Source organism: Schistocerca gregaria, unplaced genomic scaffold (genome assembly GCF_023897955.1).
Source record: "Schistocerca gregaria isolate iqSchGreg1 unplaced genomic scaffold, iqSchGreg1.2 ptg000174l, whole genome shotgun sequence".
Classification (NCBI taxonomy): domain Eukaryota; kingdom Metazoa; phylum Arthropoda; class Insecta; order Orthoptera; family Acrididae; genus Schistocerca; species Schistocerca gregaria.
In genome coordinates, this window is record NW_026061726.1 from 5,423,193 (window position 1) to 5,495,281 (window position 72,089).

Sequence of the window (72,089 nt, forward strand, 5' to 3'; positions counted from 1 at the left end):
CTCCACGGGAGTAATGTCTCAAAGAGTTTACGCTTTGATCATTCCTTGGAAGACCAGTAGTTGTTTCCGATGGACATCTGGAGGCATTCTGTAATCTGTGGACTATCAGAGTGTTGAAGAAACACAGAAATTGCATCGGAATTGAATAGAACAGTCACCATGCACACTTACCTCCATGGGAATAATCCCCAAACAGTCTACGCTTTAATCTTTCCCTGAAAGTCCAGTAGCAGTTTCCGATGCACATCTGGATTCCTTCTGTAATCTGTGGACTATCAGAGTGTTGATGAAACACAGAAATTACATCGGGAAAGGAAACAACACTCATCATGCGCACTTTCCTCCACGGGAGTAATGTCTCAAACAGTCTACCTTTTGATCGTTCCCTGGACGACCAGTAGTAGTTTCCGATGCACATCTGGTGGCATTCTGTAATCTGTGGACTATCAGAGTGTTGATGAAACACAGACATTGCATCGGGATTGAATTCAACAGTGACAATGCGCACTTTCCTACATGGGTGTAATGTCCCAAATATTCTAGTCTTTGATCGTTCCCTGGAAGACCAGTAGTAGTTTGCGATGCACATCTGGAGGCTCTCTGTAATCTGTGGACTATCAGAGTGTTGATGAAACACAGAAATTGCATCGGGATTGAATACAACAGTCACCATGCGCACTTTCCTCCATGGGAGTAATGTCCCAAACATTCTAGTCTTTGATCGTTCCCTGGAAGACCAGTAGTAGTTTCCGATTCACATCCGGAGGCACTCTGTAATCTGTGGACTATCAAAATGTTGATGAAACACAGAAATTGCATCGGGATTGAATACAACAGTCAACATGCGCACTTTCCTATATGGGAGTAATGTCTCAAACAGTCTACGCTTTGGTCGTTCCCTGGAAGACCAGTAGTAGTTTCCAATGCACATCTGGTGGCATTCTGTAATCTGTGGACTATCAGAGTGTTAATGAAACACAGACATTGCACCGGGATTGAATATAACAGTGACAATGCACACTTTCCTCCATGGGAGTAATGTCTATAAGAGTCTACGCTTTGATCGTTCCCTGGAAGACCAGTAGTAGTTTCCGATGCACATCTGGTGGCACTCTGTAATCTGTGGACTATCAGAGTGTTGATGAAACACAGAAATTGCATCGGGATTGAATACAACAGTCACCATGCGCACTTTTCTCCATGGGAGTAATGTCTCAAAGAGCCTACGCTTGTATCGTTCCCTGGAAGACCAGTAGAAGTTTCCGAGCTCATCTGGAGGATTTCTGTTACCTTTGGACTATGAGACTGTTGATGAAACAGAGAAATTGCATCGGGATTGAATACAACAGTCACCATGCGCACTTTCCTCCATGGGAGTAATGTCTCAAACAGTCTACGCTCTGATCGTTCCCTGTAATACCAATAGTAGGTTCCGATGCACATCTGGAGGTATTGTGTTACCTGTGGAGTATCAGAGTGTTGATGAAACACAGAAATTGCATCGGGATTGAATACAACAGTCACCATGCGCACTTTCCTACATGGGATTAATGTCTCAAACTGTCTACTCTTTGGTTGTTCCTTGGAAGACCAGTAGTAGTTTCCGATGCATATCTGGTGGCATTCTGTAATCTGTGGACTATCAGAGTGTTGATGAAACACAGACATTGGATCGGGATTGAATACAACAGTGACAATTCACACTATCCTCCATGGGAGTAATGTCTCTAAGAGTCTACGCTTTGATCGTTCCCTGGAAGACCAGTAGTAGTTTCCGATGCACATCTGGAGGCTTTCTGTAATCTGTGGACTATCAGAGTGTTGATGAAACACAGAAATTGCATCGGGATTGAATACAACAGTCACTATGCGCATATTCCTCTATCTGAGTAATTCTCAAACAGTCTACGCTTTGGTCGTTCCCTGGAAGTCCAGTAGTAGTTTCGGATGCACATCTGGTGGCATTCTGTAACCTGTGGACTATCAGAGTATTGATGAAACACAGAAATTGCATCGGGATTGAATACAACAGTCACCATGCGCACTTTCCTCTACTGGAGGTATGTCTCAAACAGTCTACGCTTTGATCGTTCCCTGGAAGACCAGTGGTAGTTTCCGATTCACATCTAGAGGCACTCTGTAATCTGTGGACTATCAGAGTGTTGATGAAACACAGAAATTGCATCGGTATTGAATACAGCAGTCACCATGCGCACTTTCCTCCACGGGAGTAATGTCTCAAAGAGTTTACGCTTTGATCGTTCCTTGGAAGACCAGTAGTTGTTTCCGATGGACATCTGGAGGCATTCTGAAATCTGTGGACTATCAGAGTGTTGAAGAAACACAGAAATTGCATCGGAATTGAATACAACAGTCACCATGCGCACTTTCCGCCTTGGGAGTAATGTCTCAAACAGTCTACGATTTGATCGTTCCCCGGAAGACCAGTAGTAGTTACCGATGCACATCTGGAGGCATTTTGAAATCTGTGGACTATCAGAGTGTTGATGAAACAAAGAAATTGCATCGGGATTGAATACAACAGTCACCATGCGCACTTTCTGCCATGAGAGTAATATCCCTAACAGTCCACACTTTGATCATTCCCTGGAAGACCGTACGCAGTTTCCGATGCACATCAGGAGGCATTCTGTAATCTGTGGAATGTCAGACTGTTAATGAAACATAGAAATTACATCAGGATTTAATACAACAGTCCCCATGCGCACTTTCCTCCATGGGAGTAATGTCTCAAACAGTCTACGCTTTGATCGTTCCCTGGAAGACCAGTACTTGTTTCCGATGCACATCTGGAGGCTTTCTGTAATCTGTGGACTATCAGGGTGTTGATGAAACACAGAAATTGCATCGGGATTGAATACAACAGTCACCATGCGCACATTCCTCCATCTGAGTAATTCTCAAACAGTCTACGCTTTGATCGTTCCCTGGAAGGCCAGTAGTAGTTTCGGATGCACATCTGGTGGCATTCTGTAACCTGTGGACTATCAGAGTGTTCATGAAACACAGAAATTGCATCGGGATTGAATACAACAGTCACCATGCGCACTTTCCTCAATGGGAGTAATGTCTCAAACAGCCTACGATTTGATCGTTCCCTGGAAGACCAGTAGTAGTTTCCGAGCTCATCTGGAGGATTTCTGTTATCTTTGGACTATCAGACTGTTGATGAAACAGAGAAATTGCATCGGGATTGAATACAACAGTCTCAATGCGCACATTCCTCCATGGAGTAATGTCTCAACAGTCTACGCTTTGATCGTTCCCTGGAAGACCAATAGTAGGTTCCGATGCACATCTGGAGGCATTGTGTAACCTGTGGTGTATCAGAGTGTTGATGAAACAGAGAAATTGCTTCGGGATTGAATACAACAGTCACCATGCCCACCTTCCCCCATGGAACTAATGTCTCAAAGGGTTTTCGTTTTGAAGACCAGTAGTAGTTTCCGATGCACATCTTGAGGCATTCTGTAATCTGTGGACTGTCAGATTGTTGATGAAACACAGAAATTGCATCGGGATTGAATACAACAGTCACCATGCGCACTTTCCTCCATGGGAGTAATGTCTCAAACAGTCTACGCTTTCATCGTTCCCTGGAAGACCAGTAGTAGTTTCCGATGCACATCTGGATTCATTCTGTAATCTGTGGACTATCAGAGTGTTGATGAAACACAGAAATTACATCGGGAAAGGAAACAACACTCATCATGCGCACTTTCCTCCACGGGAGTAATGTCTCAAACAGTCTACGCTTTCATCGTTCCCTGGAAGACCAGTAGTAGTTTCCGATGCACATCTGGAGGCACTCTGTAATCTGTGGACTATCAGATTGTTGATGAAGCACAGAAATTGCATCGGGATTGAATACAACAGTCACCATGCGCACTTCCCTCCATGGGAGCAATGTCTCAAACAGTCTACGTTTTGATCGTTCCCTGGAAGACCAGTATCAGTTACCGATGCACATCTGGAGGCATTCTGTAATCTATGGACCTTCAAAGTGTTGATGAAACACAGAAATTGAATCGGGAATAAATACAACAGTCACCATCCGCACTTACCTCCATGTTAGTAATGTCTCAAACAGTCTACCCTTTGATCGTTCCCTGGATGACCAGTGTTAGTTCCCGATGCACATTTTTTAGGCATTCTGTAATCTGTGGACTATCAGAGAGTTGATGAAACACAGAAAATGCATCGGGATTGAATACAACAGTAACCATGCGCACTTTCCTCCATGGGAGTAATGTCTCAAAGAGTTTACGCTTTGATCGTTCCCTGGAAGACCAGTAGTAGTTTCCGATGGACATCTGTAGGCATTCTGTAATCTGTGGACTATCGGAGTGTTGAAGAAACACAGAAATTGCATCGGAATTGAATACAACAGTCACCATGCCCACTTACCTCCATGGGAATAATCCTCAAACAGTCTACGCTTTAATCTTTCCCTGGAAGTCCAGTAGTAGTTTCCGATGCACATCTGGATTCATTCTGTAATCTGTGGACTATCAGAGTGTTGATGAAACACAGAAATTACATCGGGAAAGGAAACAACACTCATCATGCGCACTTTCCTCCACGGGAGTAATGTCTCAAACAGTCTACCCTTTGATCGTTCCCTGGAAGACCAGTACTAGTTTCCGATGCACATCTGGTGGCATTCTGTAATCTGTGGACTATCGGAGTGTTGATGAAACACAGACATTGCGTCGGTATTGAACACAACAGTGACAATGCGCACTTTCCTCCATGGGAGTAATGTCTTTAACAGCCTACGCTTTGATCGTTCCCTGGAAGACCAGTAGTAGTTTGCGACGCACATCTGGAGGCTTTCTGTAATCTGTGGACTATCAGAGTGTTGATGAAACACAGAAGTTGCATCGGGATTAAATACAACAGTCACCATGCGCACTTTCCTCCATGGGAGTAATGTCCCAAACAGTCTAGTCCTTGATCGTTCCCTGGAAGACCAGTAGTAGTTTCCGATTCACATCTGGAGGCACTCTGTAATCTGTGGACTATCAAAATTTTGATGAAACACAGAAATTGCATCGGGATTGAATACAACAGTCATCATGCGCACATTCCTCCATGGGAGTAATGTCTCAAACAGTCTACGCTTTGGTCGTTCCCTGGAAGACCAGTAGTAGTTTTCGATGCACGTCTGGAGGCATTCGGTAATCTGTGGACTATCAGAGTGTTGATGGAACACAGAAAATGCATCGGGATTGAATACAACAGCCACCATATGCACTTTCCTCCATAAAATTAATGTCTCAAACAGTCTACAATTTGATCGTTCCCTAGATGACAAGAGTTAGTTTCCGATGCACATTTGGAGGCAATTGTGTAATCTGTGGACTATCAGAGAGTTGATGAAACACAGAAAATGCATCGGGATTGAATACAACAGTCACCATGCGAAATTTCCTCCATGGGAGAAATGTCTCAAAGAGGTTACGCTTTGATCGTTCCCTGGAAGACCAGTAGTAGTTTCCGATGGACATCTGGAGGCACTCTGTAATCAGTGGACTATCAGATTGTTGATGAAGCACAGAAATTGCATCGGGATTGAATACAACAGTCACCATGCCCACCTTCCTCCATGGGAGTAATGTCTCAAAGGGTTTTTGCTTTGATCGTTCCCTGGAAGACCAGTAGTAGTTTCCGATGCACATCTTGAGGCATTCTGTAATCTGTGGACTATCAGATTGTTGATGAAGCACAGAAATTGCATCGGGATTGAATACAACAGTCACCATGCGCACTTCTCTCCATGGGAGCAATGTCTCAAACAGTCTACGCTTTGATCGTTCCCTGGAAGACCAGTATCAGTTACCGATGCACATCTGGAGGCATTCTGTAATCTATGGACCTTCAAAGTGTTGATGAAACACAGAAATTGAATCGGGAATAAATACAACAGTCACCATCCGCACTTACCTCCATGTTAGTAATGTCTCAAACAGTCTACGCTTTGATCGTTCCCTGGATGACCAGTGTTAGTTCCCGATGCACATTTTTTAGGCATTCTGTAATCTGTGGACTATCGGAGAGTTGATGAAACACAGAAAATGCATCGGGATTGAATACAACAGTAACCATGCGCACTTTCCTCCATGGGAGTAATGTCTCAAAGAGTTTACGCTTTGATCGTTTCCTGGAAGACCAGTAGTAGTTTCCGATGGACATCTGGAGGCATTCTGTAATCTGTGGACTATCGGAGTGTTGAAGAAACACAGAAATTGCATCGGAATTGAATATAACAGTCACCATGCCCACTTACCTCCATGGGAATAATCCTCAAACAGTCTACGCTTTAATCTTTCCCTGGAAGTCCAGTAGTAGTTTCATATGCACATCTGGATTCATTCTGTAATCTGTGGACTATCAGAGTGTTGATGAAACACAGAAATTACATCGGGAAAGGAAACAACACTAATCATGCGCACTTTCCTCCACGGGAGTAATGTCTCAAACAGTCTACCCTTTGATCGTTCCCTGGAAGACCAGTACTAGTTTCCGATGCACATCTGGTGGCATTCTGTAATCTGTGGACTATCGGAGTGATGATGAAACACAGACATTGCATCGGTATTGAATACAACAGTGACAATGCGCACTTTCCTCCATGGGAGTAATGTCTTTAACAGCCTACGCTTTGATCGTTCAATGGAAGACCAGTAGTAGTTTGCGACGCACATCTGGAGGCTTTCTGTAATCTGTGGACTATCAGAGTGTTGATGAAACACAGAAATTGCATCGGGATTAAATACAACAGTCACCGTGCGCACTTTCCTCCATGGGAGTAATGTCCCAAACAGTCTAGTCCTTGATCGTTCCCTGGAAGACCAGTAGTAGTTTCCGATTCACATCTGGAGGCACTCTGTAATTTGTGGACTATAAAAATTTTGATGAAACACAGAAATTGCATCGGGATTGAATACAACAGTCATCATGCGCACATTCCTCCATGGGAGTAATGTCTCAAACAGTCTACGCTTTGGTCGTTCCCTGGAAGACCAATAGTAGTTTCCGATGCACATCTGGTGGCATTCTGTAATCTGTGGACTATCAGAGTGTTGATGAAACACAGACATTGCATCGGGATTGAATATAACAGTGACAATGCACACTTTCCTCCATGGGATTAATGTCTATAAGAGTCTACGCTTTGATCGTTCCCTAGAAGACCAGTAGTAGTTTCCGAGCTCATCTGGAGGATTTCTGTTATATTTGGACTATCAGACTGTTGATGAAAAACAGAAATTGCATCGTGATTGAATACAACAGTCACCATGCGCACTTTCCTCCATGGAAGTAATGTCTCAAACAGTCTACGCTTTGATCGTTCCTTGGAAGACCAGTAGTAGTTTCCGATGCACATCAGGAGGCATTGTGTAATCTGTGGAGTATCAGAGTGTTGATGAAACACAGAAATTGCATCGGGATTGAATACAACAGTCACCATGCGCACTTTCCGCCTTGGGAGTAATGTCTCAAACAGTCTACGATTTGATCGTTCCCCGGAAGACCAGTAGTAGTTACCGATGCACATCTGGAGGCATTTTGAAATCTGTGGACTATCAGAGTGTTGATGAAACAAAGAAATTGCATCGGGATTGAATACAACAGTCACCATGCGCACTTTCTGCCATGAGAGTAATATCCCTAACAGTCCACACTTTGATCATTCCCTGGAAGACCGTACGCAGTTTCCGATGCACATCAGGAGGCATTCTGTAATCTGTGGAATGTCAGACTGTTAATGAAACATAGAAATTACATCAGGATTTAATACAACAGTCCCCATGCGCACTTTCCTCCATGGGAGTAATGTCTCAAACAGTCTACGCTTTGATCGTTCCCTGGAAGACCAGTACTTGTTTCCGATGCACATCTGGAGGCTTTCTGTAATCTGTGGACTATCAGGGTGTTGATGAAACACAGAAATTGCATCGGGATTGAATACAACAGTCACCATGCGCACATTCCTCCATCTGAGTAATTCTCAAACAGTCTACGCTTTGATCGTTCCCTGGAAGGCCAGTAGTAGTTTCGGATGCACATCTGGTGGCATTCTGTAACCTGTGGACTATCAGAGTGTTCATGAAACACAGAAATTGCATCGGGATTGAATACAACAGTCACCATGCGCACTTTCCTCAATGGGAGTAATGTCTCAAACAGCCTACGATTTGATCGTTCCCTGGAAGACCAGTAGTAGTTTCCGAGCTCATCTGGAGGATTTCTGTTATCTTTGGACTATCAGACTGTTGATGAAACAGAGAAATTGCATCGGGATTGAATACAACAGTCTCAATGCGCACATTCCTCCATGGAGTAATGTCTCAACAGTCTACGCTTTGATCGTTCCCTGGAAGACCAATAGTAGGTTCCGATGCACATCTGGAGGCATTGTGTAACCTGTGGTGTATCAGAGTGTTGATGAAACAGAGAAATTGCTTCGGGATTGAATACAACAGTCACCATGCCCACCTTCCCCCATGGAACTAATGTCTCAAAGGGTTTTCGTTTTGAAGACCAGTAGTAGTTTCCGATGCACATCTTGAGGCATTCTGTAATCTGTGGACTGTCAGATTGTTGATGAAACACAGAAATTGCATCGGGATTGAATACAACAGTCACCATGCGCACTTTCCTCCATGGGAGTAATGTCTCAAACAGTCTACGCTTTCATCGTTCCCTGGAAGACCAGTAGTAGTTTCCGATGCACATCTGGATTCATTCTGTAATCTGTGGACTATCAGAGTGTTGATGAAACACAGAAATTACATCGGGAAAGGAAACAACACTCATCATGCGCACTTTCCTCCACGGGAGTAATGTCTCAAACAGTCTACGCTTTCATCGTTCCCTGGAAGACCAGTAGTAGTTTCCGATGCACATCTGGAGGCACTCTGTAATCTGTGGACTATCAGATTGTTGATGAAGCACAGAAATTGCATCGGGATTGAATACAACAGTCACCATGCGCACTTCCCTCCATGGGAGCAATGTCTCAAACAGTCTACGTTTTGATCGTTCCCTGGAAGACCAGTATCAGTTACCGATGCACATCTGGAGGCATTCTGTAATCTATGGACCTTCAAAGTGTTGATGAAACACAGAAATTGAATCGGGAATAAATACAACAGTCACCATCCGCACTTACCTCCATGTTAGTAATGTCTCAAACAGTCTACCCTTTGATCGTTCCCTGGATGACCAGTGTTAGTTCCCGATGCACATTTTTTAGGCATTCTGTAATCTGTGGACTATCAGAGAGTTGATGAAACACAGAAAATGCATCGGGATTGAATACAACAGTAACCATGCGCACTTTCCTCCATGGGAGTAATGTCTCAAAGAGTTTACGCTTTGATCGTTCCCTGGAAGACCAGTAGTAGTTTCCGATGGACATCTGTAGGCATTCTGTAATCTGTGGACTATCGGAGTGTTGAAGAAACACAGAAATTGCATCGGAATTGAATACAACAGTCACCATGCCCACTTACCTCCATGGGAATAATCCTCAAACAGTCTACGCTTTAATCTTTCCCTGGAAGTCCAGTAGTAGTTTCCGATGCACATCTGGATTCATTCTGTAATCTGTGGACTATCAGAGTGTTGATGAAACACAGAAATTACATCGGGAAAGGAAACAACACTCATCATGCGCACTTTCCTCCACGGGAGTAATGTCTCAAACAGTCTACCCTTTGATCGTTCCCTGGAAGACCAGTACTAGTTTCCGATGCACATCTGGTGGCATTCTGTAATCTGTGGACTATCGGAGTGTTGATGAAACACAGACATTGCGTCGGTATTGAACACAACAGTGACAATGCGCACTTTCCTCCATGGGAGTAATGTCTTTAACAGCCTACGCTTTGATCGTTCCCTGGAAGACCAGTAGTAGTTTGCGACGCACATCTGGAGGCTTTCTGTAATCTGTGGACTATCAGAGTGTTGATGAAACACAGAAGTTGCATCGGGATTAAATACAACAGTCACCATGCGCACTTTCCTCCATGGGAGTAATGTCCCAAACAGTCTAGTCCTTGATCGTTCCCTGGAAGACCAGTAGTAGTTTCCGATTCACATCTGGAGGCACTCTGTAATCTGTGGACTATCAAAATTTTGATGAAACACAGAAATTGCATCGGGATTGAATACAACAGTCATCATGCGCACATTCCTCCATGGGAGTAATGTCTCAAACAGTCTACGCTTTGGTCGTTCCCTGGAAGACCAGTAGTAGTTTCCGATGCACATCTGGTGGCATTCTGTAATCTGTGGACTATCAGAGTGTTGATGAAACACAGACATTGCATCGGGATTGAATACAACAGTGACAATGCACACTTTCCTCCATGAGATTAATGTCTATAAGAATCTACGCTTTGATCGTTCCCTAGAAGACCAGTAGTAGTTTCCGAGCTCATCTGGAGGCATTGTGTAATCTGTGGAGTATCAGAGTGTTGATGAAACACAGAAATTGCATCGGGATTGAATACAACAGTCTCCATGCGCACTTTCTGCCATGAGAGTAATATCCCTAACAGTCCACGCTTTGATCATTCCCTGGAAGACCGTACGCAGTTTCCGATGCACATCAGGAGGCATTCTGTAATCTGTGGACTGTCAGACTGTTGATGAAACATAGAAATTACATCAGGATTTAATACAACAGTCCCCATGCGCACTTTCCTCCATGGGAGTAATGTCTCAAACAGTCTACGCTTTGATCGTTCCTTGGAAGACCAGTAGTAGTTTCCGATGCACATCTGGAGGCATTGTGTAATCTGTGGAGTATCAGAGTGTTGATGAAACACAGAAATTGCATCGGGATTGAATACAACAGTCACCATGCGCATTTTCCTCCATGGGAGTAATGTCTCAAACAGCCTACGATTTGATCGTTCCCTGGAAGACCAGTAGTAGTTTCCGAGCTCATCTGGAGGATTTCTGTTATCTTTGGACTATCAAACTGTTGATGAAACAGAGAAATTGCATCGGGATTGAATACAACAGTCTCCATGCGCACTTTCCTCCATGGAGTAATGTCTCAACAGTCTACGCTTTGATCGTTCCCTGGAAGACCAACAGTAGGTTCCGATGCACATCTGGAGGCATTGTGTAACCTGTGGAGTATCAGAGTGTTGATGAAACACAGAAATTGCTTCGGGATTGAATACAACAGTCACCATGCCCACCTTCCTCCATGGGACTAATGTCTCAAAGGGTTTTCGTTTTGAAGACCAGTAGTAGTTTCCGATGCACATCTTGAGGCATTCTGTAATCTGTGGACTGTCAGATTGTTGATGAAACACAGAAATTGCATCGGGATTGAATACAACAGTCACCATGCGCACTTTCCTCCATGGGAGTAATGTCTCAAACAGTCTACGCTTTCATCGTTCCCTGGAAGACCAGTAGTAGTTTCCGATGCACATCTGGATTCATTCTGTAATCTGTGGACTATCAGAGTGTTGATGAAACACAGAAATTACATCGGGAAAGGAAACAACACTCATCATGCGCACTTTCCTCCACGGGAGTAATGTCTCAAACAGTCTACGCTTTCATCGTTCCCTGGAAGACCAGTAGTAGTTTCCGATGCACATTTGGAGGCACTCTGTAATAAGTGGACTATCAGAGTGTTGATGAAACACAGAAATTGCATCGGGGTTGAATACAACAGTCACCATGCGCACTTTCCTCCATGGGAGTAATGTCTCAAACAGTCTACGCTTTGGTCGTTCCCTGGAAGACCAGTAGTAGTTTCCGATGCACATCTGGAAGCATTCTGTAATCCTTGGTCCTTCAAAGTATTGATGAAACACAGAAATTGATTCGGGATTGAATACAACAGTAACCATGCGCACTTTCCTCCATGGGAGTAATGTCTCAAAGAGTTTACGCTTTGATCGTTCCCTGGAAGACCAGTAGTAGTTTCCGATGCACATCTGGTGGCATTCTGTAATCTGTGGACTATCAGAGTGTTGATGAAACACAGACATTGCATCGGGATTGAATACAACAGTGACAATGCACACTATCCTCCATGGGAGTAATGTCTCTAAGAGTCTACGCTTTGAACTTTCCCTGGAAGACCAGTAGTAGTTTCCGATGCACATCTGGAGGCTTTGTGTAATCTGTGGACTATCAGAGTGTTGATGAAACACAGAAATTGCATCGGGATTGAATACAACAGTCACCATGCGCACATTCCTCCATCTGAGTAATTCTCAAACAGTCTAAGAGTCTACGCTTTGATCGTTTCCTGTTGATTAATCACAGAAATTGCATCGGGATTGAATACAACAGTCACCACCCGCTCTTTCCTCCATGGGAGTAATGTCTGAAACAGGCTACGCATTGATCGTTCCCTGGAAGACCAGTAGTAGTTTTCGATGCACGTCTGGAGGCATTCTGTAATCTGTGGACTATCAGAGTGTTGATGGAACACAGAAAATGCATCGGGATTGAATACAACAGCCACCATATGCACTTTCCTCCATAAAATTAATGTCTCAAACAGTCTACAATTTGATCGTTCCCTAGATGACAAGAGTTAGTTTCCGATGCACATTTGGAGGCAATTGTGTAATCTGTGGACTATCAGAGAGTTGATGAAACACAGAAAATGCATCGGGATTGAATACAACAGTCACCATGCGAAATTTCCTCCATGGGAGAAATGTCTCAAAGAGGTTACGCTTTGATCGTTCCCTGGAAGACCAGTAGTAGTTTCCGATGGACATCTGGAGGCACTCTGTAATCAGTGGACTATCAGAGTGTTGAAGAAACACAGAAATTGCATCGGGATTGAATACAACAGTCACCATGCGCACTTACCTCCATGGGAATAATCCTCAAACAGTCTACGCTTTAATCTTTCCCTGGAAGTCCAGTAGTGGATTCCGATGCATATCTGGATTCATTCTGTAATCTGTGGACTATCAGAGTGTTGAAGAAACACAGAAATTACATCGGGAAAGGAAACAACACTCATCATGCGCACTTTCCTCCACGCGAGTAATGTCTCAAACAGGATACCCTTTGATCGTTCCCTGGAAGACCAGTAGTAGTTTCCGATGCACATCTGGTGGCATTCTGTAATCTGTGGACTATCAGAGTGTTGATGAAACACAGACATTGCATCGGGATTGAATACAACAGTGACAATGCGAACTTTCCTACATGGGAGTAATGTCTCTAACAGCCTACGCTTTGTTCGTTCCCTGGAAGACCTGTAGTAGTTTGCGATGCACATCTTGAGGCTTTCTGTAATCTGTGGACTATCAGAGTGTTGATGAAACACAGAAATTGCATCGGAATTGAATACAACAGTCACCATGCGCACTTTCCTCCATGGGAGTAATGTCTCAAACAGTCTACTCTTTGATCGTTCCCTGGAAGACCAGTAGTAGTTTCCGATTCACATCTGGGAGCACTCTGTAATCTGTGGACTATCAAAATGTTGATGAAACACAGAAATTGCATCGGGATTGAATACAACAGTCACCATGCGCACTTTCCTCCATGGGAGTAATGTCTCAAACAGTCTACGCTTTGGTCGTTCCCTGGATGACCAGTAGTAGTTTCCGATGCACATCTGGTGGCATTCTGTAATCTGTGGACTATCAGAGTGTTGATGAAACACAGACATTGCATCGGGATTGAATACAACAGTGACAATGCACACTTTCCTCCATGGGATTAATGTCTATAAGAGTCTACGCTTTGATCGTTCCCTAGAAGACCAGTAGTAGTTTCCGAGCTCATCTGGAGGATTTCTGTTATCTTTGGACTATCAGACTGTTGATGAAAAACAGAAATTGCATCGTGATTGAATACAACAGTCACCATGCGCACTTTCCTCCATGGAAGTAATGTCTCAAACAGTCTACGCTTTGATCGTTCCTTGGAAGACCAGTAGTAGTTTCCGATGCACATCTGGAGGCATTGTGTAATCTGTGGAGTATCAGAGTGTTGATGAAACACAGAAATTGCATCGGGATTGAATACAACAGTCACCATGCGCAATTTCCTCCTTGGGAGTAATGTCTCAAACAGTCTACGATTTGATCGTTCCCCGGAAGACCATTAGTAGTTACCGATGCACATCTGGAGGCATTTTGAAATCTGTGGACTATCAGAGTGTTGATGACACACAGAAATTGCATCGGGATTGAATACAACAGTCACCAAGCGCACTTTCTGCCATGAGAGTAATATCCCTAACAGTCCACGCTTTGATCATTCCCTGGAAGACCGTACGCAGTTTCCGATGCACATCAGGAGGCATTCTGTAATCTGTGGACTGTCAGACTGTTTATGAATCATAGAAATTACATCAGGATGTAATACAACAGTCCCCATACGCCCTTTCCTCCATGGGAGTAATGTCTCAAACAGTCTACGCTTTGATCGTTCCCTGGAAGACCAGTACTTGTTTCCGATGCACATCTGGAGGCATTCTGTAATCTGTGGACTATCAGGGTGTTGATGAAACACAGAAATTGCATCGGGATTGAATACAACAGTCACCATGCGCACATTCCTCCATTTGAGTAATTCTCAAACAGTCTACGCTTTGATCGTTCCCTGGAAGGCCAGTAGTAGTTTCGGATGCACATCTGGTGGCATTCTGTAACCTGTGGACTATGAGAGTGTTAATGAAACACAGAAATTGCGCGGGATTGAATGCAACAGTCACCATGCGCACTTTCCTCCATGGGAGTAATGTCTCAAACAGCCTACGATTTGATCGTTCCCTGGAAGACCAGTAGTAGTTTCCGAGCTCATCTGGAGGATTTCTGTTATCTTTGGACTATCAGACTGTTGATGAAACAGAGAAATTGCATCGGGATTGAATACAACAGTCTCCATGCGCACTTTCCTCCATGGAGTAATGTCTCAACAGTCTACGCTTTGATCGTTCCCTGGAAGACCAACAGTAGGTTCCGATGCACATCTGGAGGCATTGTGTAACCTGTGGAGTATCAGAGTGTTGATGAAACACAGAAATTGCTTCGGGATTGAATACAACAGTCACCATGCCCACCTTCCTCCATGGGACTAATGTCTCAAAGGGTTTTCGTTTTGAAGACCAGTAGTAGTTTCCGATGCACATCTTGAGGCATTCTGTAATCTGTGGACTGTCAGATTGTTGATGAAACACAGAAATTGCATCGGGATTGAATACAACAGTCACCATGCGCACTTTCCTCCATGGGAGTAATGTCTCAAACAGTCTACGCTTTCATCGTTCCCTGGAAGACCAGTAGTAGTTTCCGATGCACATCTGGATTCATTCTGTAATCTGTGGACTATCAGAGTGTTGATGAAACACAGAAATTACATCGGGAAAGGAAACAACACTCATCGTGCGCACTTTCCTCCACGGGAGTAATGTCTCAAACAGTCTACGCTTTCATCGTTCCCTGGAAGACCAGTAGTAGTTTCCGATGCACATCTGGAGGCACTCTGTAATCTGTGGACTATCAGAGTGTTGATGAAACACAGAAATTGCATCGGGATTGAATACAACAGTCACCATGCGCACTTTCCTCCATGGGAGTAATGTCTCAAACAGTCTACGTTTTGGTCGTTCCCTGGAAGACCAGTAGTAGTTTCCGATGCACATCTGGTGGCATTCTGTAATCTGTGGACTATCAGAGTGTTGATGAAACACATACATTGCATCGGGATTGAATACAACAGTGACAATGCACACTATCCTCCATGGGAGTAATGTCTCTAAGAGTCTACGCTTTGATCTTTCCCTGGAAGACCAGTAGTAGTTTCCGATGCACATCTGGAGGCTTTCTGTAATCTGTGGACTATCAGAGTGTTGATGAAACACAGAAATTGCATCGGGATTGAATACAACAGTCACCATGCGCACATTCCTCCATCTGAGTAATTCTCAAACAGTCTAAGAGTCTAAGAGTCTACGCTTTGATCGTTTCCTGGAAGACCAGTAGTAGTTTCCGATCCATATCTGGAGGCATTCTGTAAACTGTGGACTATCAGAGAGTTGATTAATCACAGAAATTGCATCGGGATTGAATACAACAGTCACCACCCGCTCTTTCCTCCATGGGAGTAATGTCTCAAAGAGGTTACGCTTTGATCGTTCCCTGGAAGACCAGTAGTAGTTTCCGATGGACATCTGGAGGCACTCTGTAATCAGTGGACTATCAGAGTGTTGAAGAAACACAGAAATTGCATCTGGATTGAATACAACAGTCACCATGCGCACTTACCTCCATGGGAATAATCCTCAAACAGTCTACGCTTTAATCTTTCCCTGGAAGTCCAGTAGTAGTTTCCGATGCACATCTGGATTCATTCTGTAATCTGTGGACTATCAGAGTGTTGATGAAACACAGAAATTACATCGGGAAAGGAAACAACACTCATCATGCGCACTTTCCTCCACGCGAGTAATGTCTCAAACAGTATACCCTTTGATCGTTCCCTGGAAGACCAGTAGTAGTTTCCGATGCACATCTGGTGGCATTCTGTAATCTGTGGACTATCAGAGTGTTGATGAAACACAGACATTGCATCGGGATTGAATACAACAGCGACAATGCGCACTTCCCTACATGGGAGAAATGTCTCTAACAGCCTACGCTTTGTTCGTTCAATGGAAGACCTGTAGTAGTTTGCGATGCACATCTGGAGGCTTTCTGTAATCTGTGGACTATCAGAGTGTTGATGAAACACATAAATTGCATCGGGATTGAATACAACAGTCACTATGCGCACTTTCCTCCATGGGAGTAATGTCTAAACAGTCTACTCTTTGATCGTTCCCTGTAAGACCAGTAGTAGTTTAAGATTCACATCTGGAGGCACTCTGTAATCTGTAGACTATCAAAATGTTGATGAAACACAGAAATTGCATCGGGATTGAATACAACAGTCACCATGCGCACTTTCCTCCATGGGAGTAATGTCTCAAACAGTCTACGGTTTGGTCGTTCCCTGGATGACCAGTAGTAGTCTCCGATGCACATCTGGTGGCATTCTGTAATCTGTGGACTATCAGAGTGTTGATGAAACACAGACATTGCATCGGGATTGAATACAACAGTGACAATGCACACTTTCCTCCATGGGAGTAATTTCTATAAGAGTCTACGCTTTGATCGTTCCCTGGAAGACCAGTAGTAGTTTCCGATGCACATCTGGAGGCACTCTGTAATCTGTGGACTATCAGAGTGTTGATGAAACACAGAAAATGCATCGGGATTGAATACAAGAGTCACCATGCGCACTTTCCTCGTTGGGAGTTATGTCTCAAACAGTCTACGATTTGATCGTTCCCCGGAAGACCAGTAGTAGTTACCGATGCACATCTGGAGGCATTTTGAAATCTGTGGGCTCTCAGAGTGTTGATGAAACACAGAAATTGCTTCGGGATTGAATACAACAGTCACCATGCCCACCTTCCTCCATGGGACTAATGTCTCAAAGGGTTTTCGTTTTGAAGACCAGTAGTAGTTTCCGATGCACATCTTGAGGCATTCTGTAATCTGTGGACTGTCAGATTGTTGATGAAACACAGAAATTACATCGGGAAAGGAAACAACACTCATCATGCGCACTTTCCTCCACGGGAGTAATGTCTCAAACAGTCTACGCTTTCATCGTTCCCTGGAAGACCAGTAGTAGTTTCCGATGCACATCTGGAGGCACTCTGTAATCTGTGGACTATCAGAGTGTTGATGAAACACAGAAATTGTATCGGGATTGAATACAACAGTCACCATGCGCACTTTCCTCCATGGGAGTAATGTCTCAAACAGTCTACGGTTTGGTCGTTCCCTGGATGACCAGTAGTAGTTTCCGATGCACATCTGGTGGCATTCTGTAATCTGTGGACTATCAGAGTGTTGATGAAACACAGACATTGCATCGGGATTGAATACAAAAGTGACAATGCACACTTTCCTCCATGGGAGTAATGTCTATAAGAGTCTACGCTTTGATCGTTCCCTGGAAGACCTGTAGTAGTTTCCGACGCACATCTGGAGGCTTTCTGTAATCTGTGGACTATCAGAGTGTTGATGAAACACAGAAATTGCATCGGGATTGAATACAACACTCAACATGCGCACTTTCCTCCATGGGAGTAGTGTCTCAAACAGTCTACGCTTTGATCGTTCCCTGGATAACCAGTAGTAGTTTCCGAGGCACATCTGGTGGCAATCTGTAATCTTTGGACTATCAGAGTGTTGATGAAACACAGACATTGCATCGGGATTGAATACAACAGTGACAATGCACACTTTCCTCCATGGGAGTAATTTCTATAAGAGTCTACGCTTTGATCGTTCCCTGGAAGACCAGTAGTAGTTTCCGATGCACATCTGGAGGCATTCTGTAAACTGTGGACTATCAGAGTGTTGATTAATCACAGAAATTGCATCGGGATTGAATACAACAGTCACCACACGCTCTTTCCTCCATGGGAGTAATGTCTCAAACAGGCTACGCATTGATCGTTCCCTGGAAGACCAGTAGTAGTTTTCGATGCACGTCTGGAGGCATTCTGTAATCTGTGGACTATCAGAGTGTTGATGGAACACAGAAAATGCATCGCGATTGAATACAACAGTCACCATGTGCACTTTCCTCCATAAAAGTAATGTCTCAAACAGTCTACGATTTGATCGTTCCCTAGATGACCAGTGTTAGTTTCCGATTCACATTTGGAGGCAATTCTGTAATCTGTGGACTATCAGAGAGTTGATGAAACACAGAAAATGCATCGGGATTGAATACAACAGTCACCATGCGAAATTTCCTCCATGGGAGTAATGTCTCAAAGAGGTTACGCTTTGATCGTTCCCTGGAAGACCAGTAGTAGTTTCCGATGGACATCTGGAGGCACTCTGTAAGCAGTGGACTATCAGAGTGTTGAAGAAACACAGAAATTGCATCGGGATTGAATACAACAGTCACCATGCGCACTTACCTCCATGGGAATAATCCTCAAACAGTCTACGCTTTAATCTTTCCCTGGAAGTCCAGTAGTAGTTTCCGATGCACATCTGGATTCATTCTGTAATCTGTGGACTATCAGAGTGTTGATGAAACACAGAAATTACATCGGGAAAGGAAACAACACTCATCATGCGCACTTTCCTCCACGCGAGTAATGTCTCAAACAGTATACCCTTTGATTGTTCCCTGGAAGACCAGTAGTAGTTTCCGATGCACATCTGGTGGCATTCTGTAATCTGTGGACTATCAGAGTGTTGATGAAACACAGACATTGCATCGGGATTGAATACAACAGCGACAATGCGCACTTCCCTACATGGGAGTAATGTCTCTAACAGCCTACGCTTTGTTCGTTCCCTGGAAGACCTGTAGTAGTTTGCGATGCACATCTGGAGGCTTTCTGTAATCTGTGGACTATCAGAGTGTTGATGAAACACAGAAATTGCATCGGGATTGAATACAACAGTCACTATGCGCACTTTCCTCCATGGGAGTAATGTCTAAACAGTCTACTCTTTGATCGTTCCCTGTAAGACCAGTAGTAGTTTCCGATTCACATCTGGAGGCACTGTGTAATTTGTAGACTATCAAAATGTTGATGAAACACAGAAATTGCATCGGGATTGAATACAACAGTCACCATGCGCACTTTCCTCCATGGGATTAATGTCTCAAACAGTCTACGGTTTGGTCGTTCCCTGGATGACCAGTAGTAGTTTCCGATGCACATCTGGTGGCATTCTGTAATCTGTGGACTATCAGAGTGTTGATGAAACACAGACATTGCATCGGGATTGAATACAACAGTGACAATGCACACTTTCCTCCATGGGAGTAATGTCTATAAGAGTCTACGCTTTGATCGTTCCCTGGAAGACCAGTAGTAGTTTCCGACGCACATCTGGAGGCTTTCTGTAATCTGTGGACTATCAGAGTGTTGATGAAACACAGAAATTGCATCGGGATTGAATACAACACTCAACATGCGCACTTTCCTCCATGGGAGTAATGTCTCAAACAGTCTACGCTTTGATCGTTCCCTGGATAACCAGTAGTAGTTTCCGAGGCACATCTGGTGGCAATCTGTAATCTTTGGACTATCAGAGTGTTGATGAAACACAGACATTGCATCGGGATTGAATACAACAGTGACAATGCACACTTTCCTCCATGGGAGTAATTTCTATAAGAGTCTACGCTTTGATCGTTCCCTGGAAGACCAGTAGTAGTTTCCGATGCACATCTGGAGGCACTCTGTAATCTGTGGACTATCAGAGTGTTGATGAAACACAGAAAATGCGTCGGGATTGAATACAAGAGTCACCATGCGCACTTTCCTCGTTGGGAGTTATGTCTCAAACAGTCTACGATTTGATCGTTCCCCGGAAGACCAGTAGTAGTTACCGATGCACATCTGGAGGCATTTTGAAATCTGTGGACTCTCAGAGTGTTGATAAAACACAGAAACTGCTTCGGGATTGAATACAACAGTCACCATGCCCACCTTCCTCCATGGGACTAATGTCTCAAAGGGTTTTCGTTTTGAAGACCAGTAGTAGTTTCCGATGCACATCTTGAGGCATTCTGTAATCTGTGGACTGTCAGATTGTTGATGAAACACAGAAATTACATCGGGAAAGGAAACAAAACTCATCATGCGCACTTTCCTCCACGGGAGTAATGTCTCAAACAGTCTACGCTTTCATCGTTCCCTGGAAGACCAGTAGTAGTTTCCGATGCACATCTGGAGGCACTCTGTAATCTGTGGACTATCAGAGTGTTGATGAAACACAGAAATTGCATCGGGATTGAATACAACAGTCACCATGCGCACTTTCCTCCATGGGAGTAATGTCTCAAATAGTCTACGTTTTGGTCGTTCCCTGGAAGACCAGTAGTAGTTTCCGATGCACATCTGGTGGCATTCTGTAATCTGTGGACTATCAGAGTGTTGATGAAACACAGACATAGCATCGGGATTGAATACAACAGTGACAATGCACACTATCCTCCATGGGAGTAATGTCTCTAAGAGTCTACGCTTTGATCTTTCCCTGGAAGACCAGTAGTAGTTTCCGATGCACATCTGGAGGCTTTCTGTAATCTGTGGACTATCAGAGTGTTGATGAAACACAGAAATTGCATCGGGATTGAATACAACAGTCACCATGCGCACATTCCTCCATCTGAGTAATTCTCAAACAGTCTAAGAGTCTACGCTTTGATCGTTTCCTGGAGGACCAGTAGTAGTTTGCGATCCACATCTGGAGGCATTCTGTAAAATGTGGACTATCAGAGTGTTGATTAATCACAGAAATTGCATCGGGATTGAATACAACAGTCACCACCCGCTCTTTCCTCCATGGCAGTAATGTCTCAAACAGGCTACGCATTGATCGTTCCCTGGAAGACCAGTAGTAGTTTTCGATGCACGTCTGGAGGCATTCTGTAATCTGTGGACTATCAGAGTGTTGATGGAACACAGAAAATGCATCGGGATTGAATACAACAGTCACCATGTGCACTTTCCTCCATAAAAGTAATGTCTCAAACAGTCTACGATTTGATCGTTCCCTAGATGACCAGTGTTAGTTTCCGATTCACATTTGGAGGCAATTGTGTAATCTGTGGACTATCAGAGAGTTGATGAATCACAGAAAATGCATCGGGATTGAATACAACAGTCACCATGCGAAATTTCCTCCATGGGAGTAATGTCTCAAACAGTCTACGCTTTAATCTTTCCCTGGAAGTCCAGTAGTAGTTTCCGATGCACATCTGGATTCATTCTGTAATCTGTGGACTATCAGAGTGTTGATGAAACACAGAAATTACATCGGGAAAGGAAACAACACTCATCATGCGCACTTTCCTCCACGCGAGTAATGTCTCAAACAGTATACCCTTTGATCGTTCCCTGGAAGACCAGTAGTAGTTTGCGTTGCACATCTGGTGGCATTCTGTAATCTGTGGACTATCAGAGTGTTGATGAAACACAGACATTGCATCGGGATTGAATACAACAGTGACAATGCGCACTTTCCTACATAGGAGTAATGTCTAAACAGTCTACTCTTTGATCGTTCCCTGGAAGACCAGTAGTAGTTTCCGATTCACATCTGGAGGCACTCTGTAATCTGTGGACTATCAAAATGTTGATGAAACACAGAAATTGCATCGGGATTGAATACAACAGTCACCATGCGCACTTTCCTCCATGGGAGTAATGTCTCAAACAGTCTACGCTTTGGTCGTTCCCTGGATGACCAGTAGTAGTTTCCGATGCACATCTGGTGGCATTCTGTAAGCTGTGGACTATCAGAGTGTTGATGAAACACAGACATTGCATCGGGATTGAATACAACAGTGACAATGGACACTTTCCTCCATGGGAGTAATGTCTATAAGAGTCTACGCTTTGATCGTTCCCTGGAAGACCAGTAGTAGTTTCCGACGCACATCTGGAGGCTTTCTGTAATCTGTGGACTATCAGAGTGTTGATGAAACACAGACATTGCATCGGGATTGAATACAACAGTGACAATGCACACTTTCCTCCATGGGAGTAATTTCTATAAGAGTCTACGCTTTGATCGTTCCCTGGAAGACCAGTAGTAGTTTCCGATGCACATCTGGAGGCACTCTGTAATCTGTGGACTATCAGAGTGTTGATGAAACACAGAAAATGCGTCGGGATTGAATACAAGAGTCACCATGCGCACTTTCCTCGTTGGGAGTTATGTCTCAAACAGTCTACGATTTGATCGTTCCCCGGAAGACCAGTAGTAGTTACCGATGCACATCTGGTGGCATTTTGAAATCTGTGGACTATCAGAGTGTTGATGAAACACAGAAATTGCATCGGGATTGAATACAACAGTCACCTTCCCACATGGGAGTAATGTGTCAAAGGGTTTTCGCTTTGATCGTGCCCTTGAAGACCAGTAGTAGTTTCCGATGCACATCTTGAGGCATTCTGTAATCTGTGGACTATCAGATTGTTGATGAAACACAGAAATTGCATCGGGATTGAATACAACAGTCACCATGCGCACTTTCCTCCATGGGAGCAATGTCTCAAACAGACTACGCTTTGATCGTTCCCTGGAAGACCAGTATTAGTTACCGATGCACATCTGGAATCATTCTGTAATCTATGGACCTTCAAAGTGTTGATGAAACACAGAAATTGAATCGGGATTAAATACAACAGTCACCATCCCCACTTACCTCCATTTTAGTAATGTCTCAAACAGTCTACGCTTTGATCGTTCCCTGGACGACCAGTGTTAGTTTCCGATGCACATTTGGAGGCATTTTGTAATCTGTGGACTATCAGACTGTTGATGACACACAGAAATTGCATCGGGATTGAATACAACAGTCACCATGCGCCCTTTCCTCCATGGGAGGAAAGTCTCAAACAGTTTACGCTTTGATCGTTCCCTGGAAGACCAGTAGTATTTTCCGATGGACATCTGGAGGCATTCTGTAATCTGTGGGCTATCAGAGTGTTGATGAAACACAGAAATTGCATCGGGATTAAATACAACAGTCACCATGCGCACTTACCTCCAGGGGAATAATCGACAAACAGTCTACGTTTTATTCTTTCCCTGGAAGTCCAGTAGTAGTTTCCGATGCACATCTGGATTCATTCTGTAATCTGTGGACTATCAGAGTGTTGATGAAACACAGACATTGCATCGGGATTGAATACAACAGTGACAATGCGCACTTTCCTCCATGGGAGTAATGTCTCTAACAGTCTACGCTTTGATCCTTCCCTGGAAGACCAGTTGTAGTTTCCGATTCACATCTGGAGGCACTCTGTAATCTGTGGACTATCAAAATGTTGATGAAACACAGAAATTGCATCGGGATTGAATACAACAGTCACCATGCGCACTTTCTTCCATGGGAGTAATGTCTCAAGCAGTCTACGCTTTGGTCGTTCCCTGGATGACCAGTAGTAGTTTCCGATGCACATCTGGTGGCATTCTGTAATCTGTGGACTATCAGAGTGTTGATGAAACACAGACATTGCATAGGGATTGAATACAACAGTGACAATGCACACTTTCCTCCATGGGAGTAATGTCTGTAAGAGTCTACGCTTTGATCGTTCCCTGGAAGACCAGTAGTAGTTACCGATGCACATCTGGAGGCTTTCTGTAATCTGTGGACTATCAGAGTGTTGATGAAACACAGAAATTGCATCGGGATTGAATACAACAGTCACCATGCGCACTTTCCTCCATGGGAGTAATGTCTCAAACAGTCTACGCTTTGATCGTTCCCTGGAAGACCAGTAGTAGTTTCCGATTCACATCTGGAGGCACTCTGTAATGTGTGGACTATCAGAGTGTTGATGAAACACAGAAAATGCATCGGGATTGAATACAACAGTCACCATGCGCACTTTCCTCGTTGGTAGTTATGTCTCAAACAGTTTACGATTTGATCGTTCCCCGGAAGACCAGTAGTAGTTACCGATGCACATCTGGAGGCATTTTGAAATCTGTGGACTATCAGAGTGTTGATGAAACACAGAAATTGCATCGGGATTGAGTACAACAGTCACCATGCGCACTTTCTTCCATGACAGTAATATCCCTAACAGTCCACACTTTGATCTTTCCCTGGAAGACCGTAAGTAGTTTCCGATGCACATCTGGGGCATTCTGTAATCAGTGGACTATCAGAGTGTTAATGAAACACAGAAATTGCATCGGGATTGAATACAACAGTCACCATGCGCACATTCCTCCATCTGAGTAATTCTCAATCAGTATACGCTTTGATCGTTCCCTGGAAGACCAGTAGTAGTTTCGGATACACATCTGGTGGCATTCTGTAACCTGTGGACTATCAGAGTGTTGATGAAACACAGAAATTGCATCGGGATTGAATACAACAGTCACCTTCCTACATTGGAGTAATGTGTCAAAGGGTTTTCGCTTTGATCGTTCCCTTGAAGACCAGTAGTAGTTTCCGATGTACATCTTGAGGCATTCTGTAATCTGTGGACTATCAGATTGTTGATGAAACACAGAAATTGCATCGTGATTGAATGCAACAGTCAACATGCGCTTTTTCCTCCATGGAAGTAATGTCTCAAACAGTCTACGCTTTGATCGTTCCTTGGAAGACCAGTAGTAGTTTCCGATGCACATCTGGAGGCATTGTGTAATCTGTGGAGTATCAGAGTGTTGATGAAACAGAGAAATTGCATCGTGATTGAATACAACAGTCACCATGCTCACTTTCCTCCATGGAAGTAATGTCTCAAACAGTCTACGCTTTGATCGTTCCTTGGAAGACCAGTAGTAGTTTCCGATGCACATCTGGAGGCATTCTGTAATATGTGGACTATCTGAGTGTTGATGAAATATAGAAATTCCATCGGTATTTAATACAACAGTCACCATGCGCACTTTCCTCCATGGGAGTAATGTCTCTAACAGTCTACGCTTTGATCGTTCCCTGGAAGACCAGTAGTAGTTTCCGATTCACATCTGGAGGCTTTCTGTAATCTGTGGACTATCAGAGTGTTGATGAAACACAGAAATTGAATCGGGATTGAATACAACAGTCACCATGCGCACTTTCCGCCATGGGAGTAATGTCTCAAACAGTCTACGCTTTGATCGTTATCTGGAAGACGAGTAGTAGGTTCCGATTCACATCTGGAGGCATTCTGAAATCTGTGGACTATCTGAGTGTTGATGAAACACAGAAATTGCATCGGGATTGAATACAACAGTCACCAGGCGCTATTTCCTCCATGGGAGTAATGTCTCAAACAGTCTACGCTTTGATCGTTCCCTGGAAGACCAGTAAAGGTTTACGATGCACAACTGGTGGCATTCTGTAATCTGTGGACAATCAGAGTGTTGATGAAACACAGAAAATGCATCGTCATTGAATACAACAATCACCATGCGCACTTTCCTCCACGGGAGTGATATCTCAAACAGTCTAGCCTTTGATCATTCCCTGGAATACCAGTAGTAGTTTCAGATGCACATCTGGTGGCATTCTGTAATCTGTGGACTATCAGTTTGTTGATGAAACACAGAAATTGCATCGGGATTGAGTACAACAGTCACCATGCGCACTTTCCTCCATGGGATAAATTCTCAAACATTGTACGCTTTGATCGTTCATTGGAAGACCAGTAGTAGTTTCCGATGCACATCTGGTGGCATTCTGTAATCTTTGGACTATCAGAGTGTTGATGAAACACAGAAATTGCATCGGGAGTGAATACAACAGTCACAATCCGCTCTTTCCTCCATGGGGTAATGTCTGATACAGTCTACGCTTTGATCGTTCCCAGGAAGACCTGTAGTAGTTTCCGATGCACATCTGGAGACAATCTGTAATCTGTGGACTATCAGAGTATTGATGAAACACAGAAATTGCATCGGGATTGAATACAACAGTCACTATCCGCACTTTCCTCCATGGGAGTAACGTCTGAAACAGTCTACGCTTTGATCGTTCCATGGTAGACCAGTGATGGTTTCCGATGCACATCTGGTGGCATTCAGTAATCTGTGGACTGTCAGAGTGTTGATAAACACAGAAATGGCATCGGGATTAGATACAACAGTCACCATGCGGACTTTCCGCCATTTGAGTAATGTCTCAAACAGTCTACGCTTTGATCGTTCCCTGCAAGACCAGTAGTAGTTTCCGATGCACATCTGGTGTCATTCTGTAATCTGTCTACAATCAGAGTGTTGATGAAACACAGAAATTGCATCGGGATTGAATACAACAGTCAACATGCGCACTTTCCTCCAAGGGAGTAACGTCTCAAACAGTCTACGATTTGATCGTTCCCTGGAATACCAGTAGTAGTTTCCGATGCACATCTGGTGGCATTCTATAATCTGTTGACTATCAGAGTGTTGATGAAACACCGAAATAGCATCGGGATTGAATACAACAGTCACCATGCGCACTTTCCTCCATGGGAGTAACGTCTCAAACAGTCTACGGTTTGATCGTTCCCTGGAAGACCAGTAGTAGTTTACGTTGCACATCTGGAGGCATTCTGTAATCTGTGGACTATCAGAGTGTAGATGAAACACAGAAATTCCATCGGGATTGAATACAACAGTCACCTTGCGCACTTTCCTCCATGGGTGTAATTCTCAAACAGTCTACGCTTTGATCGTTCCCTGGAAGACCAGTAGTAGTTTCCGATGCACATCTGGTGGCATTCTGTAATCGGTGGACTATCAGAGTGTTGATGAAAAACAGAAATAGCATCGGATTGAATACAACAGTCACCATGCGCACTTCCCCCATGGGAGTGATGTCTCAGACAGTCTACGCTTTGATCGTTCTCTGGAAGACCAGCAGTAGTCTCCGATGCACATCTGGTGGCATTCTGTAATCTGTGGACTAACAGAGTGTTGATGAAACACAGAAATTGCATCAGGATTGAATACAACAGTCAATATTGGCACTTTCCTCAATGGGAGTTATGTCTCAAACAGTCTACGATTTGATCGTTCCCTAGAAGACCAGTAGTAGTTTCCGATGCACATCTTGTGGCATTCTGTAATCTGTGGACAATCCGAGTGTTGATGAAACACAGAAATTGCATCGGGATTGAATACAACAGTCACCATGCGCACTTTCCTCCATGAGAGTAATGTGTGAAACAGTCTACGTTTTGATCGTTCCCTGGAAGACCAGTAGTAGTTTCCGATGCACATCTGGAGGCATTCTCTAATCTGTGGACTATCAGAGTGTTGATGAAACACAGAAATTGCATCGGGATTGAATACAACAGACACCATGCGCACTTTCCTCCATGGGAGTAATGTCTCAAACAGTCTACGCTTTGATCGTTCCCTGGAAGACCAGTAGTAGTTTCCGATGCACATCTGGAGGCATTCTCTAATCTGTGGACTATCAGAGTGTTGATGAAACACAGAAATTGCATCGGGATTGAATACAACAGACACCATGCGCACTTTCCTCCATGGGAGTAATGTCTCAAACAGTCTACGCTTTGATCGTTCCCTGGAAGACCAGTAGTAGTTTCCGATGCACATTTGGTGGCATTCTGTAATCTGTGGACTATCAGATTGTTGATAAAACACAAAAATTGCATCGGGATTGAATACAACAGTCACTATGCGCACTTTCCTCCATGGGACTAATTCTCAAACATTCTACGCTTTGATCGTTCCCTGGAAGACCAGTAGTAGTTTCCGATGCACATCTCGTGGCATTCTGTACTCTGTGGACTATCAGAGTGTTGATGAGACACAGAAATTGCATCGGGATTGAATACAACAGTCGCCATACGCACTTTCCTCCTTGGGAGTAATGTCTCAAACAGTCTACTCTTTGATCGTTCCCTCTAATACCAGTAGTAGTTTCCGATGCACATCTGGAGGCATTCTGTAATCTGTGGACCTTCAAAGTGTTGAGGAAACTCAGAATTTGCTTCGGGAGTGAATACAACAGTCACAATCCGCTCTTTCCTCCATGGGGTAATGTCTGATACAGTCTACGATTTGATCGTTCCCAGGAAGACCTGTAGTAGATTCCGATGCACATCTGGAGACAATCTGTAAACTGTGGACTATCAGAGTGTTGATGAAACACATCAATTGCATCGGGATTGAATACAACAGTCACCATCCGCACTTTCCTCCATGGGAGTAACGTCCGAAACAGTCTACGCTTTGATCGTTCCCTGGTAGACCAGTGGTAGTTTCCGATGCAGATCTGGTGGCTTCTGTAATCTGTGGACTGTCAGAGTGTTGATGAAGCACAGAAATGGCATCGGGATTAGATACAACAGTCACCATGCGCACTTTCGTCCATGGGAGTAATGTCTCAAACAGTCTACGCTTTGATCGTTCCCTGCAAGACCTGTAGTAGTTTCCGATGCACATCTGGTGTCATTCTGTAATCTGTCTACAATCAGAGTGTTGATCAAACACAGAAATTGCATCGGGAATGAATACAACAGTCACCATGCGCACTTTCCTCCATGGGACTAATGTCTTAAACAGTCTACGATTTGATTGTTCCCTGGAAGACCAGTAGTGGTTTCCGATGCACATCTGGAGGCATTCTCTAATATGTGGACTATCAGAGTGCTGATGAAACACAGAAATTGCATCGTTATTGAATACAACAGTCACCATGCGCACTTTCCTCCATGGGAGTAATGTCTCAAACAGTCTACGATTTGATCGTTCCCTGGAAGACCAGTAGTAGTTTCCGATGCACATCTGGTGGCAATCTGTAATTTGTGGACCATCAGAGTGTTGATGAAATACAGAAATAGCATCGGGATTGAATACAACAGTCACCATGGGCACTTTCCTCCATGGGAGTAACGTCTCAAACAGTCTACGCTTTGATCGTTCCCTGGAAGACCAGTAGTAGTTTCCGATGCACATCTGGTGGCATTCTGTAATCTGTGGACTTTCAGAATGTTGATGAAAAACAGAAATAGCATCGGATTGAATACAACAGTCACCATGCGCACTTCCCCCATGGGAGTAATGTCTCAGACAGTCTACGCTTTGATCGTTCTCTGGAAGACCAGTAGTAGTCTCCGATGCATATCTGGTGGCGTTCTGTAATCTGTGGACAATCAGAGTGTTGATGAAACACAGAAATTGCATCGGGATTGAATACAACAGTCATCATGTGCACTTTCCTCCATGAGAGTAATGTCTCAAACAGTCAACGCTTTGATCGTTCCCTGGAAGACCAGTAGTGGTTTCCGATGCACAACTGGTGGCATTCTGTAATCTGTGGACTATCAGAGTGTTGATGAAACACAGAAAATGCATCATGATTGAATACAACAATCACCATGCGCACTTCCCTCCACGGGAGTGATATCTCAAAAAGTCTAGCCTTTGATCGCTCCCTGGAAGACCAGTAGTACTTTCCGATGCACATCTGGAGGCATTCTGTTATCTGTGGACTATCAGAGTGTTGATGAAACACAGAAATTGCATATGGATTGAATACAACATACACCATGCGCATTTTCCTCCATGGGAATAATGTCTCAAACAGTCTACGCTTTGATCGTTCCCTGGAAGACCAGTAGTAGTTTCCTATGCACATCTGGTGGCATTCTGTAATCTGTGGACTATTAGAGTGTTGATGAAACACAGAAATTGCATCGGGATTGAATACAACAGTCACCATGCGCACTTTCCTATATAGGACTAATTCTCAATCATTCTACGCTTTGATCGTTCCCTGGAAGACCAGTAGTAGTTTCCGATGCACATCTGGAGGCATTCTGTAATCTGTGGACTATCAGAGTGTTGATGAAACACAGAAATTGCATCGGGATTGAATACAACAGTCACCATACGCACTTTCCTCCATGGGTGTGATATCTCAAACAGTCTAGACTTTGATCGTTCCCTGGAATACCAGTAGTAGTTTCCGATGCACATCTGGTGGCATTCTGTAATCTGTGGACAATAAGCGTGTTGATGATACACAGAAATTGCATCGGGATTGAATACAACAGTCACCATGCCCACTTTCCTCCATGAGAGTAATGTCTCAAACAGTCTACGCTTTGATCGTTCCCTGGAAGACCAGTAGTAGTTTCTGATGCACATCTGGTGGCATTCTGTAATCTGTGCACTATCAGAGTGTTGATGAAACACAGAAATTGCAACGGGATTGAATACAACAGTCACCATGCGCACTTTCCTAGATAGGACTAATTCTCAAACACTCTACGCTTTGATCGTTCCCTGGAATACCAGTAGTAGTTTCCGATGCACATCTGGAGGCATTCTGTAATCTGTGGACCTTTAAAGTGTTGAGGAAACACAGAATTTGCATCGGGAGTGAATACAACAGTCACAATCCGCTCTTTCCTCCATGGGGTAATGTCTGATACAGTCTACGCTTTGATCGCTCTCTGGAAGACCTGTAGTAGTTTCCGATGCACATCTGGAGACAATCTGTAATCTGTGGACTATCAGAGTGTTGATGAAACACAGAAATTGCATCAGGATTGAATACAACAGTCTCCATCCGCACATTCCTCCATGGGTGTAAGGTCTGAAACATTCTACGCTTTGATCGTCCCTGGTAGACCAGTGGTAGTTTCCGATGCACATCTGGTGGCATTCTGTATTGTGTGGACTGTCAGAGTGTTGATGAAACACAGAAATGGCATCGGGATTAGATACAACAGTCACCATGCGCACTTTCCTCCATGGGAGTAACGTCTCAAACAGTCCAAGTTTTTATCGCTCCCTGGAAGACCAGTAGTACTGTCCGATGCACATCTGGAGGCATTCTGTAATCTGTGGACTACCAGAGTGTTGATGAAACACAGAAATTACATCGGGATTGAATACAACAGACAACATGCGCACTTTCCTCCATGGGAGTAATGTCTCAAACAGTCAACGCTATGATCGTTCCCTGGAAGACCAGTAGTACTGTCCGATGCCCATCTGGAGGCATTCTGTAGTCTGTGGACTATCAGAGTGTTGATGAAATACAGAAATTACATCGGGATTGAATACAACAGACAACATGCGCACTTTCCTCCATGGGAGTAATGTCTCAAACAGTCTACGCTTTGATCGTTCCCTGGAAGACCAGTAGTAGTTTCTGATGCACATCTGGTGGCATTCTGTAATCTGTGCACTATCAGAGTGTTGATGAAACACAGAAATTGCAACGGGATTGAATACAACAGTCACCATGCGCACTTTCCTAGATAGGACTAATTCTCAAACACTCTACGCTTTGATCGTTCCCTGGAATACCAGTAGTAGTTTCCGATGCACATCTGGAGGCATTCTGTAATCTGTGGACCTTTAAAGTGTTGAGGAAACACAGAATTTGCATCGGGAGTGAATACAACAGTCACAATCCGCTCTTTCCTCCATGGGGTAATGTCTGATACAGTCTACGCTTTGATCGCTCTCTGGAAGACCTGTAGTAGTTTCCGATGCACATCTGGAGACAATCTGTAATCTGTGGACTATCAGAGTGTTGATGAAACACAGAAATTGCATCAGGATTGAATACAACAGTCTCCATCCGCACATTCCTCCATGGGGGTGTAAGGTCTGAAACATTCTACGCTTTGATCGTCCCTGGTAGACCAGTGGTAGTTTCCGATGCACATCTGGTGGCATTCTGTAATCTGTGGACTGTCAGAGTGTTGATGAAACACAGAAATGACATCGGGATTAGATACAACAGTCACCATGCGCACTTTCCTCCATGGGAGTAATGTCTCAAACAGTCTACGCTTTGATCGTTCCCTGGAAGACCTGTAATAGTTTCCGATGCACATCTGGAGACAATATGTAATCTGTGGACTATCAGAGTGTTGATGAAACACAGAAATTGCATCGGGATTGAATACAACTGTCAACATCCGCACTTTCCTCCATTGGAGTAACGTCTGAAACTGTCTACGCTTTGATAGTTCCCTGGTAGACCAGTGGTAGTTTCCGATGCACATCTGGTGGCATTCTGTAATGTGTGGACTGTCAGAGTGTTGATGAAACACAGAAATGGCATCGGGATTAGATTCAACAGTCACCATGCGCACTTTCCTCCAAGGGAGTAATGTCTCAAACAGTCTACGCTTTAATCGTTCCCTGGAAGACCAGTAGTGGTTTCCGATGCACAACTGGTGGCATTCTGTAATCTGTGGACTAACAGAGTGTTGATGAAAAACAGAAATTGCATCGGGGTTGAATACAACAGTCAATATTGGCACTTTCCTGGATGGGATTAATGTCTCAAACAGTCTACGATTTGATCGCTCCCTGAAAGACCACTAGTACATTCCGATGCACATCTGGAGGCATTCTGTAATCTGTGGACGATCAGAGTGTTGATGAAACACAAAAATTGCATCGGGATTGAATACAACAGACACCATGCGCACTTTCCTAAATGGGAGTAATGCCTCAAACAGTCTACGCTTTGATCGTTCCCTGGAAGACCAGTAGTAGTTTGTGATGCCCATCTGGTTTCATTCTGTAATCTGTGGACTATCAGAGTGTTGATGAAACACAGAAATTGCATCGGGATTGAATACAACAGTCACCACGTTCACCTTCCTCCACAGGACTAATTCTCAAACATTCTACGCTTTGATCGTTCCCTGGAAGACCAGTAGTAGTTTCCGATGCACATCTGGTGGCATTCTGTAATCTGTGGACTATCAGAGTGCTGATGAAACACAGAAATTGCATCGTTATTGAATACAACAGTCACCATGCGCACTTTCCTCCATGGGTGTAATGTCTCAAACAGTCTACGATTTGATCGTTCCCTGGAAGACCAGTAGTAGTTTCCGATGCACATCTGGTGGCAATCTGTAATCTGTGGACTATCAGAGTGCTGATGAAACACAGAAATAGCATCGGGATTGAATACAACAGTCACCATGGGCACTTTCCTCCATGGCAGTAACGTCTCAAACAGTCTACGCTTTGATCGTTCCCTGGAAGACCAGTAGTAGTTTCCGATGCACATCTGGTGGCATTCTGTAATCTGTGGACTTTCAGAATGTTGATGAAAAACAGAAATAGCATCGGATTGAGTACAACAGTCACCATGCGCACTTCCCCCATGGGAGTAATGTCTCAGACAGTCTACGCTTTGATCGTTCTCTGGAAGACCAGTAGTAGTCTCCGATGCATATCTGGTGGCGTTCTGTAATCTGTGGACAATCAGAGTGTTGATGAAACACAGAAATTGCATCGGGATTGAATACAACAGTCATCATGTGCACTTTCCTCCATGAGAGTAATCTCTCAAACAGTCAACGCTTTGATCGTTCCCTGGAAGACTAGTAGTGGTTTCCGATGCACAACTGGTGGCATTCTGTAATCTGTATACTATCAGAGTGTTGATGAAACACAGAAAATGCATCATGATTGAATACAACAATCACCATGCGCACTTCCCTCCACGGGAGTGATATCTCATACAGTCTAGCCTTTGATCGCTCCCTGGAAGACCAGTAGTACTTTCCGATGCACATCTGGAGGCATTCTGTTATCTGTGGACTATCAGAGTGTTGTTGAAACACAGAAATTGCATATGGATTGAATACAACATACACCATGCGCATTTTCCTCCATGGGAATAATGTCTCAACCAGTCTACGCTTTGATCGTTCCCTGGAAGACCAGTAGTAGTTTCCTATGCACATCTGGTGGCATTCTGTAATCTGTGGACTATTAGAGTGTTGATGAAACACAGAAATTGCATCGGGATTGAATACAACAGTCACCATACGCACTTTCCTCCCTGGGTGTGATATCTCACACAGTCTAGACTTTGATCGTTCCCTGGAATACCAGTAGTAGTTTCCGATGCACATCTGGTGGCATTCTGTAATCTGTGGACAATAAGCGTGATGATGATACACAGAAATTGCATCGGGATTGAATACAACAGTCACCATGCCCACTTTCCTCCATGAGAGTAAAGTCTCAAACAGTCTACGCTTTGATCGTTCCCTGGAAGACCAGTAGTGGTTTGCGATGCACAACTGGTGGCATTCTGTAATCTGTGGACTATCAGAGTGATGATGAAACACAGAAATTGCATTGGGATTGAATACAACAGTCACCATGCGCACTTCCCCCATGGGAGTAATGTCTCAGACAGTCTACGCTTTGATCGTTCTCTGGAAGACCAGTAGTAGTCTCCGATGCATATCTGGTGGCGTTCTGTAATCTGTGGACAATCAGAGTGTTGATGAAACACAGAAATTGCATCGGGATTGAATACAACAGTCATCATGTGCACTTTCCTCCATGAGAGTAATGTCTCAAACAGACTACGCTTTGATCGTTCCGTGGTAGACCAGTGGTAGTTTCCGATGCACATCTGGTGGCATTCTGTATTGTGTGGACTGTCAGAGTGTTGATGAAACACAGAAATGGCATCGGGATTAGATACAACAGTCACCATGCGCACTTTCCTCCATGGGAGTAATGTCTCAAACAGTCTACGCTTTGATCGTTCCCTGGAAGACCAGTAGTGGTTTCCGATGCACAACTGGTGGCATTCTGTAATCTGTGGACTAACAGAGTGTTGATGAAACACAGATATTGCATCGGGGTTGAATACAACAGTCAATATTGGCACTTTCCTCCATGGGAATAATGTCTCAAAAAGTCTACGATTTGATCGCTCCCTGGAAGACCACTAGTACTTTCCGATGCACATCTGGAGGCATTCTGTAATCTGTGGACTATCAGAGTGTTGATGAAACACAAAAATTATATCGGGATTGAATACAACAGACACCATGCGCACTTTCCTCCATGGGAGTAATGCCTCAAACAGTCTACGCTTTGATCGTTCCCTGGAAGACCAGTAGTAGTTTGCGATGCCCATCTGGTGGCATTCTGTAATCTGTGGACTATCAGACTGTTGATGAAACACAGAAATTGCATTGGGATTGAATACAACAGTCACCACGTTCACTTTCCTCCATAGGACTAATTCTCAAACATTCTACGCTTTGATCGTTCCCTGGAGACCGGTAGTAGTTTCCGATACACATCTGGTGGCATTCTGTAATCTGTGGACCATCAGAGTGTTGATGAAACACAGAAATTGCATCGGGAGTGAATACAACAATCACAATCCGCTCTTTCCTCCATGGGGTAATGTCTGATACAGTCTACGCTTCGATCGTTCCCTGGAAGACCAGTAGTAGTTTTCGATGCACATCTGGTGGCATTCTGTAATCTGTGGACTATCAGAGTGTTATTGAAACACAGAAATTGCATCGGGATTGAATACAACAGTCAACATCCGCACTTTCCTCCATTGCAGTAACGTCTGAAACAGTCTACGCATTGATCGTTCCCTGGTAGACCAGTGGTAGTTTCCGATGCACATCTGGTGGCATTCTGTAATCTGTGGACTATCAGAGTGTTGATGAAACACATAAATAGCATCGGGATTGAATACAACAGTCACCATGCCCACTTTCCTCCATGGGAGTAACGTCTCAAACAGTCCAAGTTTTTATCGCTCCCTGGAAGACCAGTAGTACTGTCCGATGCACATCTGGAGGCATTCTGTAATCTGTGGACTATCAGAGTGTTGATGAAACACAGAAATTACATCGGGATTGAATACAACAGACAACATGCGCACTTTCCTCCATGGGAGTAATGTCTCAAACAGTCTACGCTATGACCGTTCCCTGGAAGACCAGTAGTACTGTCCGATGCCCATCTGGAGGCATTCTGTAGTCTGTGGACTATCAGAGTGTTGATGAACCACAGAAATTACATCGGGATTGAATACAACAGACAACATGCGCACTTTCCTCCATGGGAGTAATGTCTCAAACAGTCTACGCTTTGATCGTTCCCTGGAAGACCAGTAGTAGTTTCTGATGCACATCTGGTGGCATTCTGTAATTTGTGGACTATCAGAGTGTTGATGAAACACAGAAATTGCAACGGGATTGAATACAACAGTCACCATGCGCACTTTCCTAGATAGGACTAATTCTCAAACACTCTACGCTTTGATCGTTCCCTGGAATACCAGTAGTAGTTTCCGATGCACATCTGGAGGCATTCTGTAATCTGTGGACCTTTAAAGTGTTGAGGAAACACAGAATTTGCATCGGGAGTGAATACAACAGTCACAATCCGCTCTTTCCTCCATGGGGTAATGTCTGATACAGTCTACGCTTTGATCGTTCTCTGGAAGACCTGTAGTAGTTTCCGATGCACATCTGGAGACAATCTGTAATCTGTGGACTATCAGAGTGTTGATGAAACACAGAAATTGCATCAGGATTGAATACAACAGTCACCATCCGCACATTCCTCCATGGGTGTAAGGTCTGAAACATTCTACGCTTTGATCGTTCCCTGGTAGATCAGTGGTAGTTTCCGATGCACATCTGGTGGCATTCTGTAATCTGTGGACTGTCAGAGTGTTGATGAAACACAGAAATGACATCGGGATTAGATACAACAGTCACCATGCGCACTTTCCTCCATGGGAGTAATGTCTCAAACAGTCTACGCTTTGATCGTTCCCTGGAAGACCTGTAATAGTTTCCGATGCACATCTGGAGACAATATGTAATCTGTGGACTATCAGAGCGTTGATGAAACACAGAAATTGCATCGGGATTGAATACAACAGTCAACATCCGCACTTTCCTCCATTGGAGTAACGTCTGAAACTGTCTACGCTTTGATCGTTCCCTGGTAGACCAGTGGTAGTTTCCGATGCACATCTGGTGGCATTCTGTAATGTGTGGACTGTCAGAGTGTTGATGAAACACAGAAATGGCATCGGGATTAGATTCAACAGTCACCATGCGCACTTACCTCCATGGGAGTAATGTCTCAAACAGTCTACGCTTTAATCGTTCCCTGGAAGGCCAGTAGTGGGTTCCGATGCACAACTGGTGGCATTCTGTAATCTGTGGACTAACAGAGTGTTGATGAAAAACAGAAATTGCATCGGGGTTGAATACAACAGTCAATATTGGCACTTTCCTGGATGGGATTAATGTCTCAAACAGTCTACGATTTGATCGCTCCCTGAAAGACCACTAGTACATTCCGATGCACATCTGGAGGCATTCTGTAATCTGTGGACGATCAGAGTGTTGATGAAACACAAAAATTGCATCGGGATTGAATACAACAGACACCATGCGCACTTTCCTCCATGGGAGTAATGCCTCAAACAGTCTACACTTTGATCGTTCCCTGGAAGACCAGTAGTAGTTTGTGATGCCCATCTGGTTTCATTCTGTAATCTGTGGACTATCAGAGTGTTGATGAAACACAGAAATTGTATCGGGATTGAATACAACAGTCACCACATTCACCTTCCTCCACAGGACTAATTCTCAAACATTCTACGCTTTGATCGTTCCCTGGAAGACCAGTAGTAGTTTCTGATGCACATCTGGTGGCATTCTGTAATCTGTGGACCATCAGAGTGTTGATGAAACAAAGAAATTGCATCGGGATTAGATACAACAGTCACCATGCCCACTTTCCTCCATGGGAGTCATGTCTCAAACAGTCTACGCTTTGATCGTTCCCTGGAAGACCAGTAGTGTTTTCCGATGCACAACTGGTTGCATTCTGTAATCTGTGGACTATCAGAGTGTTGATGAAACACAAAAATTGCATCGGGATTGAATACAACAGACACCATGCGCACTTTCCTCCATGGGAGTAATGTCTCAAACAGTCTACGCTTTGATCGTTCCCGATGCACATTTGGTGGCATTCTGGAATCTGTGGACAAACAGAGTGTTGATGAAACACAGAAATTTCATCGGGATTGAATACAACAGTCAATATTGTCCCTTTCCTCCATGGCAGTAATGTCTCAAACATTCTACGATTTGATCGTTCCCTGGGAGACCAGTAGTAGTTTCCGATGCAAATCTAGTGGCATTCTGTAATCTGTGGACTATCAGAGTGTTGATGAAACACATAAATAGCATCGAGATTGAATACAACAGTCACCATGCGCACTTTCCTCCATGAGAGTAACGTCTCAAACAGTCCAAGTTTTGATCGAGCCCTGGAAGACCAGTAGTACTGTCCGATGCACATCTGGAGGCATTCTGTAATTTGTGGACTATCAGAGTGTTGATGAAACACAGACATTACATCGGGATTGAATACAACAGACAACATGCGCACTTTCCTCCATGGGAGTACTGTCTCAAACAGTCTACGCTATGATAGGTCCCTAAAAGACCAGTAGTACTGTCCGATGCACATCTGGAGGCATTCTGTAATCTGTGGACTATCAGAGTGTTGATGAAACACAGAAATTACATCGGGATTGAATACAACAGACAACATGCGCACTTTCCTCCATGGGAGTAATGTCTCAAACAGTCTACGCTTTGATCGTTCCCTGGAAGACCAGTAGTAGTTTCCGATGCACATCTGGTGGCATTCTGTAATCTGTGGACTATCAGAGTGTTGATGAAACACAGAAATTGCAACGGGATTGAATACAACAGTCACCATGCGCACATTCCTAGATAGGACTAATTCTCAAACACTCTACTCTTTGATCGTTCCCTGGAAGACCAGTAGTAGTTTCCGACGCACATCTGGTGGAATTCTGTAATCTGTGGACTACCAGAGTGTTGATGAAACACAGAAATTGCATCGGGATTGAATACAACAGTCTCCATACGCACTTTCCTCCATGGGAGTAATGTCTCAAACAGTCTACGCTTTGATCGTTCCCTGGAATACCAGTAGTAGTTTCCGACGCACATCTGGTGGAATTCTGTAATCTGTGGACTACCAGAGTGTTGATGAAACACAGAAATTGCATCGGGATTGAATACAACAGTCTCCATACGCACTTTCCTCCATGGGAGTTATGTCTCAAACAGTCTACGCTTTGATCGTTCCCTGGAAGACCAGTAGTAGTTTCCGATGCAAATCTAGTGGCATTCTGTAATCTGTGGACAACCAGAGTGTTGATGAAACACAGAAATTGCATCGGGATTGAATACAACAGTCACCATGCGCACTTTCCTCCATGAGAGTAATGTCTCAAACAGTCTACGTGTTGGTCGTTCCCTGGAAGACCAGTAGTGGTTGCCGATGCACAACTGGTCTCATTCTGTAATCTGTGGACTATCAGAGTGTTGATGAAACACAGAAAATGCATCGGGATTGAATACAACAATCACCATGCGCACTTTCCTCCACGGGAGTGATATCTCAAACAGTCTAGCCTTTGATCGTTCCCTGGAATACCAGTAGTAGATTCCGATGCACATCTGGTGGCATTCTGTAATCTGTGGACTATCAGAGTGTTGATGAAACACATAAATAGCATCGAGATTGAATACAACAGTCACCATGCGCACTTTCCTCCATGAGAGTAACGTCTCAAACAGTCCAAGTTTTGATCGCTCCCTGGAAGACCAGTAGTACTGTCCGATGCACATCTGGAGGCATTCTGTAATTTGTGGACTATCAGAGTGTTGATGAAACACAGACATTACATCGGGATTGAATACAACAGACAACATGCGCACTTTCCTCCATGGGAGTACTGTCTCAAACAGTCTACGCTATGATAGTTCCCTAAAAGACCAGTAGTACTGTCCGATGCACATCTGGAGGCATTCTGTAATCTGTGGACTATCAGAGTGCTGATGAAACACAGAAATTACATCGGGATTGAATACAACAGACAACATGCGCACTTTCCTCCATGGGAGTAATGTCTCAAACGGTCTACGCTTTGATCGTTCCCTGGAAGACCAGTAGTAGTTTCCGATGCACATCTGGTGGCATTCTGTAATCTGTGGACTATCAGAGTGTTGATGAAACACAGAAATTGCAACGGGATTGAATACAACAGTCACCATGCGCACATTCCTAGATAGGACTAATTCTCAAACACTCAACTCTTTGATCGTTCCCTGGAAGACCAGTAGTAGTTTCCGACGCACATCTGGTGGAATTCTGTAATCTGTGGACTATCAGAGTGTTGATGAAACACAGAAATTGCATCGGGATTGAATACAACAGTCTCCATACGCACTTTCCTCCATGGGAGTAATGTCTCAAACAGTCTACGCTTTGATCGTTCCCTGGAATACCAGTAGTAGTTTCCGATGCACATCTGGAGGCATTCTGTAATCTGTGGACCTTCAAAGTGTTGAGGAAACACAGAATTTGCATCGGGAGTGAATACAACAGTCACAATACGCTCTTTCCTCCATGGGGTAATGTCTGATACAGTCTACGCTTTGATCGTTCTCTATAAGACCTGTAGTAGTTTCCGATGCACATCTGGAGACAATCTGTAATCTGTGGACTATCAGAGTGTTGATGAAACATAGAAATTGCATCAGGATTGAATACAACAGTCACCATCCGCACACTCCTCCATTGGTGTAACGTCTGAAACATTCTACGCTTTGATCGTTCCCTGGTAGACCAGTGGTAGTTTCCGATGCACATCTGGTGGCATTCTGTAATCTGTGGACTGTCAGAGTGTTGATGAAACACAGAAATGGCATCGGGATTAGATACAACAGTCACCATGCGCACTTTCCTCCATGGGAGTAATGTCTCAAACGGTCTACGTTTGATCGTTCCCTGGAAGACCAGTAGTAATTTCCGATGCACATCTGGAGGCATTCTGTAACCTGTGGACTATCAGAGTGTTGATGAAACACAGATATTGCATCAGGATTTAATACAACAGTCACCATGCGCACTTTCCACCATAGGAGTAATGTCTCAAACAGTCTACGCTTTGATCGTTCCCTGGAAGACCAGTAGTAGTTTCCGATGCACATCTGATGGCATTCAGTAATCTGTGGACTATCAGAGTGTTGATGAAACACTGAAATTGCATAGGGATTGAATACAACAGTCACCATGCGCACTTTCCTCCATGGAGGTAATGTCTCAAACAGTCTAGATTTGATCGTTCCCTGGAAGACCAGTAATAGTTTCCGATGCACATCTGGTGGTATTTTGTATTCTGTGGACTATCGGAGTGTTGATGAAACACAGAAATTGCATCGGGATTGATTACAACAGTCACCATGCGCACTTTACTCCATGGGTGTAAAGTCTCAAACAGTCTACGCTTTGATCGTTCCCTAGAAGACCAGTAGTGGTTTCCTATGCACAACTGGTGGCATTCTGTAATCTGTGGACTATCAGAGTGTTGATGTAACACAGAAATTGCATCGGGATTGAATACAACATTCACCATCGCATTTTCCTCCATATGAGTAATGTCTCAAACAGTCTACGCTTTGATCGTTCCCTGGAAAACCAGTAGTACTCTCCGATGCATATCTGGTGGCATTCTGTAATCTGAGGACTAACAGAGTGTTGATGAAACACAGAAATGGCATCGGGGTTGAATACAACAGTCAATGTTCCCACTTTCCTCCATGGGAGTAATGTCTCAAACAGTCTACGCTTTGATCGTTCCCTGGAAGACCAGTAGTAATTTCCGATGCACATCTGGAGGCATTCTGTAATCTGTGGTCTATCAGAGAGTTTATGAAACACAGAAATTGCATCAGGACTGAATACAACAGTCACCATGCGCACTTTCCTCTATGGGAGTAATGTCTCAAAGAGTCTACGCTTTGATCGTTCGCTGGAAGACCAGTAGTAGTTTCCGATGCAAATCTGGATGCATTCTGTCATCTGTGGACTATCAGAGTGTTGATGAAACACAGAAATGGCATCGGGATTAGATACAACAGTCACCATGCGCACTTTCCTCCATGGGAGTAATGTCTCAAACAGTCTACGATTTGATCGTTCCCTGGTAGACCAGTGGTAGTTTCCGATGCACATCTGGTGGCATTCTGTAATCTGTGGACTATCAGAGTGTTGATGAAACAAAGAAATTTAATCGGGATTGAATACAACAGTCACCTTGCGCACTTTCCTCCATGGGAGTAATTCTCAAACAGTCTACGCTTTGATCGTTCCCTGGAAGACCAGTAGTAGTTTCCGATGCACATCTGGTGGCATTCTGTAATCTGTGGACTATCAGAGTGTTGATGAAAAGAGAAATAGCATCGGGATTGAATACAACAGTCACCATGCGCACTTCCCCCATGGGAGTAATGTCTCTTACACTCTACGCTTTGATCGTTCTCTGGAAGACCAGTAGTAGTTTCCGATGCACATCTGATGGCATTCAGTAATCTGTGGACTATCAGAGTGTTGATGAAACACAGAAATTGCATCGGGATTAAATACAACAGTCACCATGCGCACTTTCCTCCATGGGAGTAATGTCTCAAACAGTCTAAGATTTGATCGTTCCCTGGAAGACCAGTAATAGTTTCCGATGCACATCTGGTGGTATTTTGTAATTTGTGGACTAACAGAGTGTTGATGAAACACAGAAATGGCATCGGGATTGAATACAACAGTCAATATTCCCACTTTCCTCCATGGGAGTAATGTCTCAAACAGTCTACGCTTTGATCGTTCCCTGGAAGACCAGTAGTAATTTCCGATGCACATCTGGAGGCATTCTGTAATCTGTGGACTATCAGAGTGTTTATGAAACACAGAAATTGCATCAGGATTGAATACAACAGTCACCATGCGCACTTTCCTCTATGGGAGTAATGTCTCAAACAGTCTACGCTTTGATCGTTCGCTGGAGGACCAGTAGTAGTTTCCGATGCACATCTGGATGCATTCTGTCATCTGTGGACTATCAGAGTGTTGATGAAAGACAGAAATGGCATCGGGATTAGATACAACAGTCACCATGCGCACTTTCCTCCATGGGAGTAATGTCTCAAACAGTCTACGATTTGATCGTTCCCTGGAAGACCAGTAGTAATTTCCGATGCACATCTGGAGGCATTCTGTAATCTGTGGACTATCAGAGTGTTGATGAAACACAGAAATTGCATCAGGATTGAATACAACAGTCACCATGCGCACTTTCCTCAATGGGAGTAATGTCTCAAACAGTCTACGCTTTGATCGTTCCCTGGAAGACCAGTAGTAGTTTACGTTGCACATCTGGAGGCCTTCTGTAATCTGTGGACTATCAGAGTGTTGATGAAACACAGAAATTTAATCGGCATCGAATACAACAGTCACCTTGCGCACTTTCTTCCATGGGAGTAATTCTCAAACAGTCTACGTTTTGATCGTTCCTTGGAAGACCAGTAGTAGTTTCCGATGCACATCTGGTGGCATTCTGTAATCTGTGGACTATCAGAGTGTTGATGAAAAGCAGAAATAGCATCGGGATTGAATACAACAGTCACCATGCGCACTTCCCCCATGGGAGTAATGTCTCAGACAGTCTACGCTTTGATCTTTCTCTGGAAGACCAGTAGTAGTTTCCGATGCACATCTGGAGGCATTCTGTAATCTGTGGACCTTCAAAGTGTTGAGGAAACACAGAATTTTCATCGGGAGTGAATACAACAGTCACAATCCGCTCTTTCCTCCATGGGGTAATGTCTGATACAGTCTAAGCTTTGATCGTTCTCTATAAGACCTGTAGTAGTTTCCGATGCACATCTGGAGACAATCTGTAATCTGTGGACTATCAGAGTGTTGATGAAACACAGAAATTGCATCAGGATTGAATACAACAGTCACCATCCGCACACTCCTCCATTGGTGTAACGTCTGAAACATTCTACGCTTTGATCGTTCCCTGGTAGACCAGTGGTAGTTTCCGATGCACATCTGGTGGCATTCTGTAATCTGTGGACTGTCAGAGTGTTGATGAAACACAGAAATGGCATCGGGATTAGATACAACAGTCACCATGCGCACTTTCCTCCATGGGAGTAATGTCTCAAACGGTCTACGTTTGATCGTCCCCTGGAAGACCAGTAGTAATTTCCGATGCACATCTGGAGGCATTCTGTAACCTGTGGACTATCAGAGTGTTGATGAAACACAGAAATTGCATCAGGATTTAATACAACAGTCACCATGCGCACTTTCCACCATAGGAGTAATGTCTCAAACAGTCTACGCTTTGATCGTTCCCTGGAAGACCAGTAGTAGTTTACGTTGCACATCTGGAGGCATTCTGTAATCTGTGGACTATCAGAGTGTTGATGAAACAAAGAAATTTAATCGGGATTGAATACAACAGTCACCTTGCGCACTTTCCTCCATGGGAGTAATTCTCAAACAGTCTACGCTTTGATCGTTCCCTGGAAGACCAGTAGTAGTTTCCGATGCACATCTGGTGGCATTCTGTAATCTGTGGACTATCAGAGTGTTGATGAAAAGAGAAATAGCATCGGGATTGAATACAACAGTCACCATGCGCACTTCCCCCATGGGAGTAATGTCTCAGACAGTCTACGCTTTGATCGTTCTCTGGAAGACCAGTAGTAGTTTCCGATGCACATCTGATGGCATTCAGTAATCTGTGGACTATCAGAGTGTTGATGAAACACTGAAATTGCATCGGGATTGAATACAACAGTCACCATGCGCACTTTCCTCCATGGAGGTAATGTCTCAAACAGTCTAGATTTGATCGTTCCCTGGAAGACCAGTAATAGTTTCCGATGCACATCTGGTGGTATTTTGTATTCTGTGGACTATCGGAGTGTTGATGAAACACAGAAATTGCATCGGGATTGATTACAACAGTCACCATGCGCACTTTACTCCATGGGTGTAATGTCTCAAACAGTCTACGCTTTGATCGTTCCCTAGAAGACCAGTAGTGGTTTCCTATGCACAACTGGTGGCATTCTGTAATCTGTGGACTATCAGAGTGTTGATGTAACACAGAAATTGCATCGGGATTGAATACAACATTCACCATCGCATTTTCCTCCATATGAGTAATGTCTCAAACAGTCTACGCTTTGATCGTTCCCTGGAAAACCAGTAGTACTCTCCGATGCATATCTGGTGGCATTCTGTAATCTGAGGACTAACAGAGTGTTGATGAAACACAGAAATGGCATCGGGGTTGAATACAACAGTCAATGTTCCCACTTTCCTCCATGGGAGTAATGTCTCAAACAGTCTACGCTTTGATCGTTCCCTGGAAGACCAGTAGTAATTTCCGATGCACATCTGGAGGCATTCTGTAATCTGTGGTCTATCAGAGAGTTTATGAAACACAGAAATTGCATCAGGACTGAATACAACAGTCACCATGCGCACTTTCCTCTATGGGAGTAATGTCTCAAAGAGTCTACGCTTTGATCGTTCGCTGGAAGACCAGTAGTAGTTTCCGATGCAAATCTGGATGCATTCTGTCATCTGTGGACTATCAGAGTGTTGATGAAACACAGAAATGGCATCGGGATTAGATACAACAGTCACCATGCGCACTTTCCTCCATGGGAGTAATGTCTCAAACAGTCTACGATTTGATCGTTCCCTGGTAGACCAATGGTAGTTTCCGATGCACATCTGGTGGCATTCTGTAATCTGTGGACTATCAGAGTGTTGATGAAACAAAGAAATTTAATCGGGATTGAATACAACAGTCACCTTGCGCACTTTCCTCCATGGGAGTAATTCTCAAACAGTCTACGCTTTGATCGTTCCCTGGAAGACCAGTAGTAGTTTCCGATGCACATCTGGTGGCATTCTGTAATCTGTGGACTATCAGAGTGTTGATGAAAAGAGAAATAGCATCGGGATTGAATACAACAGTCACCATGCGCACTTCCCCCATTGGAGTAATGTCTCTTACACTCTACGCTTTGATCGTTCTCTGGAAGACCAGTAGTAGTTTCCGATGCACATCTGATGGCATTCAGTAATCTGTGGACTATCAGAGTGTTGATGAAACACAGAAATTGCATCGGGATTAAATACAACAGTCACCATGCGCACTTTCCTCCATGGGAGTAATGTCTCAAACAGTCTAAGATTTGATCGTTCCCTGGAAGACCAGTAATAGTTTCCGATGCACATCTGGTGGTATTTTGTAATTTGTGGACTAACAGAGTGTTGATGAAACACAGAAATGGCATCGGGATTGAATACAACAGTCACCATGCGCACTTTCCTCAATGGGAGTAATGTCTCAAACAGTCTACGCTTTGATCGTTCGCTGGAAGACCAGTAGTAGTTTCCGATGCACATCTGGATGCATTCTGTCATCTGTGGACTATCAGAGTGTTGATGAAAGACAGAAATGGCATCGGGATTAGATACAACAGTCACCATGCGCACTTTCCTCCATGGGAGTAATGTCTCAAACAGTCTACGATTTGATCGTTCCCTGGAAGACCAGTAGTAATTTCCGATGCACATCTGGAGGCATTCTGTAATCTGTGGACTATCAGAGTGTTGATGAAACACAGAAATTGCATCAGGATTGAATACAACAGTCACCATGCGCACTTTCCTCAATGGGAGTAATGTCTCAAACAGTCTACGCTTTGATCGTTCCCTGGAAGACCAGTAGTAGTTTACGTTGCACATCTGGAGGCCTTCTGTAATCTGTGGACTATCAGAGTGTTGATGAAACACAGAAATTTAATCGGCATCGAATACAACAGTCACCTTGCGCACTTTCTTCCATGGGAGTAATTCTCAAACAGTCTACGTTTTGATCGTTCCTTGGAAGACCTGTAGTAGTTTCCGATGCACATCTGGAGACAATCTGTAATCTGTGGACTATCAGAGTGTTGATGAAACACAGAAATTGCATCAGGATTGAATACAACAGTCACCATCCGCACATTCCTCCATGGGTGTAAGGTCTGAAACATTCTACGCTTTGATCGTTCCCTGGTAGATCAGTGGTAGTTTCCGATGCACATCTGGTGGCATTCTGTAATCTGTGGACTGTCAGAGTGTTGATGAAACACAGAAATGACATCGGGATTAGATACAACAGTCACCATGCGCACTTTCCTCCATGGGAGTAATGTCTCAAACAGTCTACGCTTTGATCGTTCCCTGGAAGACCTGTAATAGTTTCCGATGCACATCTGGAGACAATATGTAATCTGTGGACTATCAGAGCGTTGATGAAACACAGAAATTGCATCGGGATTGAATACAACAGTCAACATCCGCACTTTCCTCCATTGGAGTAACGTCTGAAACTGTCTACGCTTTGATCGTTCCCTGGTAGACCAGTGGTAGTTTCCGATGCACATCTGGTGGCATTCTGTAATGTGTGGACTGTCAGAGTGTTGATGAAACACAGAAATGGCATCGGGATTAGATTCAACAGTCACCATGCGCACTTTCCTCCATGGGAGTAATGTCTCAAACAGTCTACGCTTTAATCGTTCCCTGGAAGGCCAGTAGTGGGTTCCGATGCAAAACTGGTGGCATTCTGTAATCTGCGGACTAACAGAGTGTTGATGAAAAACAGAAATTGCATCGGGGTTGAATACAACAGTCAATATTGGCACTTTCCTGGATGGGATTAATGTCTCAAACAGTCTACGATTTGATCGCTCCCTGAAAGACCACTAGTACATTCCGATGCACATCTGGAGGCATTCTGTAATCTGTGGACGATCAGAGTGTTGATGAAACACAAAAATTGCATCGGGATTGAATACAACAGACACCATGCGCACTTTCCTCCATGGGAGTAATGCCTCAAACAGTCTACACTTTGATCGTTCCCTGGAAGACCAGTAGTAGTTTGTGATGCCCATCTGGTTTCATTCTGTAATCTGTGGACTATCAGAGTGTTGATGAAACACAGAAATTGTATCGGGATTGAATACAACAGCCACCACATTCACCTTCCTCCACAGGACTAATTCTCAAACATTCTACGCTTTGATCGTTCCCTGGAAGACCAGTAGTAGTTTCTGATGCACATCAGGTGGCATTCTGTAATCTGTGGACCATCAGAGTGTTGATGAAACAAAGAAATTGCATCGGGATTAGATACAACCGTCACCATGCGCACTTTCCTCCATGGGAGTCATGTCTCAAACAGTCTACGCTTTGATCGTTCCCTGGAAGACCAGTAGTGTTTTCCGATGCACAACTGGTTGCATTCTGTAATCTGTGGACTATCAGAGTGTTGATGAAACACAAAAATTGCATCGGGATTGAATACAACAGACACCATGCGCACTTTCCTCCATGGGAGTAATGTCTCAAACAGTCTACGCTTTGATCGTTCCCGATGCACATTTGGTGGCATTCTGGAATCTGTGGACTAACAGAGTGTTGATGAAACACAGAAATTTCATCGGGATTGAATACAACAGTCAATATTGTCCCTTTCCTCCATGGCAGTAATGTCTCAAACATTCTACGATTTGATCGTTCCCTGGAAGACCAGTAGTAGTTTCCGATGCAAATCTAGTGGCATTCTGTAATCTGTGGACTATCAGAGTGTTGATGAAACACATAAATAGCATCGAGATTGAATACAACAGTCACCATGCGCACTTTCCTCCATGAGAGTAACGTCTCAAACAGTCCAAGTTTTGATCGCTCCCTGGAAGACCAGTAGTACTGTCCGATGCACATCTGGAGGCATTCTGTAATTTGTGGACTATCAGAGTGTTGATGAAACACAGACATTACATCGGGATTGAATACAACAGACAACATGCGCACTTTCCTCCATGGGAGTACTGTCTCCAACAGTCTACGCTATGATAGGTCCCTAAAAGACCAGTAGTACTGTCCGATGCACATCTGGAGGCATTCTGTAATCTGTGGACTATCAGAGTGTTGATGAAACACAGAAATTACATCGGGATTGAATACAACAGACAACATGCGCACTTTCCTCCATGGGAGTAATGTCTCAAACAGTCTACGCTTTGATCGTTCCCTGGAAGACCAGTAGTAGTTTCCGATGCACATCTGGTGGCATTCTGTAATCTGTGGACTATCAGAGTGTTGATGAAACACAGAAATTGCAACGGGATTGAATACAACAGTCACCATGCGCACATTCCTAGATAGGACTAATTCTCAAACACTCTACTCTTTGATCGTTCCCTGGAAGACCAGTAGTAGTTTCCGACGCACATCTGGTGGAATTCTGTAATCTGTGGACTACCAGAGTGTTGATGAAACACAGAAATTGCATCGGGATTGAATACAACAGTCTCCATACGCACTTTCCTCCATGGGAGTAATGTCTCAAACAGTCTACGCTTTGATCGTTCCCTGGAATACCAGTAGTAGTTTCCGACGCACATCTGGTGGAATTCTGTAATCTGTGGACTACCAGAGTGTTGATGAAACACAGAAATTGCATCGGGATTGAATACAACAGTCTCCATACGCACTTTCCTCCATGGGAGTAATGTCTCAAGCAGTCTACGCTTTGATCGTTCCCTGGAAGACCAGTAGTAGTTTCCGATGCAAATCTAGTGGCATTCTGTAATCTGTGGACAACCAGAGTGTTGATGAAACACAGAAATTGCATCGGGATTGAATACAACAGTCACCATGCGCACTTTCCTCCATGAGAGTAATGTCTCAAACAGTCTACGTGTTGGTCGTTCCCTGGAAGACCAGTAGTGGTTGCCGATGCACAACTGGTCTCATTCTGTAATCTGTGGACTATCAGAGTGTTGATGAAACACAGAAAATGCATCGGGATTGAATACAACAATCACCATGCGCACTTTCCTCCACGGGAGTGATATCTCAAACAGTCTAGCCTTTGATCGTTCCCTGGAATACCAGTAGTAGATTCCGATGCACATCTGGTGGCATTCTGTAATCTGTGGACTATCAGAGTGTTGATGAAACACATAAATAGCATCGAGATTGAATACAACAGTCACCATGCGCACTTTCCTCCATGAGAGTAACGTCTCAAACAGTCCAAGTTTTGATCGCTCCCTGGAAGACCAGTAGTACTGTCCGATGCACAACTGGAGGCATTCTGTAATTTGTGGACTATCAGAGTGTTGATGAAACACAGACATTACATCGGGATTGAATACAACAGACAACATGCGCACTTTCCTCCATGGGAGTACTGTCTCAAACAGTCTACGCTATGATAGTTCCCTAAAAGACCAGTAGTACTGTCCGATGCACATCTGGAGGCATTCTGTAATCTGTGGACTATCAGAGTGTTGATGAAACACAGAAATTACATCGGGATTGAATACAACAGACAACATGCGCACTTTCCTCCATGGGAGTAATGTCTCAAACAGTCTACGCTTTGATCGTTCCCTGGAAGACCAGTAGTAGTTTCCGATGCACATCTGGTGGCATTCTGTAATCTGTGGACTATCAGAGTGTTGATGAAACACAGAAATTGCAACGGGATTGAATACAACAGTCACCATGCGCACATTCCTAGATAGGACTAATTCTCAAACACTCAACTCTTTGATCGTTCCCTGGAAGACCAGTAGTAGTTTCCGACGCACATCTGGTGGAATTCTGTAATCTGTGGACTATCAGAGTGTTGATGAAACACAGAAATTGCATCGGGATTGAATACAACAGTCTCCATACGCACTTTCCTCCATGGGAGTAATGTCTCAAGCAGTCTACGCTTTGATCGTTCCCTGGAATACCAGTAGTAGTTTCCGATGCACATCTGGAGGCATTCTGTAATCTGTGGACCTTCAATGTGTTGAGGAAACACAGAATTTGCATCGGGAGTGAATACAACAGTCACAATACGCTCTTTCCTGCATGGGGTAATGTCTGATACAGTCTACGCTTTGATCGTTCTCTATAAGACCTGTAGTAGTTTCCGATGCACATCTGGAGACAATCTGTAATCTGTGGACTATCAGAGTGTTGATGAAACACAGAAATTGCATCAGGATTGAATACAACAGTCACCATCCGCACACTCCTCCATTGGTGTAACGTCTGAAACATTCTACGCTTTGATCGTTCCCTGGTAGACCAGTGGTAGTTTCCGATGCACATCTGGTGGCATTCTGTAATCTGTGGACTGTCAGAGTGTTGATGAAACACAGAAATGGCATCGGGATTAGATACAACAGTCACCATGCGCACTTTCCTCCATGGGAGTAATGTCTCAAACGGTCTACGTTTGATCGTTCCCTGGAAGACCAGTAGTAATTTCCGATGCACATCTGGAGGCATTCTGTAACCTGTGGACTATCAGAGTGTTGATGAAACACAGAAATTGCATCAGGATTTAATACAACAGTCACCATGCGCACTTTCCACCATAGGAGTAATGTCTCAAACAGTCTACGCTTTGATCGTTCCCTGGAAGACCAGTAGTAGTTTACGTTGCACATCTGGAGGCATTCTGTAATCTGTGGACTATCAGAGTGTTGATGAAACAAAGAAATTTAATCGGGATTGAATACAACAGTCACCTTGCGCACTTTCCACCATGGGAGTAATTCTCAAACAGTCTACGCTTTGATCGTTCCCTGGAAGACCAGTAGTAGTTTCCGATGCACATCTGGTGGCATTCTGTAATCTGTGGACTATCAGAGTGTTGATGAAAAGAGAAATAGCATCGGGATTGAATACAACAGTCACCATGCGCACTTCCCCCATGGGAGTAATGTCTCAGACAGTCTACGCTTTGATCGTTCTCTGGAAGACCAGTAGTAGTTTCCGATGCACATCTGATGGCATTCGGTAATCTGTGGACTATCAGAGTGTTGATGAAACACTGAAATTGCATCGGGATTGAATACAACAGTCACCATGCGCACTTTCCTCCATGGAGGTAATGTCTCAAACAGTCTAGATTTGATCGTTCCCTGGAAGACCAGTAATAGTTTCCGATGCACATCTGGTGGTATTTTGTATTCTGTGGACTATCGGAGTGTTGATGAAACACAGAAATTGCATCGGGATTGATTACAACAGTCACCATGCGCACTTTACTCCATGGGTGTAATGTCTCAAACAGTCTACGCTTTGATCGTTCCCTAGAAGACCAGTAGTGGTTTCCTATGCACAACTGGTGGCATTCTGTAATCTGTGGACTATCAGAGTGTTGATGTAACACAGAAATTGCATCGGGATTGAATACAACATTCACCATCGCATTTTCCTCCATATGAGTAATGTCTCAAACAGTCTACGCTTTGATCGTTCCCTGGAAAACCAGTAGTACTCTCCGATGCATATCTGGTGGCATTCTGTAATCTGAGGACTAACAGAGTGTTGATGAAACACAGAAATGGCATCGGGGTTGAATACAACAGTCAATGTTCCCACTTTCCTCCATGGGAGTAATGTCTCAAACAGTCTACGCTTTGATCGTTCCCTGGAAGACCAGTAGTAATTTCCGATGCACATCTGGAGGCATTCTGTAATCTGTGGTCTATCAGAGAGTTTATGAAACACAGAAATTGCATCAGGACTGAATACAACAGTCACCATGCGCACTTTCCTCTATGGGAGTAATGTCTCAAAGAGTCTACGCTTTGATCGTTCGCTGGAAGACCAGTAGTAGTTTCCGATGCAAATCTGGATGCATTCTGTCATCTGTGGACTATCAGAGTGTTGATGAAACACAGAAATGGCATCGGGATTAGATACAACAGTCACCATGCGCACTTTCCTCCATGGGAGTAATGTCTCAAACAGTCTACGATTTGATCGTTCCCTGGTAGACCAGTGGTAGTTTCCGATGCACATCTGGTGGCATTCTGTAATCTGTGGACTATCAGAGTGTTGATGAAACAAAGAAATTTAATCGGGATTGAATACAACAGTCACCTTGCGCACTTTCCTCCATGGGAGTAATTCTCAAACAGTCTACGCTTTGATCGTTCCCTGGAAGACCAGTAGTAGTTTCCGATGCACATCTGGTGGCATTCTGTAATCTGTGGACTATCAGAGTGTTGATGAAAAGAGAAATAGCATCGGGATTGAATACAACAGTCACCATGCGCACTTCCCCCATGGGAGTAATGTCTTTTACACTCTACGCTTTGATCGTTCTCTGGAAGACCAGTAGTAGTTTCCGATGCACATCTGATGGCATTCAGTAATCTGTGGACTATCAGAGTGTTGATGAAACACAGAAATTGCATCGGGATTAAATACAACAGTCACCATGCGCACTTTCCTCCATGGGAGTAATGTCTCAAACAGTCTAAGATTTGATCGTTCCCTGGAAGACCAGTAATAGTTTCCGATGCACATCTGGTGGTATTTTGTAATTTGTGGACTAACAGAGTGTTGATGAAACACAGAAATGGCATCGGGATTGAATACAACAGTCAATATTCCCACTTTCCTCCATGGGAGTAATGTCTCAAACAGTCTACGCTTTGATCGTTCCCTGGAAGACCAGTAGTAATTTCCGATGCACATCTGGAGGCATTCTGTAATCTGTGGACTATCAGAGTGTTTATGAAACACAGAAATTGCATCAGGATTGAATACAACAGTCACCATGCGCACTTTCCTCTATGGGAGTAATGTCTCAAACAGTCTACGCTTTGATCGTTCGCTGGAAGACCAGTAGTAGTTTCCGATGCACATCTGGATGCATTCTGTCATCTGTGGACTATCAGAGTGTTGATGAAAGACAGAAATGGCATCGGGATTAGATACAACAGTCACCATGCGCACTTTCCTCCATGGGAGTAATGTCTCAAACAGTCTACGATTTGATCGTTCCCTGGAAGACCAGTAGTAATTTCCGATGCACATCTGGAGGCATTCTGTAATCTGTGGACTATCAGAGTGTTGATGAAACACAGAAATTGCATCAGGATTGAATACAACAGTCACCATGCGCACTTTCCTCAATGGGAGTAATGTCTCAAACAGTCTACGCTTTGATCGTTCCCTGGAAGACCAGTAGTAGTTTACGTTGCACATCTGGAGGCCTTCTGTAATCTGTGGACTATCAGAGTGTTGATGAAACACAGAAATTTAATCGGCATCGAATACAACAGTCACCTTGCGCACTTTCTTCCATGGGAGTAATTCTCAAACAGTCTACGTTTTGATCGTTCCTTGGAAGACCAGTAGTAGTTTCCGATGCACATCTGGTGGCATTCTGTAATCTGTGGACTATCAGAGTGTTGATGAAAAGCAGAAATAGCATCGGGATTGAATACAACAGTCACCATGCGCACTTCCCCCATGGGAGTAATGTCTCAGACAGTCTACGCTTTGATCTTTCTCTGGAAGACCAGTAGTAGTTTCCGATGCACATCTGGAGGCATTCTGTAATCTGTGGACCTTCAAAGTGTTGAGGAAACACAGAATTTTCATCGGGAGTGAATACAACAGTCACAATACGCTCTTTCCTCCATGGGGTAATGTCTGATACAGTCTACGCTTTGATCGTTCTCTATAAGACCTGTAGTAGTTTCCGATGCACATCTGGAGACAATCTGTAATCTGTGGACTATCAGAGTGTTGATGAAACACAGAAATTGCATCGGGATTGATTGCAACAGTCACCATGCGCACTTTGCTCCATGGGAGTAATGTCTCAAACAGTCTACGCTTTGATCGTTCCCTAGAAGGCAGTAGTGGTTTCCTATGCACAACTGGTTTCATTCTGTAATCTTTGGACTGTCAGAGTGTTGATGAAACACAGAAATTGCATCGGGATTGAATACAACAGTCACCATGCGCATTTTCCTCCATATGAGTAATGTCTCAAACAGTCTACGCTTTGATCGTTCCCTGGAAAACTAGTAGTACTCTCCGATGCATATATGGTGGCATTCTCTAATCTGTGGACTAACAGAGTGTTGATGAAACACAGAAATTGCATCGGGATTGAATACAACAATCAATATTCCCACATTCCTCCATGGGAGTAATGTCTCAAACAGTCTACGCTTTGATCGTTCCCTGGAAGACCAGTAGTAATTTCCGATGCACATCTGGAGGCATTCTGTAATCTGTGGACTATCAGAGTGTTGATGAAACTCAGAAATTGCATCGGGATTGAATACAACAGTCACCATCCGCACTTTCCCCCGTAGGAGTAATTCTCAAACATTTTACGCTTTGATCGTTCCCTGGAAGACCAGTACTAGTTTCCGATGCACATCTGTTGGCATTCTGTAATCTGTGGACTATCAGAGTGTTGGTGAAACACAGAAATAGCATCGGGATTGAATACAACAGTCACCATGCGCACTTTCTTCCACGGGAGTAATGTCTCAAACAGTCTACGATTTGATCGTTCCCTGGAAGACCAGTACTAGTTTCCGATGCACATCTGTTGGCATTCTGTAATCTGTGGACTATCAGAGTTTTGATGAAACACAGAAATTGCATCGGGATTGATTGCAACAGTCACCATGCGCACTTTGCTCCATGGGAGTAATGTCTCAAACAGTCTACGCTTTGATCGTTCCCTAGAAGGCAGTAGTGGTTTCCTATGCACAACTGGTTTCATTCTGTAATCTTTGGACTGTCAGAGTGTTGATGAAACACAGAAATTGCATCGGGATTGAATACAACAGTCACCATGCGCATTTTCCTCCATATGAGTAATGTCTCAAACAGTCTACGCTTTGATCGTTCCCTGGAAAACTAGTAGTACTCTCCGATGCATATATGGTGGCATTCTCTAATCTGTGGACTAACAGAGTGTTGATGAAACACAGAAATTGCATCGGGATTGAATACAACAATCAATATTCCCACATTCCTCCATGGGAGTAATGTCTCAAACAGTCTACGCTTTGATCGTTCCCTGGAAGACCAGTAGTAATTTCCGATGCACATCTGGAGGCATTCTGTAATCTGTGGATTATCTGAGTGTTGATGAAACACAGACATTGCATAGGGATGGAATACAACAGTCACCTTGCGCACTTACCTCCATGAAAGTAATGTCTCAAACGGTCTACGCTTTGATCGTTCCCTGGAAAACCAGTAGTAATTTCCGATGCACATCTGGAGGCATTCTGTTATCTGTGGACTATCAGAGTGTTGAGGAAACACAGAATTTGCATCGGGAGTGAATACAACAGTCACAATCCGCTCTTTCCTCAATAGGGTAATGTCTGATACAGTCTACACTTTGATCGTTCCCAGGAAGACCTGTAGTAGTTTCCGATGCACATCTGGTGAAAATCTGTAATCTGTGGACTATCACAGTGTTGATGAAACACAGAAATTGCATCGGGACTGAATACAACAGTCACCATCTGCACTTTCCTCCATGGGAGTAACGTCTGAAACAGTCTACGCTTTGATCGTTCCCTGGTAGACCAGTGGTAGTTTCCGAAGCACATCTGGTGGCATTCTGTAATCTGTGGACTATCAGAGTGTTGATGAAACACATAAATAGCATCGGGATTGAATACAACAGACACCATGCGTACTTTCCTCCATGGGAGTAATGCCTCAAACAGTCTACGCTTTGATCGTTCCCTGGAAGACCAGTAGTAGTTTGCGATGCCCATCTGGTGGCATTCTGTAATCTGTGGACTATCAGAGTGTTGATGAAACACAGAAATGGCATCGGGATTGAATACAACAGTCACCACGTTCACTTTCCTCCATTGGACTAATTCTCAAACATTCTACGCTTTGATCGTTCCCTGGAGACCGGTAGTAGATTCCGATGCACATCTGGTGGCATTCTTTAATCTGTGGACCATCAGAGTGTTGATGAAACACAGAAATTGCATCGGGAGTGAATTCAACAGTCACAATCCGCTCTTTCCTCCATGGGGTAATGTCTGATACAGTCTACGCTTTGATCGTTCCCTGGAAGACCAGTAGTAGTTTTCGATGCACATCTGGTGGCATTCTGTAATCTGCGGACTATCAGAGTGTTGATGAAACACAGAAATTGCATCGGGATTGAATACAACAGTTAACATCCGCACTTTCCTCCATTGCAGTAACGTCTGAAACAGTCTACGCTTTGATCGTTCCCTAGAAGACCAGTAGTGGTTTCCTATGCACAACTGGTGGCATTCTGTAATCTGTGGACTATCAGAGTGTTGATGAAACACAGAAATTGCATCGGGATTGAATACAACAGTCACCATCGCATTTTCCTCCATATGAGTAATGTCTCAAACAGTCTACGCTTTGATCGTTCCCTGGAAAACCAGTAGTACTCTCCGATGCATATCTGGTGGCATTCTGTAATCTGTGGACTAACAGAGTGTTGATGAAACACAGAAATGGCATCGGGATTGAATACAACAGTCAATATTCCCACTTTCCTCCATGGGAGTAATGTCTCAAACAGTCTACGCTTTGATCGTTCCCTGGAAGACCAGTAGTAATTTCCGATGCACATCTGGAGGCATTCTGTAATCTGTGGACTATCAGAGTGTTTATGAAACACAGAAATTGCATCAGGATTGAATACAACAGTCACCATGCGCACTTTCCTCTATGGGAGTAATGTCTCAAACAGTCTACGCTTTGATCGTTCGCTGGAAGACCAGTAGTAGTTTCCGATGCACATCTGGATGCATTCTGTCATCTGTGGACTATCAGAGTGTTGATAAAACACAGAAATGGCTTCGGGATTAGATACAACAGTCACCATGCGCACTTTCCTCCATTCGAGTAATGTCTCAAACAGTCTACGATTTGATCGTTCCCTGGAAGACCAGTAGTAATTTCCGATGCACATCTGGAGGCATTCTGTAATCTGTGGACTATCAGAGTGTTGATGAAACACAGAAATTGCATCAGGATTGAATACAACAGTCACCATGCGCACTTTCCTCCATGGGAGTAATGTCTCAAACAGTCTACGCTTTGATCGTTTCCTGGAAGACCAGTAGTAGTTTACGTTGCACATCTGGAGGCCTTCTGTAATCTGTGGACTATCAGAGTGTTGATGAAACACAGAAATTTAATCGGCATTGAATACAACAGTCACCTTGCGCACTTTCTTCCATGGGAGTAATTCTCAAACAGTCTACGTTTTGATCGTTCCTTGGAAGACCAGTAGTAGTTTCCGATGCACAACTGGTCTCATTCTGTAATCTGTGGACTATCAGAGTGTTGATGAAACACAGAAAATGCATCGGGATTGAATACAACAATCACCATGCGCACTTTCCTCCACGGGAGTGATATCTCAAACAGTCTAGCCTTTGATCGTTCCCTGGAATACCAGTAGTAGATTCCGATGCACATCTGGTGGCATTCTGTAATCTGTGGACTATCAGAGTGTTGATGAAACACATAAATAGCATCGAGATTGAATACAACAGTCACCATGCGCACTTTCCTCCATGAGAGTAACGTCTCAAACAGTCCAAGTTTTGATCGCTCCCTGGAAGACCAGTAGTACTGTCCGATGCACATCTGGAGGCATTCTGTAATTTGTGGACTAACAGAGTGTTGATGAAACACAGACATTACATCGGGATTGAATACAACAGACAACATGCGCACTTTCCTCCATGGGAGTACTGTCTCAAACAGTCTACGCTATGATAGTTCCCTAAAAGACCAGTAGTACTGTCCGATGCACATCTGGAGGCATTCTGTAATCTGTGGACTATCAGAGTGTTGATGAAACACAGAAATTACATCGGGATTGAATACAACAGACAACATGCGCACTTTCCTCCATGGGAGTAATGTCTCAAACAGTCTACGCTTTGATCGTCCCCTGGAAGACCAGTAGTAGTTTCCGATGCACATCTGGTGGCATTCTGTAATCTGTGGACTATCAGAGTGTTGATGAAACACAGAAATTGCAACGGGATTGAATACAACAGTCACCATGCGCACATTCCTAGATAGGACTAATTCTCAAACACTCTACTCTTTGATCGTTCCCTGGAAGACCAGTAGTGGTTTCCGACGCACATCTGGTGGAATTCTGTAATCTGTGGACTATCAGAGTGTTGATGAAACACAGAAATTGCATCGGGATTGAATACAACAGTCTCCATACGCACTTTCCTCCATGGGAGTAATGTCTCAAACAGTCTACGCTTTGATCGTTCCCTGGAATACCAGTAGTAGTTTCCGATGCACATCTGGAGGCATTCTGTAATCTGTGGACCTTCAAAGTGTTGCGGAAACACAGAATTTGCATCGGGAGTGAATACAACAGTCACAATACGCTCTTTCCTCCATGGGGTAATGTCTGATACAGTCTACGCTTTGATCGTTCTCTATAAGACCTGTAGTAGTTTCCGATGCACGTCTGGAGACAATCTGTAATCTGTGGACTATCAGAGTGTTGATGAAACACAGAAATTGCATCAGGATTGAATACAACAGTCACCATCCGCACACTCCTCCATTGGTGTAACGTCTGAAACATTCTACGCTTTGATCGTTCCCTGGTAGACCAGTGGTAGTTTCCGATGCACATCTGGTGGCATTCTGTAATCTGTGGACTGTCAGAGTGTTGATGAAACACAGAAATGGCATCGGGATTAGATACAACAGTCACCATGCGCACTTTCCTCCATGGGAGTAATGTCTCAAACGGTCTACGTTTTGATCGTTCCCTGGAAGACCAGTAGTAGTTTACGTTGCACATCTGGAGGCATTCTGTAATCTGTGGACCATCAGAGTGTTGATGAAACAAAGAAATTTAATCGGGATTGAATACAACAGTCACCTTGCGCACTTTCCTCCATGGGAGTAATTCTCAAACAGTCTACGCTTTGATCGTTCCCTGGAAGACCAGTAGTAGTTTCCGATGCACATCTGGTGGCATTCTGTAATCTGTGGACTATCAGAGTGTTGATGAAAAGAGAAATAGCATCGGGATTGAATACAACAGTCACCATGCGCACTTCCCCCATGGGAGTAATGTCTCAGACAGTCTACGCTTTGATCGTTCTCTGGAAGACCAGTAGTAGCTTCCGATGCACATCTGATGGCATTCAGTAATCTGTGGACTATCAGAGTGTTGATGAAACACAGAAATTGCATCGGGATTGAATACAACAGTCACCATGCTCACTTTCCTCCATGGAGGTAATGTCTCAAACAGTCTAGATTTGATCGTTCCCTGGAAGACCAGTAATAGTTTCCGATGCACATCTGGTGGTATTTTGTATTCTGTGGACTATCGGAGTGTTGATGAAACACAGAAATTGCATCGGGATTGATTACAACAGTCACCATGCGCACTTTACTCCATGGGTGTAATGTCTCAAACAGTCTACGCTTTGATCGTTCCCTAGAAGACCAGTAGTGGTTTCCTATGCACAACTGGTGGCATTCTGTAATCTGTGGACTATCAGAGTGTTGATGTAACACAGAAATTGCATCGGGATTGAATACAACATTCACCATCGCATTTTCCTCCATATGAGTAATGTCTCAAACAGTCTACGCTTTGATCGTTCCCTGGAAAACCAGTAGTACTCTCCGATGCATATCTGGTGGCATTCTGTAATCTGAGGACTAACAGAGTGTTGATGAAACACAGAAATGGCATCGGGGTTGAATACAACAGTCAATGTTCCCACTTTCCTCCATGGGAGTAATGTCTCAAACCGTCTACGCTTTGATCGTTCCCTGGAAGACCAGTAGTAATTTCCGATGCACATCTGGAGGCATTCTGTAATCTGTGGACTATCAGAGTGTTTATGAAACACAGAAATTGCATCAGGATTGAATACAACAGTCACCATGCGCACTTTCCTCTATGGGAGTAATGTCTCAAACAGTCTACGCTTTGATCGTTCGCTGGAAGACCAGTAGTAGTTTCCGATGCACATCTGGATGCATTCTGTCATCTGTGGACTATCAGAGTGTTGATGAAACACAGAAATGGCATCGGGATTAGATACAACAGTCACCATGCGCACTTTCCTCCATGGGAGTAATGTCTCAAACAGTCTACGATTTGATCGTTCCCTGGTAGACCAGTGGTAGTTTCCGATGCACATCTGGTGGCATTCTGTAATCTGTGGACTATCAGAGTGTTGATGAAACAAAGAAATTTAATCGGGATTGAATACAAAAGTCACCTTGCGCACTTTCCTCCATGGGAGTAATTCTTAAACAGTCTACGCTTTGATCGTTCCCTGGAAGACCAGTAGTAGTTTCCGATGCACATCTGGTGGCATTCTGTAATCTGTGGACTATCAGAGTGTTGATGAAAAGAGAAATAGCATCGGGATTGAATACAACAGTCACCATGCGCACTTCCCCCATGGGAGTAATGTCTCTTACAGTCTACGCTTTGATCGTTCTCTGGAAGACCAGTAGTAGTTTCCGATGCACATCTGATGGCATTCAGTAATCTGTGGACTATCAGAGTGTTGATGAAACACAGAAATTGCATCGGGATTAAATACAATAGTCACCATGCGCACTTTCCTCCATGGGAGTAATGTCTCAAACAGTCTAAGATTTGATCGTTAACTGGAAGACCAGTAATAGTTTCCGATGCACATCTGGTGGTATTTTGTAATCTGTGGACTAACAGAGTGTTGATGAAACACAGAAATGGCATCGGGATTGAATACAACAGTCAATATTCCCACTTTCCTCCATGGGAGTAATGTCTCAAACAGTCTACGCTTTGATCGTTCCCTGGAAGACCAGTAGTAATTTCCGATGCACATCTGGAGGCATTCTGTAATCTGTGGACTATCAGAGTGTTTATGAAACACAGAAATTTCATCAGGATTGAATACAACAGTCACCATGCGCACTTTCCTCTATGGGAGTAATGTCTCAACCAGTCTACGCTTTGATCGTTCGCTGGAAGACCAGTAGTAGTTTCCGATGCACATCTGGATGCATTCTGTCATCTGTGGACTATCAGAGTGTTGATGAAACACAGAAATGGCATCGGGATTAGATACAACAGTCACCATGCGCACTTTCCTCCATGGGAGTAATGTCTCAAACAGTCTACGATTTGATCGTTCCCTGGAAGACCAGTAGTAATTTCCGATGCACATCTGGAGGCATTCTGTAATCTGTGGACTATCAGAGTGTTGATGAAACACAGAAATTGCATCAGGATTGAATACAACAGTCACCATGCGCACTTTCCTCCATGGGAGTAATGTCTCAAACAGTCTACGCTTTGATCGTTCCCTGGAAGACCAGTAGTAGTTTACGTTGCACATCTGGAGGCCTTCTGTAATCTGTGGACTATCAGAGTGTTGATGAAACACAGAAATTTAATCGGCATTGAATACAACAGTCACCTTGCGCACTTTCTTCCATGGGAGTAATTCTCAAACAGTCTACGTTTTGATCGTTCCTTGGAAGACCAGTAGTAGTTTCCGATGCACATCTGGTGGCATTCTGTAATCTGTGGACTATCAGAGTGTTGATGAAAAACAGAAATAGCATCGGGATTGAATACAACAGTCACCATGCGCACTTCCCCCATGGGAGTAATGTCTCAGACAGTCTACGCTTTGATCTTTCTCTGGAAGACCAGTAGTAGTTTCCGATGCACATCTGATGGCATTCTGTAATCTGTGGACTATCAGAGTGTTGATGAAACACAGAAAATTCTTCGGGATTGAATACAACAGTCACCATGCGCACTTTCCTCCATGGGAGTAATGTCTCAAACAGTCTACGCTTTGATCGTTCCCTGGAGACCGGTAGTAGATTCCGATGCACATCTGGTGGCATTCTGTAATCTGTGGACCATCAGAGTGTTGATGAAACACAGAAATTGCATCGGGAGTGAATTCAACAGTCACAATCCGCTCTTTCCTCCATGGGGTAATGTCTGATATAGTCTACGCTTTGATCGTTCCCTGGAAGACCAGTAGTAGTTTTCGATGCACATCTGGTGGCATTCTGTAATCTGTGGACTATCTGAGTGTTGATGAAACACAGAAATAGCATCGGGATTGAATACAACAGTCAACATCCGCACTTTCCTCCATTGCAGTAACGTCTGAAACAGTCTACGCTTTGATCGTTCCCTGGTAGACCAGTGGTAGTTTCCGATGCACATCTGGTGGCATTCTGTAATCTGTGGACTATCAGAGTGTTCATGAAACACATAAATAGCATCGGGATTGAATACAACAGTCACCATGCGCACTTTCCTCCATGGGAGTAACGTCTCAAACAGTCCAAGTTTTTATCGCTCCCTGGAAGACCAGTAGTACTGTCCGATGCACATCTGGAGGCATTCTGTAATCTGCGGACTATCAGAGTGTTGATGAAACACAGAAATTACATCGGGATTGAATACAACAGACAACATGCGTACTTTCCTCCATGGGAGTAATGTCTCAAACAGTCTACGCTATGATCGTTCCCTGGAAGACCAGTAGTACTGTCAGATGCCCATCTGGAGGCATTCTGTAGTCTGTGGACTATCAGAGTGTTGATGAAACACAGAAATTACATCGGGATTGAATACAACAGACAACATGCGCACTTTCCTCCATGGGAGTAATGTCTCAAACAGTCTACGCTTTGATCGTTCCCTGGAAGACCAGTAGTAATTTCTGATGCACATCTGGTGGCATTCTGTAATCTGTGGACTATCAGAGTGTTGATGAAACACAGAAATTGCTTCGGGATTGAATACAACAGTCACCATGCGCACTTTCCTAGATAGGACAAATTCTCAAACACTCTACGCTTTGATCGTTCCCTGGAATACCAGTAGTAGTTTCCGATGCACATCTGGAGGCATTCTGTAATCTGTGGACCTTTAAAGTGTTGGGGAAACACAGAATTTGCATCGGGAGTGAATACAACAGTCACAATCCGCTCTTTCCTCCATGGGGTAATGTCTGATACAGTCTACGCTTTGATCGTTCTCTGGAAGACCTGTAGTAGTTTCCGATGCACATCTGGAGACAATCTGTAATCTGTGGACTATCAGGGTGTTGATGAAACACAGAAATTGCATCAGGATTGAATACAACAGTCACCATCCGCACATTCCTCCATGGGTGTAACGTCTGAAACTTTCTACGCTTTGATCGTTCCCTGGAAGACCAGTGGTAGTTTCCGATGCACATCTGGTGGCATTCTGTAATCTGTGGACTGTCAGAGTGTTGATGAAACACAGAAATGACATCGGGATTAGATACAACAGTCACCATGCGCAATTTCCTCCATGGGAGTAATGTCTCAAACAGTCTACGCTTTGATCGTTCCCTGGAAGACCTGTAATAGTTTCCGATGCACATCTGGAGACAATATGTAATCTGTGGACTATCAGAGTGTTGATGAAACACAGAAATTGCATCGGGATTGAATAAAACAGTCAACATCCGCACTTACCTCCATTGGGGTAACGTCTGAAACTGTCTACGCTTTGATCGTTCCCTGGTAGACCAGTGGTAGTTTCCGATGCACATCTGGTGGCATTCTGTAATGTGTGGACTGTCAGAGTGTTGATGAAACACAGAAATGGCATCGGGATTAGATTCAACAGTCACCATGCGCACTTTCCTCCATGGGAGTAATGTCTCAAACTGTCTACGCTTTAATCGTTCCCTGGAAGACCAGTAGTGGTTTCCGATGCACAACTGGTGGCATTCTGTAATCTGTGGACTAACAGAGTGTTGATGAAACACAGAAATTGCATCGGGGTTGAATACAACAGTCAATATTGGCACTTTCCTAGATGGGATTAATGTCTCAAACAGTCTACGATTTGATCGCTCCCTGAGAGACCACTAGTACATTCCGATGCACATCTGGAGGCATTCTGTAATCTGTGGACGATCAGAGTGTTGATGAAACACAAAAATTGCATCGGGATTGAATACAACAGACACCATGCGCACTTTCCTCCATGGGAGTAATGCCTCAAACAGTCTACGCTTTGATCGTTCCCTGGAAGACCAGTAGTAGTTTGTGATGCCCACCTGGTTTCATTCTGTAATCTGTGGACTATCAGAGTGTTGATGAAACACAGAAATTGCATCGGGATTGAATACAACAGTCACCACGTTCACCTGCCTCCACAGGACTAATTCTCAAACATTCTACGCTTTGATCGTTCCCTGGAAGACCAGTAGTAGTTTCCGATGCACATCTGGTGGCATTCTGTAATCTGTGGACCATCAGAGTGTTGATGAAACACAGAAATTGCATCGAGATTAGATACAACAGTCACCATGCGCACTTTCCTCCATGGGAGTAATGTCTCAAACAGTCTACGCTTTGATCGTTCCCTGGAAGACCAGTAGTGTTTTCCGATGCACAACTGGTTGCATTCTGTAATCTGTGGACTATCAGAGTGTTGATGAAACACAAAAATTGCATCGGGATTGAATACAACAGACACCATGCGCACTTTCCTCCATGGGAGTAATGTCTCAAACAGTCTACGCTTTGATCGTTCCCGATGCACATTTGGTGGCATTCTGGAATCTGTGGACTAACAGAGTGTTGATGAAACACAGAAATTTCATCGGGATTGAATACAACAGTCAATATTGTCCCTTTCCTCCATGGAAGTAATGTCTCAAACATTCTACGATTTGATCGTTCCCTGGAAGACCAGTAGTAGTTTCCGATGCAAATCTAGTGGCATTCTGTAATCTGTGGACAACCAGAGTGTTGATGAAACACAGAAATTGCATCGGGATTGAATACAACAGTCACCATGCGCACTTTCCTCCATGAGAGTAATGTCTCAAACAGTCTACGTTTTGGTCGTTCCCTGGAAGACCAGTAGTGGTTTCCGATGCACAACTGGTCTCATTCTGTAATCTGTGGACTATCAGAGTGTTGATGAAACACAGATAATGCATCGGGATTGAATACAACAGACAACATGCGCACTTTCCTCCATGGGAGTACTGTCTCAAACAGTCTACGCTATGATAGTTCCCTAAAAGACCAGTAGTACTGTCCGGTGCACATCTGGAGGCATTCTGTAATCTGTGGACTATCAGAGTGTTGATGAAACACAGAAATTACATCGGGATTGAATACAACAGACAACATGCGCACTTTCCTCCATGGGAGTAATGTCTCAAACAGTCTACGCTTTGATCGTTCCCTGGAAGACCAGTAGTAGATTCCGATGCACATCTGGTGGCATTCTGTAATCTGTGGACTATCAGAGTGTTGATGAAACACAGAAATTGCAACGGGATTGAATACAACAGTCACCATGCGCACATTCCTAGATAGGACTAATTCTCATACACTCTACTCTTTGATCGTTCCCTGGAAGACCAGTAGTAGTTTCCGACGCACATCTGGTGGCACTCTGTAATCTGTGGACTATCAGAGTGTTGATGAAACACAGAAATTGCATCGGGATTGAATACAACAGTCTCCATACGCACTTTCCTCCATGGGAGTAATGTCTCAAACAGTCTACGCTTTGATCGTTCCCTGGAATACCAGTAGTAGTTTCCGATGCACATCTGGAGGCATTCTGTAATCTGTGGACCTTCAAAGTGTTGAGGAAACACAGAATTTGCGTCGGGAGTGAATACAACAGTCACAATACGCTCTTTCCTCCATGGGGTAATGTCTGATACAGTCTACGCTTTGATCGTTCTCTGGAAGACCTGTAGTAGTTTCCGATGCACATCTGGAGACAATCTGTAATCTGTGGACTATCAGAGTGTTGATGAAACACAGAAATTGCATCAGGATCGAATACAACAGTCACCATCCGCACACTCCTCCATTGGTGTAACGTCTGAAACATTCTACGCTTTGATCGTTCCCTGGTAGACCAGTGGTAGTTTCCGATGCACATCTGGTGGCATTCTGTAATCTGTGGACTGTCAGAGTGTTGATGAAACACAGAAATGGCATCGGGATTAGATACAACAGTCACCATGCGCACTTTCCTCCATGGGAGTAATGTCTCAAACGGTCTACGTTTTAATCGTTCCCTGGAAGACCAGTAGTAGTTTACGTTGCACATCTGGAGGCATTCTGTAATCTGTGGACTATCAGAGTGTTGATGAAACAAAGAAATTTAATCGGAATTGAATACAACAGTCACCTTGCGCACTTTCCTCCATGGGAGTAATTCTCAAACAGTCTACGCTTTGATCGTTCCCTGGAAGACCAGTAGTAGTTTCCGATGCACATCTGGTGGCATTCTGTAATCTGTGGACTATCAGAGTGTTGATGAAAAGAGAAATAGCATCGGGATTGAATACAACAGTCACCATGCGCACTTCCCCCATGGGAGTAATGTCTCAGACAGTCTACGCTTTGATCGTTCTCTGGAAGACCAGTAGTAGTTTCCGATTCACATCCGATGGCATTCAGTAATCTGTGGACTATCAGAGTGTTGATGAAACACAGAAATAGCATCGGGATTGAATACAACAGTCACCATGCGCACTTTCCTCCATGGGAGTAATGTCTCAAACAGTCTAGATTTGATCGTTCCCTGGAAGACCAGTAATAGTTTCCGATGCACATCTGGTGGTATTTTGTAATCTGTGGACTATCAGAGTGTTTATGAAACACAGAAATTGCATCGGGATTGATTACAACAGTCACCATGCGCACTTTACTCCATGGGTGTAATGTCTCAAACAGTCTACGCTTTGATCGTTTACTAGAAGACCAGTAGTGGTTTCCTATGCACAACTGGTGGCATTCTGTAATCTGTGGACTATCAGAGTGTTGATGAAACACAGAAATTGCATCGGGATTGAATACAACAGTCACCATCGAATTTTCCTCCATATGAGTAATGTCTCAAACAGTCTACGCTTTGATCGTTCCCTGGAAAACCAGTAGTACTCTCCGATGCATATCTGGTGGCTTTCTGTAATCTGTGGACTAACAGAGTGTTGATGAAACACAGAAATGGCATCGGGATTGAATACAACAGTCAATATTCCCACTTTCCTCCATGGGAGTAATGTCTCAAACAGTCTACGCTTTGATCGTTCCCTGGAAGACCAGTAGTAATTTCCGATGCACATCTGGAGGCATTCTGTAATCTGTGGACTATCAGAGTGTTTATGAAACACAGAAATTGCATCAGGATTGAATACAACAGTCACCATGCGCACTTTCCTCTATGGGAGTAATGTCTCAAACAGTCTACGCTTTGATCGTTCGCTGGAAGACCAGTAGTAGTTTCCGATGCACATCTGGATGCATTCTGTCATCTGTGGACTATCAGAGTGTTGATGAAACACAGAAATGGCATCGGGATTAGATACATCAGTCACCATGCGCACTTTCCTCCATGGGAGTAATGTCTCAAACAGTCTACGATTTGATCGTTCCCTGGTAGACCAGTGGTAGTTTCCGATGCACATCTGGTGGCATTCTGTAATCTGTGGACTGTCAGAGTGTTGATGAAACACAGAAATGGCATCGGGATTAGATACAACAGTCACCATGCGCACTTCCTTCCATGGGAGTAATGTCTCAAACGGTCTACGTTTTGATCGTTCCCTGGAAGACCAGTAGTAATTTCCGATGCACATCTGGAGGCATTCTGTAACCTGTGGACTATCAGAGTGTTGATGAAACACAGAAATTGCATCAGGATTGAATACAACAGTCACCATGCACACTTTCCACTATGGGAGTAATGTCTCAAACAGTCTACGCTTTGATCGTTCCCTGGAAGACCAGTAGTAGTTTACGTTGCACATCTGGAGGCATTCTGTAATCTGTGGAATATCAGAGTGTTGATGAAACAAAGAAATTTAATCGGGATTGAATACAACAGTCACCTTGCGCACTTTCCTCCATGGGAGTAATTCTCAAACAGTCTACGCTTTGATCGTTCCCTGGAAGACCAGTAGTAGTTTCCGATGCACATCTGGTGGCATTCTGTAATCTGTGGACTATCAGAGTGTTGATGAAAAGAGAAATAGCATCGGGATTGAATACAACAGTCACCATGCGCACTTCCCTCATGGGAGTAATGTCTCAGACAGTCTACGCTTTGTTCGTTCTCTGGAAGACCAGTAGTAGTTTCCGATGCACATCTGATGGCATTCAGTAATCTGTGGACTATCAGAGTGTTGATGAAACACAGAAATTGCATCGGGATTGAATACAACAGTCACCATGCGCACTTTCCTCCATGGGAGTAATGTCTCAAACAGTCTAAGATTTGATCGTTCCCTGGAAGACCAGTAATAGTTTCCGATGCACATCGGGTGGTATTTTGTAATCTGTGGACTATCAGAGTGTTGATGAGACACAGAAATTGCATCGGGATTGATTACAACAGTCACCATGCGCACTTTACTCCATGGGTGTAATGTCTCAAACAGTCTACGCTTTGATCGTTCCCTAGAAGACCAGTAGTGGTTTCCTATGCACAACTGGTGGCATTCTGTAATCTGTGGACTATCAGAGTGTTGATGAAACACAGAAATTGCATCGGGATTGAATACAACAGTCACCATCGCATTTTCCTCCATATGAGTAATGTCTCAAACAGTCTACGCTTTGATCGTTCTCTGGAAAACCAGTAGTACTCTCCGATGCATATCTGGTGGCATTCTGTATTCTGTGGACTAACAGAGTGTTGATGAAACACAGATATGGCATCGAGATTGAATACAACAGTCAATATTCCCACTTTCCTCCATGGGAGTAATGTCTCAAACAGTCTACGCTTTGATCGTTCCCTGGAAGACCAGTAGTAATTTCCGATGCACATCTGGAGGCATTCTGTAATCTGTGGACTATCAGAGTGTTTATGAAACACAGAAATTGCATCAGGATTGAATACAACAGTCACCATGCGCACTTTCCTCTATGGGAGTAATGTCTCAAACAGTCTACGCTTTGATCGTTCGCTGGAAGACCAGTAGTAGTTTCCGATGCACATCTGGATGCATTCTGTCATCTGTGGACTATCAGAGTGTTGATGAAACACAGAAATGGCATCGGGATTAGATACAACAGTCACCATGCGCACTTTCCTCCATGGGAGTTATGTCTCAAACAGTCTACGATTTGATCGTTCCCTGGAAGACCAGTAGTAATTTCCGATGCACATCTGATGGCATTCTGTAATCTGTGGACTATCAGAGTGTTGATGAAACACAGAAATTGCATCAGGATTGAATACAACAGTCACCATGCGCACTTTCCTCCATGGGAGTAATGTCTCAAACAGTCTACGTTTTGATCGTTCCCTGGAAGACCAGTAGTAGTTTACGTTGCACATCTGGAGGCCTTCTGTAATCTGTGGACTATCAGAGTGTTGATGAAACACAGAAATTTAATCGGCATTGAATACAACAGTCACCTTGCGCACTTTCTTCCATGGGAGTAATTCTCAAACAGTCTACGTTTTGATCGTTCCTTGGAAGACCAGTAGTAGTTTCCGATGCACATCTGGCGGCATTCTGTAATCTGTGGACTATCAGAGTGTTGATGAAAAACAGAAATAGCATCGGGATTGAATACAACAGTCACCATGCGCACTTCCCCCATGCGAGTAATGTCTCAGACAGTCTACGCTTTGATCTTTCTCTGGAAGACCAGTAGTAGTTTCCGATGCACATCTGATGGCATTCTGTAATCTGTGGACTATCAGAGTGTTCATGAAACACAGAAAATTCTTCGGGATTGAATACAACAGTCACCATGCGCACTTTCCTCCATGGGAGTAATGTCTCAAACAGTCTCCGATTTGATCGTTCCCTGGAAGACCAGTAGTAGTTTCCGATGCACATCTGGTGGTATTTTGTAATCTGTGGACTATCAGAGTGTTGATGAAACACAGAAATTGCATCGGGATTGATTGCAATAGTCACCATGCGCACTTTGCTCCATGGGAGTAATGTCTCAAACAGTCTACGCTTTGATCGTTCCCTAGAAGGCAGTAGTGGTTTCCTATGCACAACTGGTTTCATTCTGTAATCTGTGGACTATCAGAGTGTTGATGAAACACAGAAATTGCATCGGGATTGAATACAACAGTCACCATGCGCATTTTCCTCCATATGAGTAATGTCTCAAACAGTCTACGCTTTGATCGTTCCCTGGAAAACTAGTAGTACTCTCCGATGCATATCTGGTGGCATTCTCTAATCTGTGGACTAACAGTGTGTTGATGAAACACAGAAATTGCATCGGGATTGAATACAACAATCAATATTCCCACATTCCTCCATGGGAGTAATGTCTCAAACAGTCTACGCTTTGATCGTTCCCTGGAAGACCAGTAGTAATTTCCGATGCACATCTGGAGGCATTCTGTAATCTGTGGACTATCAGCGTGTTGATGAAACACAGAAATTGAATCGGGATTGAATACAACAGTCACCATCCGCACTTTCCCCCGTAGGAGTAATTCTCAAACATTCTACGCTTTGATCGTTCCCTCGAAGACCAGTACTAGTTTCCGATGCACATCTGGTGGCATTCTGTAATCTGTGGACTATCAGAGTGTTGGTGAAACACAGAAATAGCATCGGGATTGAATACAACAGTCACCATGCGCACTTTCCTCCACGGGAGTAATGTCTCAAACAGTCTACGATTTGATCGTTCCCTGGAAGACCAGTAGTAGTTTCCGATGCACATCTGGAGGCATTCTGTAAACTGTGGATTATCTGAGTGTTGATGAAACACAGACATTGCATAGGGATGGAATACAACAGTCACCTTGCGCACTTACCTCCATGAAAGTAATGTCTCAAACGGTCTACGCTTTGATCGTTCCCTGGAAAACCAGTAGTAATTTCCGATGCGCATCTG